The sequence below is a fragment of the Styela clava genome, chromosome 10 (genome assembly GCF_964204865.1).
Source record: "Styela clava chromosome 10, kaStyClav1.hap1.2, whole genome shotgun sequence".
Lineage (NCBI taxonomy): Eukaryota > Metazoa > Chordata > Ascidiacea > Stolidobranchia > Styelidae > Styela > Styela clava.
In genome coordinates, this window is record NC_135259.1 from 15,651,061 (window position 1) to 15,712,643 (window position 61,583).

Genomic DNA, 61,583 nt, shown 5'->3' on the forward strand with positions numbered 1-61,583 from the left:
TTTACTGGGAAGGGAAATCGCTGGGAACTGATTATCAGGCAGCGACACCCAAGGTTTGTTATCTAATTAAATTTGTAGTTGAAGTTTATAAAACACTGTTATCTCTGGTGAGTATGGTTTTTGCAGTTGTACTATCAATATTATCCACTGACACAGAGGTTGAGATTGACCCCAGAGATAAGAGATGACCCCAGATAGCGACTCATGTTTTTTTTTTGTTAAACAAAAAAACGTCTCAATGTATATTAATATTAAAAAAAAAAACGAATAGCCAACATAATTTACTTGCATTTTTGTAGATACGTGTAAATGGGGTTTGCTCGAAAACTGATGTTCAAAACGTGGCTCCAATTTGTTACATTGTATTTGCAATACCGCACTCTAAGTGATTATCTGTCAGTCTGGGCCGTAGTTTAACAGGAATAGAACAAGAATAGTTTGTTGGCAAAGAAGACAAATCGCTGAAGTTTGATTCTTTTCAATAAAGAAATAAGAACGCTGCCATTTATCCGAAAAACGCCTGTTTTCAGTCTCTAGTTTTCGTTTTTGTGACATCTTCAAGCTTCCTTTAATATAGGGCTGATGGTGACCGTACATTTGAACCCATGTACATTTGAACCCATGCGTATATCCACGGGTTCAATCTATATGCGGATGCTAAAACCCATGGGTTAGGGTTAGTATGGGTTTAACTATCCGTGAAACAAAAAAAATTCCATAGGTGCAATAGCATACAGGTGCAATTGTCATGGGTTCAAATGTACGTGGGTTCAAATGTAATGAAACCAGGGCTGATACGTGATACCTAAAAGACTGCCGTACGCAATCCTAATACCGGTACGTAAGTTAAGATTCCAGTATAATTGAATTGTTACGATATACACGTGCTTAAATTGTGATAAAGATGTAATAATTGGCGGCAATACGACATAAAAGGATGAACACATTTAAATTGTTAAACGTGTTAGTATTTATTCACGGTTATAGTTTCACTAATGTTCGGCGGGCCATTTGAAATCGTCTCGCGGGCCGTAATTGACCCGCGGGCCGCGGTTTGGGAACCCCTGCTTTAGATCATATACAGTTCATACTCAGATCATGCCCAATGGAGACTTACTCAATCATTGGACCTGGAAATCATTTCAACCTACCATTGTTGAATTGTAGTCTATTTGTCAATTGTCCCTATTGTAGTAGGGACCGAATATTAGCCAGTTTGATACGAGTGTAGTGAAGACGAAATTTTGAACTCTCATATGATTATTTTCATACAAGGACGTTTCTTGAAGGCTAAAACATTATCCTAAAGTTTGCGACATGTAAATCACGAGAAATCGACTTTTTCACAAGATGGAAATTAATTAAGGCACATGCCGATTAGGACTGGGCATATCGAATCGAATTGTAAATTATTCAAATCGGTTCAGACGGATATTTCAAATCGCCGATAAAAGGTCGGGGTGAATGTTTTAGTTTACAATGTTATTTTGACTTATGACTGTTTTATTTTTCTGTGAAATATTGATAAAACATGTTTCCCATTAGGTGTGAACACTCGCAGAAAACTGTCTGAAGGATGGATTTCATGCGTTCGGTAATTTATGTGCTTGGTGGACCCATCGCAATAATAAAGTCACATGCGTTGAATATCTTCCAAATCTTCAAGATTCATTTCGAAAAAAATATTGTATTCGATCCTGAAATGATCAGGTTTTTAAAAATGCCTAGCAATTAATTTCAATAAAAGCTATGTGTTTTTGAGCAAGTAGCTTCCGCGTCATTTTTCTTTATGCACTTACCGCCTTTTCTTCAAATATTTGTTGGCAACAAACAGCCCATCTCCCTAAAATCACTCTTTAATTTTTGTTTTCAACTCGTTCAAAGACTCATTTGATGAACAAAAGACCCTTGTTCGAGTTCGATTACCTGTTTAGGCTGCCTTGCCAGTCGATCTTCTGAGACTCGCGAACTTCAATCCTGGAGACAACCGTAATTTACCGAGGGTTACGTGAACCCCACTCCGTGCTCTTTCATTGATGTCATACACCAATTAGTCATGTGAAATTTTCATTACAAAAGAACACGAGACTTTATAACAGTTTATATTACTACCGGTTTATACTCACGTAGACTGTTGGTCTGTCATGGCCTTATCTCATTTTGGGGTCTGATAACGACTAAGTAAGGGCGGAAATTCGTGGTTGCCGAAACAGTAAACGCAGCAATTTTTATATTTATATGCCTCATGGCACGATGCATGATTTTCCTTCTCGTTCAGCTTACACTGCCGAAACAAGTCAACATTGAATAATTGCGTGGCCTGTTTAATGAGAGTTATTTCTCTTTCACTGATGTTCAATAGTTTGTCCAGACTCAGAAAGTTACTGTCTGCCTTCACCTTGAAAACCAGATTCAATATATATATTAAGTAATAGCCTTATCCCCGAAGTGAGTGTGAGACATCGTATTTGGTTTACTTTGTACGGTGAAATGGAAGCGTAAAACTTGAAAATACAAGCATCAGTCTTGGGACACGCGAGTATCAAAATAGAAAAAAATCTTTCAAAGCGATTCACCACGCTTGATAATGCTGTATTGAAAAAATAGAAATACCTTGTCGCAAAAAAAAAACGATATATACCAATGTAATTTTTGTTGAATACAAGACTGACCATCGCGCTTTTTTGTCAAGTACCGTTACATTGGCAAGAAATTTGTTCGTGATTTTATTATCTATGGTCAAGTTATACAAGAAGAAGAAGAATTATAAAAAGAATGCTGTGATCAACAAAATCTTGATTTGTAATCTGTCAGCGTCTGATTTTCTCGTTGGGGTAGATCAACTTGAACATTTTGGTTAAATTTTTGAACATTTTTAAAACATATGATTTAACCCAGGTTTACACATTCTCCATATGCATAATGAGTATAACAATGCAAGGTGAGTATTGCAAAGAAGGTATAGAATGGAGAAGTGGCATTACCTGTTCTGCTATCGAAGCTTTGCTTATGATTGGAACAGAGTCTTCAGTTTTTTCTCTGACGATCATTACATGACTTGGAGTGTATACTCTTCTGAAGTAAATAACACAGTAAAATTGCTTAAATTACTGCTAGGCGTTGATATAAATATATATTTCAAACCATGTATTAAATTTAAACTCAGAACAATTCGTCATATTATCGTATTGTCATGGACTCTTCCTATTGCAATTGCCGTGATTCCGTTGTTGCCAGTTGATTGTGGACAATGTATGATATGAGAAAATGTTTTTTGAATATTGTATGAAAAAATATAAAATGTTCTCTGTCATATTTATTGGTTACTCTATTATTAGAATTATGTGTTTATCATGGGTCGGCATTTCATACAAATAAATTTTTTTTTTCTATCTGAACCTCAGTTATTAATAAAAGTATATACACTTTTTGGCCACCATGATAAGGTCTTCGTTTGAGTTTCATTATTGTTACTGTCATTCTATAAACCATCTTTTTAGAAGTACAACGGACGCACGGTGCAAGGTTGTCTATGATTTTGACTGATGAGTTGTTTAGACATTGACCAAAGAATATTAATTCAGATATAAGAGCTGATTGTAATGCAGTTTATAGCGATAACAATGGCCGACAAAAAAATATTTTTCATGGTGCCTAAGATGTTTTGAACGTTTTTAGCAAATTTGAGGGCGCTGATTCCAGAAATGCTGTTACTTTTTCTCTATCAGGTCTAGTTTTTCTTCTATGGTATATTTCTTTCTGCAGGATGCCGATAGCTACAATAAAGATAGGCAAATTGAAGAAACAACATTTTTCTGTAATAGTATTGTATATTCATGGAATCTCACCAAAATGTTAATAATTGAAGCTGGAAGTTGTAATAAATGCTAACTAATAGATTTCATCAGCTATAAATTGACGTTTTACTGATTTTCTAGAATGAGAGGTCCCTATGGATCGCTTTGTTCTTATGTTATTGCAGTTGGTATTTTTCTACTTTAAGTATACTTGACCGTTTGCAATTTCCAGTGGTGGAAGATTGTATTTTTCGCGAGAAGGCTATTACTTTTTTTTATTTCAATACTTTCTATGACCTCTATGGGGTTCTTATTTTTTTGTGTGCATCAACGAAAGTAAAAATGGCTTTACATGTGGTGATTCCGTTTACGCGTAAGTTGATATCTGGTGTTCTGCTGCGGTACGGTACCTGTAGTATACAGTGGAATGAGGGGCATCCTTTTTTGAGTATTCGCAATCACATTTCAAAACTGTGGTAATATTATCTCATTTCGATCCAAAAATAATTTTTGTGATCCATATATTTTAAGTTTTGTATCTATGTATATGGGCACCATTAGTTGCACGAAGCACGGTACTCCATTTCTTGCCATGTTTGTCGTAGCATAGCCCCAACTATGATTTTTTTTCTTTTCAGATTAGTCATGTTCCGTACTTTTACTCGATACACAATATCTTTTACGTAACCCCAAAGAAAAAAGTTCTGGGGAGTGATATCCAGTGAACGTGGTGACCATGAAATCGGCTCATTCATTTCAATCCATAGATCGGAAAAAGTTTCATTAGGAAACTCACGAACGTGCAGTCCCCAGTGTGGTGGTGAACCATCTTGCTGAAATATGATGGTTGGTTGAAAGTCAATCAGTTGTGCTGCCACAAATTTGGTCAAAAGGTAAACGAGAGTATCGGTCAGAGACCGAAGACTTATCGATCGAAAGATACCGGATCCCCCAAAACAGCGCTCTTACTCCATAGTGACACTTTGTGTACCATCACTAATTAATTGATAACTCGCTAATTATACGACATAATTCGCCCAAAATCAATAGGCTTCTGGTCCGAGATAAGATGAATGCACATGCAAATTCTGGAGCAGATTCAATCTCGCTTTCATGAGGTATCGCGTGCATCTAACAGACAAACAGACAGACAGACAAATACCTATCAACAAACTTACCGATTAAAATCGATAAGTAACAAAGTAAACATTTGTAGTAATTGGTGCCTCGTGGAATAAAAAGGGCCCAATTATTCGATTGTACATGATTCCACATTAAACATTCAGTTATGACTATTTGTCTGAAATTCTCTACTCGTGTGGGGGCCTTCCGATCCTCAAATTCTTACATTGTGTTCGTTTTACTTTTCTGAGACATGAAAAGTGGCTTCATCACTGAAACAGACTCGCTTGAGGAATACTTCATCCTCAGATATTTGTTGCAGCGTGTTCACTGCAAGTTAAATTCGCCTTGGCGTGTCGTTTGGCTGAAGTGCCTGTAACACTTGAACTTTGAAAGCATACAATATTAAACTCTTGTGTGGGACTTTGTGTACTGTTAAATGTGGTAGTTCTAATAGTTTGGCGGCGGTACGGATGAAATTCATGGGAGAACGTTGCAAAGCTTGCCTTACACACTCGATGATTTTGCAGATTTTCTTGGTCGCCCATTACTTCTTGTATCAAACACTGTCCCTGTCTACATAAATTCCCTGTGCCATAGACGAATTGGATAACGTTGTTGTGGGTCTCTTCCCTACTTACGATTGTAGCTTCGCTGGGTCTGAATATATGATTTTGTCACAATTAACCAGGATACACATTGTTTGTTTTTTGAGGAGTATTCATTTTATGGGGGTTCGGCTCATATACATCATTCATTAAACATAGGAAATACAGATTAAAATATTTTATCATAAACCAACCCTGATTGCGTTATCTCATCATTTAGCTTTGTAATATTGTAATAGTAATAAGCTGATTTTAAAATACCGCAGTAGTGCATATAGGCTGTAAACTGGAAATGTTAACAAAAGGACTGATTTCAGAATCAGAAAAGCGGACAAACCCCACAAATCATAAATATTTGATAATTTAAGTCAAAAGAAACAGCGCTTTATTTTGGTTATTTGAAAATGTGTTACTGCAGTCTAACATAGTTCAACAGAATAATAAGGTTTTTCTATCCGTGCTTGATAAGTTTACAGTCATTTCTAATAATGCCCTGATAATATTTGAATATAATGGTAAAAGTTTAAATCTACTGCTGCGTTTGTCAAATACAACGTCTCATAGAAACATATAGCAAAATAATACTAAAGAGCGTACTAAATACGTTTTAAACCTAATTCAAACTTACGCCGATAAGCATTCAGTATTACGTCATCAACGAGACTTACTAATTTACGTTCCATTTCGGCAGGATTAACTTTTAAAAATTCGAGTCTTACTAACGAAGTCCATTTTATGTGAGCGGTAAACCCCAAAAGTCTTGAAAAATTATATATAGAAAAATTCATACCATCAAAAGTTTTCCCGCGATATTCACAAGGTACGCGTGACTCTCGCAATATCAGTGTCTGTCTAGAGCAGGGGTGGGCACACCGCGGGCACTTCTCGGCGGCTCTTCTCGCTAACATAAATTATTATCAAAATTTCAACTAAGAGAAAAACTTTAATGTAAACTTTTTTAATTTATTAAAAGTTGTAAAGAAGTTTTCGTCAATGATTGTGTTTTAGTATTGTGTTTTAGTATGAAATTGTGTTTTAGTATGAAAATCGCTGTAGCGTTGAATTTTAAATTTAGGTCAGTCAAGTCAGCAAATCTTTCGTCACAATGGTCAATATTTATCGATGCGTTGGCGGTATTGCAGCTTAATTGCGGTTAGTTAGTCTGTTACTGTGCGATATGTCATCAATTAAGATAAGATAAAAACAGAGTTGTCAAGTCAGGATGGGAAGAAGAATACGCATTTACCAGTCAGGAGAATAAACCTTTGTGCTTAATCTGCCATAAGCTACTAAGTCAGAATAAAGTCAGCAATGTTAAACCGTAAATATATACTACTACGGTTAAACGGCACCATGAAACGAATCATGAAAACTTCTTACGAGACTAACCTCGTAAATCAGCTATAAGGAAACACAAATTAAATGAGCTCAAATTGTGCATATATTTGAGCATAGCTGCCTTGTTTATCTATTTATTGTTATTAGAGTCTTGTGTGAATTTCTTTTCTGCAGAAACATGTTCATTGTATTTTAATAATAATAAATTCACAAATTCTGCGGCTCTTTTGAAGTTCTGACTTGCAGCATGCGGCTCTTATACTAAAAAATTGTGCCCACCCGTGGTCTACTCTAGAGCAGGGGTGTCAAACTCGTTGGTTCTCGAGGGCCGCATTGCATTTTGGGAATTGTGCAAAGGGCCGCAAACAGTTTTCGATGTATTATGATAATGTATACTTGGAGCAAGCATATTTTTAGATAGGTGTAGTTTGTAACATATATTGAGATTCAATCAAACAGCCGAATGAAGTTTTGTTATTTTCTTGAATTTCAAATGCCATTTACATATTATTATTGGCATTTCATTATTATTGCAATTTACTGTAGTCATTACAAAAAATCATAAATATTTCTATGTACAACTATCCAAAACATTTTTGAACAAAGTTTTGACAGGAAAAAAATAATACATACACTAAAAATGACTAAATATATAGACCTAAAATTAACAAAAATACCACAGAATGAACTCAATGTTTTTTTTTATTGCATATGTCCTGACGTTTGGCATCTCTTTTGTGCCACCAGCCTACTAATATCAGAATGAAATGATTTTACAGTACCAACTCTGATTAACGAAGTCACATGATCATCGGTTAATCTGGATTGTTCAGAATGTTTGATTACTTTCAGTAATACAAAAATATTACGTTTATCACTTCATGTATAGATCTGTAAACAAACAAATGTCGGACTTTTCGGACCAGACATTTCCTACCATTACGTGGCATAGGACCTGTTGAGTTATGATTGATATTGATTTTCTGTTCGAAGTTGATCTTTAAATTTGTTATATTGACTGCTGATCTTATTCTGAGAATGTCTACTTATATTGTATTCTTTCATTGTACTGATGGAAATATGACAAATTAAACAATGCGCATCAGAATTTGAGAAATGCACAAATATTGCAACTCCCAGTTTTCTTCAAAAATACTGCTTTTTCATATAGTTTGCGTTTCATTTAATCCCTGAAGTGTTTTTTCAAGTACTCTTTTGCTAGCCATAATTGGATCATATTAAAAACACAAAAAAAAATAATTTTCCAAAACTACTTTCAGTAAATTGTGAATATTTAATTCAAAAATGTATAACATTAATATATAAAAAAAATTGCAAAAATATTACAAATATTGATGGGCGTTCGAGGGCCGCATTGGAAGTTCTCTGGGGCCGCATGCGGCCCGCGGACCGCGAGTTTGACACCCCTGGTCTTGAGCAGTGATTCCCAAAGTGGGCGCCCCCGGTGGGCGATAACGCTACAGAGGGGGGCGAAAAAGTTGGGGGGGGGGGGGGGGCGATTTCTGGAAAACTGTTTTTGTTCGGCGCATCGTGCACTTGATTACTGTACTCTGCGTGCTTTCGTAGGTTTGAATCACGCAGGCGATTATCACACGCGAAAGGATTGCTGGACTCGTATTCGCAGTAAGATACGGTCGTTTCCGTATCCCAGTGGTCGGCAAAATACGGCGGCCGGGGTAAAATAATCAGAAAATTTTTCCTATACTTTACCATTTTAAAATTTTCGGTGCGTATTTTAAGAGTGGTTTTGCGCGTTGTTGCGTGTAAAACGGGGTATTTGTTTCAAACTATCATTCTAAAATCTAATTCATACTATAGGGAAAGATTAGTAATTTGGACGAACATTTTAAATACATAGAAAAAGTCTAATTATTAGCATTGGCGAAATTCTCCGAATTCATAAATTAAATCGATAAAAAACCCATTTTAAATTAGGCAACATATGGCAACGAAAAATAACTGGATCAATAACGTTCAGGTGGTAATTAGTATTCAAAACCCCGATCAATAAGGCTAATGGAATCGTTAGCACCATTTTAATCTTCGGAATATAGATTTATAGATCAAATTCTTATACTATTCTTTACAATTCTGATTAGGTTAAAATCCTGGGAGAAACATGATTATTGTTGGTTTTCTGTATATAAGGATCGCTATCGCTGTAGTATTATCCAGTCTTGTAAGATGTAGTCTTGTAGTAACCAGTCTTGTAGTACAACCTTGATGTTGTGTATACTGTACAATAAACAAAAGAAGAATTGTCGCAATTGTCGTTTGTCTGCTATCATCTATTGTCTGCTGGGGGCGAGCGCATACATAACCGAACAACGAGATGAAGAATAATTTGTACAAGTCTAGAAGACAAGAGCCCGTGCTCCGACTAAAGAGCGACCAAAGATCTTGTACGACGACTCAAGCTATATTAGGACATACATCCTAAATTAATTGGTGACCCCGATCTTAAATTAATTGGTGACCCCGATTATTGGATGCAACCTTCTCGAGGCAGTCAGATCAGCAAGCAACAGCGTGTATCAAAACAACAACAACGTTAAAGATGGTACAACAATGAAGGTATCACAGCATGAGGGAACAAAGGCACAAAATCGGAAAAGAATCAGACGACGGATAAAGACTAAGTCCGCACAATGAACTTCTGTTTGAATTCAAAATACAAGGTGAAAAATCGTATCAGGCTAAATCAGTGGTCCCCAAACTAGGGTCCGTGGACCTTTTGGGGTCCGCGAAGCACTTTCGGAAGGTCCGCGAAAGAAATCTGTTTTATGCCTCATAGTGAAATAATGCAAAAATTAAGTGCTTAAATTTGCAAATTTGACGCTATTTGAGCTCCACAATCACTGATTGTTCACTTTTTGTTTCGATCACGTTGTCCCATTGTGATGTCACAAAGCAGCGGATCTATGACATCACAGAGAAAGTTCAATTGCTTCCACTATAAGTTAACTAACTGACGACGTGTACCTGACGCTTCCTTTGCACGTCTGTTGGTACAGGACGGAGTTACAGTAGGTAATTTCTAAAGTATGCCAGTCCGCTTCTAAACGCAGTTTTACGCTTTTGTAGTGAACGGTAGGTAGCGTTAACCAACCTTGTTTTTTTTGCGCCACCCTTCACCGTGAAATGTCATTTCAAACTTTTTTAAATTTATGTTCACAGTAAGTGCATTTTCATTTTGGTGAATAATAAACTACTGACTGACGTTAAGTAGAGCGTAGTCAGAGAGGCACTACGTTTAGTTTTTAGCTGTCAAATTTAGTCTATGACACACGGTAACGGTATGCATATATTTTTACGTTTTTCGCTCTGTAATATTAATTTCAAAATGTATTTTAAAATTGTGATGTTAGTTTATTGTGATAAACACAGTTGAAGAGAAGGGTTTTCACTATACCATACGACGCATTTATTTTTTATGTTGTGATCTTTTAATGTTTTATTTAAGCGCATAGGGCCGCGAATCATTAAAAAAATTGAAAGGGGTCCGTCATGGAATTTTTTTGAAAAAGTTTGGGAACCACTGGGCTAAATTAAACTGATGATATAATACAACGAAAGATAAGTTTTATAAAAGTACGAAGGAAGCGCACGCTTTTAGATATTCTTAAAGATCATATCGAAAAATGATTGAGCAAGACAATCGAATGAAATTATTATTCATCAATTTGTTTTACTTTGTTATATATACATACGATTTTTTCTTACTGGGACACTTGTCGTACTACTTCTTTTCTCAATGTATATATAGTCTTTCTTTAACTTCTTTGGCGATATTAATTCGGATCTTAATTTCTATGAAATGCTTGAAAACAGACTTTGAGTGTTTACTCAAATTGCAACTAATCTTATGGCCAATTGATTATGCAAGCAAGGTGAATATTCAATTTCAAAATTCTTGTGGTTTATAATAATTGAAAATTGACGGATGTAAACTATTTCGATTAGATAGATTTCATCAACACTGAACTATTTTTAAAAGATGATTCAAATGAGTCACTCTTTTTAGCGTTTATAACATCGTCATAAGAACGGTGCATAAATGAGCTCATCAATATATTCGTCAAAACGAGTATATGACAATTTTTTTAACAAACAAAGCGCTATTTTTTATTTTTTTCAAAGCCCGAAGCTGGCATTCTCAACATATCGCAACAAGCGAACTTACAAAGCGCTATTTTTTCAAAAACATGAGCGATCAGTAATTCAGTGTGACGAAGTATATTGGATTGAAAGATCAGTTTTATCTGTCGAAATCAAATTTAAAGAACAATAAATCGCCTTTTCTTTTTTTAATCTCTAACTCTTACTCTCATCCTATACTTTCCTCTCATTCTTAAATCTTCTTGTCCCATATTTTTGAATTTCAGTGTGTATATTTTCAATTGTGTTTTTTTTCGTTTTTTAATGTTTTATAGTGAATTTTTTAGAACGTATAGGCACCATAATTATGTCTCAAAACCCGGAATTCCATTCCAAAAGAAGGGAGTATTTTATAGGGAAAGATTAGTAATTTGGACGAACATTTTTAAATACATAGAAAAAGGCTAATTATTAGCATTGGCGAAATTCTCCGAATTCATAAATTAAATCGATAAAAAACCCATTTTAAATTAGGCAACATATGACAACGAAAAATAACTGGATCAATAACGTTCAGGTGGTAATTAGTATTCAAAACCCCGATCAATAAGGCTAATGGAATCGTTAGCACCATTTTAATCTTCGGAATATAGATTTATAGATCAAATCCTTATACTATTCTTTACAATTCTGATTAGGTTAAAATCCTGGGAGAAACATGATTATTGTTGGTTTTCTGTATATAAGGATCGCTATCGCTGTAGTATTATCCAGTCTTGTGAGATGTAGTTTTGTAGTAACCAGTCTTGTAGTACAACCTTGATGTTGTGTATACTGTACAATAAACAAAAGAAGAATTGTCGCAATTGTCGTTTGTCTGCTATCATCTATTGTCTGCTGGGGGCGAGCGCATACATAACCAAACAACGAGATGAAGAATAATTTGTACAAGTCTAGAAGAAAAGAGCCCGTGCTCCGACTAAAGAGCGACCAAAGATCTTGTACGCCGACTCAAGCTATATTAGGACACTTATCCTAAAATACCCTTCAACAACCTGTTTTTTAAAAGTACCAGTAAAGAATTTTAGCCTAGTCCAGCGTTTCCCAAACTGTGTTCCGCGGAACACTAGTGTTCCGCGAGCCTCTTCTAAGTGTTCCGTGAAAAAGAAATCGAAAATACGTCTAAAATGGTCGCCATGGCGATCAATGGAACGTGAAGTTGTCGCCCAATTGACCGTTAGATATCGCGTCACATTCAACCTAAAGTGGACTAACTAGGGTGGGGTAGTGGTATTTTCGTTAACCATCGGCCTAGCTTGTTGACTGTTAAGTTCATTATCAAGTTTACTGCAATGCTATTGATTTTGCTATAGGCAAACAAGTAGGTCTAAACTCTAAAGAATAAAGGCAAAAGATCAACTCTTCTTCCTCCATTTCTGCCTGATGGATTTACATTGAAATGCTGAAAAATTACTCCTTTTCGCTAAACTCTATTCAGTAGGTAATAACGGCAGGTCTGCAGCTCGCAAAATTGCGGCGGGTACTTCTATCTCCATTAGACGTAACTTTAGAGGCAAACAGTACGTATTGGAAGTAAACGACGTAGAATGGTAAACTAAATGCATTGATTCTTATACACAGCATTTAAATAAAAAAATAAAAAAACATTAATAATTAATGCATTATGTAAAATATTCAATCATATTTTGGGTATGTTTAATTAACACAATTCTGTTAGTTTTCGCGGCGCATTCAGCAACTCGCCACGAGAACTCATTGGAAACCAGTTTACATTACACCAGTTTTCTTTATCATTTTTACTCATTCATTTTTTGGTGTTCCGCAAGGCCAGATAAAAAGTGTAAATGTTCCGTGGCCAAAAAAGTTTGGGAAACGCTGGCCTAGTCTATCAAAGATATTTCTACACCAAATTTTTGCCTACTGTAAATAAACTAAAACTTCTGGGGAGACAAAGTGATCATTGACTTATTTTATTTATATTTAAATTTCCGGAAAACAACTAAAAACTAACGAATATAATTCAAAAACGTCAAAATGAGGTAATTTTCACGACCACGACTGAAAATCTGTCAGAGTGAGAAATGTGTCTGAGCGGATGCAAAAGGGGGCATTGTTACGTTTATTTTTGCAACTTGCTGAATGGCCAATGTCACGAAGTAAACAAGGAAGTCTATGCCCGGGGAAACATCAGAAGGCGGTTTTGGCGATGAATTAATTTCATTTACAATCTACGCTCGAGGAGTAATTACATTTTTTTATGTAACAGAATTTATCGTGAGGCACGTTCAGACAAAATTTTATTATATCCTTAAAATTATATTAAACAGCTTCTCGTTTAACGAGCCTACAATTCAATTATAATTAGACAATAGGAAACACGCAGAAAAGTTGATGCTGAGTGCAGGGGTTCAATAGCGCAGTAAATATTAGAATATATTGCAATGCATTAAGGAATTAAATTCATATTCTATTCGAGGGATTCATCACTGCTTAATTTTTGTAAGAGTGTATCTTCTTAAAGAATATCTTTATCAAACTTTGACAAACCACGCGATAACATTCATTTTGATGTTTGGAAGTATATATATAAGTGTGCGAACAATTATTTTCGAAAATGAACATTACAAAGAACAAGCTAGAACTAGGATTAGGGATGCCAATTTAGAAAATCTTCCAATCTTGGCGTCGTAAAGCTATCAAGCGTGATGCAGCAACAAGACAGTGTCACATTAAATGTCATTGTAATAATTTTTAAATAAGACGACTGAGTTGTGTTCACGAATTGTCGCGGTTTTTGCCCGCTGTTCCGTTTTTAACTTTCAAAATATATATGCGACGCGCAAAAGATTAGCAACCCTAAATGTAAAATTTAGGGAGTTGAATGCTATAAGGCAAGAGTACACGGTGGTTTTTGAGGAGGTAGAACCCTAGATTCTTTCATTTCCGACCGCTAATATGATGAGGGGTTTTCAGCTGTGCTACTATTGCTATCAAAATAACGAAATCGCCTTTCCATCAGTAAACAGGGTAATTTTAGATATTATAAAAATCTCGCTGAAGAACACCAAGCTCATCCATCTCATTAAAAAATACTATAAACTATGATTTGTCTCGTTATTCGGTCTGTAATATATATATTCGTTTCAGACTTTACACATTTTTTACGCAGTTCCGGGGGCGATGAACTTGTATAAACTACTCTAGGGGGGCGATGGTACAAAAAGTTTGGGAACCACTGGTCTAGAGACTTCCTTGGAGTGAATGTGTGAAAGGACCCTGCATATTACTACGAATTACAGGTGATATTCACCTGTAAAATCTTTAAGGATTACTGGTCATATCCTGTGAACTTCAAAGTTAACTTAATGAAAATCCCTGTGTTCTTTACCCTAAAATGACATTAAAATTCCACAACTGCTTCCCAGTAATACGTAACGCCAGGCGATCGCTGGTAAAAACTCGTGCGTGTGGCATGCTAATTCCTCATATTCTTTTTTTCTTTTATCGACTAAAAAAACTTTCAATTCTGCTCGTACTCTCTACAGCTCTGTGAATATACCTATATAAAAATGAGGCACTATTCAATGTATTGTATTATATTCTGGGATATATATTTAAGCGTCTGAATACACGAATATAATTGATCAAAAATTTTATAGAATCACATATTTTGAATACTTGTGATTAAATTGTGCAATTAACTGAATCAGGGGTTATCCATAGTTGCATGTACATAGTTGAAACTATATCAATTATTTTCAGAATCTTTGAGGTTGTTTGACACCAACTTTGAATTTTCTGAATCCCCAATTATTAACGGCCAACTTATTAACGACCATACAATTTTTTCGGAATCTTTGAGGTTGTTTGACACCAACTTTGAATTTTCTGAATCCCCAATTATTATCGGCCAACCTAACATCGACCACACAATTTTTTCGGAATCTTTGAGGTGGTTTGACACCAACTTTGGACTTTCTGAAATGAAAGAATATACATATCAAAATAGTAGCCTTAAAATAAAAATGTTGGTACGCCATAACAAATTGTAACTAATATTGTGGTAAGGACTGAATTGATTAGTCGATGGCTTTTTCACGCTAATCAGGTTTCATGAGTACTTATATTATGTTCAGGTATATAACTAGAACAAATTTTGATGCTCACCATGCCTATGACCAACGCTCGGCGCAACTTTCGTTTGATGAGTCGAGAATAATTTTGTGTCTGTAGGCTCAATTATGATTCTTGATTTTAACTACAAATCAGGCGGACAAAAATGGCTGCTCTTTAAAATAAGTTTTATTCAATGTATTTGTGTGTTACAACGGGCACGACGCATATTAAGAGCAGTGATTTTAAGAATTTGCGTAAAATTGAATGACGCGTTTGCAAATAAACTTTAACTTAGATTGCAATATATCAATAAAGGGGATATTTCGCATTTAATATTAATTAACAAATACAGGCTCAAATTAGGTTTACAAATGAATTTATGGTTGTTAGCATTACAGATTGCTTATATAGAAGACCGTAAAAGTAAACATAGATTGAAAACACGTGCATTATCACATCCTATTTAATGTAAGTAATATTCTTACCTGCCTCCTTATCCGTCCCTTTGGAGTTTTCGATAATCTGAGCACTGCAATATAACGTAAATAATTTTTAAATTGTTGAAAACAACCAGTTAGTTTATTGAGCTGGTCCACGTGTTACAGAAATGAGAAAATAAAAACGATTCGAACCAGTTTGGTTAAAACTAAGAAATATGGCACAAATTTCAAATAGATTTGTGACAAGTCGCGGTAATTTATCAAATTGTTATATAATCGAAAAGATTTAGGTTTATAAGTTGATATGAACTTCAGTATTATATGATTATTCAGGCACGATTTTTTTGTGGGGTTTTATTCAAATAGTCTTATCAAAGTCATAATATCTTCGTATATTCATTTATCATATATAATCTATTATATCATAATATACTTACCAGACGCAAATCACCGCAATATGCATGATCAGCATAAGCTTGAAAATCTTCGATGCCATTTTCTCTGCTCGCGATATTTTTCTCCCGATAAACATCGACAAAAGTGCCCGATATGATTGTAGCGTGCCAGCCTTATATGCTAAAATTATTTCCGGTCCATTTTTAAAATTTAAACATAGCAAATGAAACATTAAATATAACAAATTTAGGTAAAAACATTGTGATATCATGAAAACCTAACCACAACCAGATGTATCGTTTCCGTCAATTGCGTTTCTATGAAACGTTAAAAAACATCATAATTTTTTGTATGATAATCATTCTGAGCGTATTTCTTTCTATATGACATAGTGTAGCGCACGGATTGGTTCCATGAATTTTCTTGGAATTTCGGCAGATATATATTGTGAAAAGGCGCTCGCCGCACAATTTAATGCGAATTTGATGCAATTTACAAATCTCATCGGCAAATTTTCCTCACATTTCATTCGTTGACTGACGTTGGTACATGCATGTAAGAATTAACAATTGAAGGTGAATCGAAAAAAATGTGTATTTTATTTTGAGCCTGTGATTCGAAACTGGCGCTCTTAGTGGGGACTATACTGCACAATACACATATATAGCACGGTTGCTAAATTTTATTTCAAAGATACAATACTTTTAACCAGTAAAAATGACAATAAAATTCCTCGTAAAAATTAGTTACATACTCTTTCGATGAATTTTAAAACACCGGATGTTTTGTATATAGAATTCAAACTATTTCTATACGGCAGATAATCAGAAATACTTTTGAAATAACGGAAGTCATGAAATAAACTAATATTTAATCACTCTCGGTACTTACGTTGAAAAAGTAGGCCTGCATAAACTCTAATGAATAGGCTGTATTAGGTTGAAAATGAGTGACCAATAAAAATTAGACAATCAATGGAAAAAGTGGTCCAATCACTTTTATCAAATTATTGCATTTATGCGCAATCCATTACTGAATTGCGCATTGCAGCATGCATCGGTGTAGAAAAAATACCACAAAATTTCCAAAGTCCACCAGCAAGTAATTCCGCTCAGAAGGGGCTAGTTTAATAACGTGCAATTCGAGTTATTGCGAATAAATTTTGCATTCATGTGTGATTTTTACATGAAACAGCCTAAAAAATACCATAAACATCGTAATTTCGAAAATCCTAACAGCATGTCTTCCGCTCAAGAAAGGCGAGATTTCATTATTAGAAATTAACTAAGTGCATGTACAATACACCTTGAAGTTTAAGCTGCAATTTTGAATTTAGGCGAAATCTAATTCCAATAATGAAATCGCCCCTTCTTGAGCACGCTGTCGGTGTCCCACCACAGAATAAGTAATATATACAAGCGGTGGTGAGATTCAAATTTTTTGTCAGCCGGTTACTTTACAAAAGTCATATTTTTCAGCCGTTCTGTTACAAACAGAACATTGGCAGTAACCAGTAATGCCAACCGGTTCGCTGATCTCATAAAATTCCGTGAGACAGTTCTATAGAACCGGTGCAAACCGGCTGAATACATGTATATATATATATAAATATATATATATATATAGGAAGAAAAAGGGAGAATAAAAAACATTTAGAAGATTAAAAAGTATAACGAATAAGGTTAGCTACGACGTAATCAATATGATATAAGATGGCTATTGTCTTATGGGAAATACAAATGTGTGCTGTCCCATGGACTCTCATTCCCATGAAAAAGCCTGCAGATATTAGTGAGTTGGTCCACTCTGAAAAGTTCGGTGCAATCTTAGATACCAATACGCCGTGTCGAAATGACCATTGTTATGTCACAATGGCATCGGCAGAAAGGTCTGGGATGGGCATTTTCGATTACCTGATGATTTCAGAATCGAATAGAATATTTTTTTCGAATCGAATCTAGAATACCTTGGAGTCAATGGGAGATATGTAATTGTATGCGACTTTTTATTCTAATTGGTCCTGAGCGTATTACTTTCAATATGACATAGTGTGGCGTACAGATTGTTTCCATAAATTTTTTTAGAATTTCGGCAGATATATATTGTGAAAATGCGATCGTTAGCACAATTTATTGCGAATTTGATGTAATTTACAAATCTCATCGGCAAACTTTCCTCACATTTCATTCGTTGACTGATGTTGGTACATGCATGTAAAAATTACCAATGGAAGATGAACCGAAAAAAGTGTGTATTTCATTTTGAGCCTGTAATTCGACATTGGTGCTTTCAGTGGGGACTAGTGCACAATACACATATATAGCACGGTTGCTAAATTTTTTTTTCAAAGATTCAATACTTTAACCCAGTGAAAATGACGATTAAATTCCTCTTAAAATTAGTTACATACTCTTCCGATGAATTTTAAAACACCGTATGTTTTGTATATAGAATTCAAACTATTTCTATACGGCAGATAATCAGAAATACTTTTAAAATAACGGAAGTCATGAAATAAACTAATATTTAATCACTCTCGGTAGTTACGTTGAAAAAGTAGGCCTGCATAAACTCTAATGAATAGGCTGTATTAGGTTAAAAATGAGTCACCAATAAAAATTCGACAATCAATGGAAAAAGTGGTCCAATCACTTTTATCAAAATATTGCATTTATGCGCAACCCATTACTGAATTGCTGAACCGGCTGAATACAAGTATATATATATGTGAAGAAAAAGGGAGAATAAAAAACACTTAGAAGATTAAAAAGTATAACCAATAAAGTTAGCTACGACGTAATCAATATGATATAAGATGGCTATTGTCCTATGGGAAATACAAATGTGTGCTGTCCCATGGACTCCCATTCCCATGAAAAAGCCTGCAGATATTCATGAGTTGAACCACTCTGAAAAGTGCGGTGCAATCTTAGATATCAATACGCCGTGTCGAATGATCAGTGTTATGTCACAATGGCATCGGCAGAAAGGTCTGGGCAGAGCGTTTTCGATTACCTGATGATTTCAAAATCGAATAGAATATTTTTTTCGAATCGAATCTAGAATACCTGGGAGTCAATGGGAGATATGTAATTGTATGCGACTTTTTATTGTAATTGGTCCTGTCAACAAATGAATTACTGAAAACATAAAATACATCATTGAAATCCCATATAAATCGTTTTCCCCAATCGTTTCGTTGTTGTTGGGGCAACTTTTTGGTGCGAAAAAATCGCTTTTACAAGTAACTACTGGATCACTCAATTTCACATTTTTAGTACTTGAAGATGAAAGTATAGGAGACTACATATTTTATCAAAATTTCTCCGAATCTCGTGAGACGTGAACCGAAACGTGACCGCCTAAGCCAAGGCATATTGGAGTGAAAATCGCTTTGGCTACTGGTGCTTCAGTTAGTTAATGGCAGGCTTGTCGATGGGAAATATTTTCTGTCTCATCCCACCCCACTGCATTTCATGCCTTTCCATGGGAATTCTGCGGTCTTCCACCACAAAATAAATAAAATTAGATAATACCATAAAAAAACACATTTAAAAGATAAAATACCAAGGCAACTGCTCCATAGGAAATAAAAATGTGTGCTGTCCCATACCATCCCATGGAACGCTCTCGCTCTCCACGAGAATATCATTCCCACGGACAAGCTTGGTTATTGAATTTTTGTGCCTATATATTAAATAAATCATCGCTCTCCTATTTATTATTTTTGCGGGGCATTTTATTATCATGCTTATATAACTAATTTTATTTTCTAGAACAGAAAACTCTACTTGAGTACTGAACAAGAAGTGACATTTCCAATTGAGTATTGGTACGACCTGAATCAAACTCCGACCGAGGATTCAGCTTGGACAAGAACTCATCTGTATTTTAGGGAAGATCCAATTAATGGTTTCCGTGGTATTAGTGTTCCTCCGCCTACTGCGGAAGCGTACGGCCTTCTGTGTGAAACTTAGATATTAACATAACGATTCCTACGTTTTGAAACAATACTTCATGTTTACATGTATTCCGAAGAAAGTTCCTTTTACATCAGTCACAACAAAAGAAAAATAAACTCCTAGTTAAAATAACAAATATATTCTTTATCGCATTGGCAAAGTGTTAATCCAACAAAAGGTCACATCAATGATTGTTCACAGCTGCATTCACTTTGAATTCGAAAATAATATAGATAGAATAGTATAGTTTCGAATCGTGCATTTCCAGAAGTTACTAAGAAATCTATTTGAAAAAGAATCATGATTACTTTGATTGACCATTTCAGTAAATAATAAAAACTTTTAACCGATTCGGAAAACAGCTTCAAATCTTGACTTTAGTTTCATTTATATAATGACGTTTGTTTCAAGTGGTTCTGGAATATGTAATAGGAATATATATATGAACTGATTTGACATATGTGTTTTGTTCGGAGTTGGGAATTATTTCAGAGTATGTCAGAAGCGGAGCGAGCATTTTTTGTTCATGCGGTCAATTTGTGTTTAATTACTTTCTTAACCACTCAAAACCGTACAAAAACCTGCAAAAACTGTGAAAAACCGTAAAGAACCATCAGCAATGCTAACGTTGCCAATTCGTTGTGTGTACTCAGCAGTAAAATAAAATAAAAAAGTGATTGTTTGTTATACACATAGAAACTTGAAAATACCAAGATTTGTTATTTCTGGAGAATATCTGACTCGTGGTGAGGTAATTAGCATGTTATCTGTTAGAACTTCAGCAGATGTTGTCCGAAAAGCACCTTGCGTATATATTTGTTTGTGCAGAGCAGTTTGTCTATTTGCGTATTGATTACAATACATATTATTAATTAGTATAGGTTTGTTAAAAAAACATTTTTTAGATAATACGTTTGTTAGCCTAATTTTACACCACAGGATTTTAGTCTTTGTTTAAGAAATAGTGAAGAAAAATGTCAAAGAGGCAACGTGTCTCTATGAATGACTGGTTTTAAAGAGATAATTATTTGAATATGATTTCGAATATGGTGATCTTCACTGAAATTGATTCAATTTACAAAAAATATATATATATTTTGCCATTAATTTTAAATACTAATTTATTGAAATACGCAATAAAAAATAAAATTCTCGGGGTGATGAAAGCTCACATTATTATTTTTTCGACTGAAAACACTGAAATTACCACATCAATAAGCTTCAGAAATGGCTGAATATTTATAATTTGTTTGAATATAATATGAATGTTTTTTAAAATAAGTATATAGTAGCATTTTCAAATATCAAATAAAACCGACATTTATTATAAATACATAATTCTGTTTAATACTTGCTAAAAAATGAAAAAATTAAGCATTATGGAATACGGAGGCAAACAATGGACAATCCCAGTAGCTTTACTTTCATGCCTGGTTCAAATAAACGCAATTGTACTTCACTTTCGGTCAAAATTCAACCTATTTTATAAAATATTAATTGTCAAATATTTGCTTGAATGTTCTATTGTTGCTTATAATATCGTGCTTTTGTTTTTTTGAATATGATCAGGCACTTAAGAACAAAAAAAGTTTGGGAAACCTGTATTTTTTTGAAACAATAAAATATTTTCAATCAATTAGTTTAGCCAGGCTCAGCACAGCGATTTGCACGTGCATTTTATTGATGAAATGTTATCATACTAACTCGTCGATTTGGATCAGAAGAAAATTTTGGCGTCAATTTTAGTAGCGAAAGAATTTAAAACAAACCATAGAATGATTGAATGTCTTTTTATACATAGATTACTTCATCTATGACTACAATCAATCAGATTTAATAAAATAAAGTGTTTATTACGATGCGTTGGAAATATATTATTTTGACCGCTTCAGTAAATTGGCAATTCAAATGGAGTTTACCAAACAAGTTTCGTAGAGATAAAACTTACAAGCGCACACTGCCTGTTAATCATTGAAAATGTATTTTGAATTTTTCAATTTGGCTCGAAATACCAACGCTTAGTTAGAATATGAAATGACAATAACATAGAAATTCCAATCAAAACTTAAACGTCAGTTTGACAGGCTTTATAATGTCTTCATAATCTACCGCATACAAAACAATACTTTCGATATGTATTTGTACTCATGGGCATAAAACAGTTTCCTGCAAAAGAAAAAATACGGTTGGTACTATTTATTATATATTTCCAATAACTTACTCAACAAAAACTTAATTTCATTTATACAATGCACAATATTCCTGTCGGTGACTCTTGTATCAGTACGTATATTACTTGCATCTATTCTTTGTGAAAGTTTGTATAAAAGTATTTAGATTTAGACTTATTTTGAGCGTAAAACCCCTAACTTTATTTTCTTATTTATGAATTTGATTGCGGAATCCTCAAACTTCCAATTTCTTCTTTTTGCGATATAAAAAAGGACTGCAAGTGATTTAGTTTGTATAATATATTGTGATTTTATCTTTTCCACCTTATTGCACAAGCACATTTAACAATATTGTTCATATCCAACAATAACAATATTGTTCCTATCCACTTTATTATAATTAAACGTCGAAAGATTTAAGGATTGAACAAATATCTACGGAAATTCAACTCACGAAGGAAATTTAGGTTTTGAACAAAGCAATCGTTTGAATATGGGAATGTAAGGATAACAATAAAAATAAATGCAAATTTCAAACATAACAATGTGTGGGAAAACTTTTGGTGATATTTGAATATAAGACATGAAAAGTTTCCTTACGTTACGTGACTTACAATTTCCCAACATAAAATGAGTTTATTTTGATGTAGTTTCCTACAAATGAGAGAGGGGAGAGTGGTATACAGATGCATTTCGATAAGTTGACTTCATTAGATAAATAGGTAATAAAACTTTAATATAACCGAATATGACAAACTGGGCCATAATCTTCGTACTTGCACTTTCCGCCTACGGAAACTTTGCATTTGAAAATGTTCCTGGTAAGTAAGGTTTTTATGACTTCAAGTTAGGCCTATAAAAACGTATTTCATACTTTGAGATACATTGATGAATAGCCGATTCAAAAAAAAAAAGAATGAAAATGCTTAAATACGAAGGTCCAATGAATAAAATGAGTACCATTAGTCATATAACTTAGAACGCAGCCTACGATATGCACATTAATTTATTATCTGCTCATCTATACCAGGGGAGTGCAACCTTTAATACAGGAAGGCCAGATACATATAACTGGATGAAACCGCGGGACGCACCTTTCTTCAACATAGACTTCCTAGTAGTTACAAGCACATATATTTTGGTTATTGCATTCATGTCATGCGTTGCTCGCTTGACACAAGCTATCTGACAATGTAACATAATAGGTATACGCTTTGCAAATTAAAGGGAATAGAATTGCTCGCCTGATCTACACTCTCCGAATCAAAATGTAAAATCAACTCTCACTGCCGTAAGTATGTGCATCGGCGCGGGCATCGAATTCGAGTTGGCGTAAAGTCACGTGGTGCTCAGCATATTAGTTACATAACTCTTGAGCCTCATAGGCATAAAACGGAAATATTAATCGTGTGTAATTACGGAAAATTTAAACCGATTCACTCTTGATTTGTTGAGAAAGGGGAATTTTTCATAACAACTATTTTATAACAACAACAATTTTATATATACTCACTTTGCAGACGGTGTTTGTGTGCGGAAATTGGTCAACGGCAAACTTGTCTCCGTGGGATCGTGTGAGGCAAGATATTTATATTGTTTGTGTATTTATATATAAAACACATAATTATATATAGATTTGTGGTGGCCTGGTTCGTTTTTGAATCACATTTTGTTCATATTTTGAGATAAAACATATATATACTCTCGCCCGTATACTACTAATTCTTTGTTTTACGCAAACTTTTCTACATTTTTTCCATTCCAAAGCATGTAAATATAAATATTCACACGAACAAAGCGTTCACTGATTATAATCACTGTAGTTTTATTTGTATTTTGCACCAGCGTAACATATGTAAACAATAGTAACTCTATAATTTTTCTTCGTCATACAAACTTCTTTTACGTAAGTAAATTTATGCAAATATTTGCAAATTTATGCAAAATATTTTTAAAACAATGCAAGTATCATTTCGTGCAAATAACGTGACAATAGGGGAATCGATAAAGTGGGTGATTGTATAATTAATTGTTCAACAACGGCGGGCTGAGGTGAAGGATTTGAATTATTGAACACAGTATCTCCCTGTTTTATATTTTGCGATAGTTATCAAAACTCTTGAATCACCTTAGATATTTTCACTCTTGCTACCGCATCCTTGTAGATCAGGGATGACGAACCTTTTTCAATGAATGGGTCAAAAAATATATTTTTTACCGCGGAATATAATAGAGTGGGTCACAGATATATAATCAATGTTTATATCTATAGGAAACTTCCGAAAAAAATCTTCTTACCTTCTTTTGGTGTAGTTTTGGGCTTTATTTATGCAGCACTTCTATCAGGGACTTTTTATGGCTCTCGATTTAATGAAATTAGAGTACGAAAACACGCATATGAGTTAACGAAAACGTTTAGGATGATGCGGCAAATTATTTTACGGTTCCAAAGGGTTTGGAGGAAATTCCATCCTGATAGTGTTATATTTTTCGATCAGCTTTCAACCACATTAGGGCATTTTGTACCGCCCCAATGTTATTTCAGATTTCTAGGTTTTTGTTTCAAGTCTGAAAGATTTTGTTTTCCCAACCGCATTGTAGGCGAGAAACTAATAAACTGCAAAGTAGCATCTGGTTCTCGTATAACCCCTAAAACAGTAAGCAAATGGACCCCCGAAAGAGACGAGATGTTGCGAGAAATAAACAGATTAATTGCATTGTTATGTCCTAAACCATCTCAGAGCCAATAGCTGAATAACGTTACACAGCGGTGCAGAGTGCAGACACGGCATCCAGAGTTTTGAAAATTACCATACCGACTCAAAAATTAACAATTTGAGTATGAGCGATCACAGCCCTGGCTACCAAACTGACGGTACATTACACAAACGCGGTGGGTCACTTCGATCAACCGGCACAGAAACCCAATCGATAGCGAAATTTTCTTAGCGTGCGAAAATAAGTCAAACGTAGATTACGACACGGAAACACTGATCGTAATTCGTGCTTAGCTTATCGAGAGGTTTTATACCTACGTTCAAATGTTTAAACTTTGAATTCTATTTTACTTTTTTTTTTTAGAATGACAACGGCCAAGGTAAGTGTAATATTTTCAACATTGTTACGTGATAAAAGCGACAAAGATTCTAGGATTTTCACAGGAATTTCAGAATGATCCTAAAATGATTGGAAATAGTTCGAAAATTCTGAACAATCGTTGTTATGCCCCTCTTAAAACTAATTTAGGAGTTTTCAAATTAAAAATTATTTGGTTTTATTCCAGGCATTATGACGGAAATCCGATCAAGGCTGGAAGAAACCAAATGAAAAGAGAGAGAAAGGATAGAAGAAAGTAAAAGGCTGGAGAGAGGTCGATAGTTTCACATCGTTTATTATTATACAATCATGATAATGGATTGTTATCTTTTGAACCCGTTGTTGCTTAATTATATTTACAGGTATTTTAAAAATCCTTGTTAGGCTACACAAACAAATATTCAAAAAGTTTTTATTTTCTTACTAGAAAACTGCGACGTCATGTACGACTCGAAATGCTTCATTTTCATACGCTCTACAACGAGATATGACTCAGCGAAGGCACTTTGCACCAACATTGGTGGTCAGTTAGCCAATATATATGACCAGACCCACTACAAAAGGATTGAAGATTACCTGCGAACCAAAACTAACTATGTTCTTTACGTGTGGACTGGATTAGTTTACCAGGTATGGGAGATACGTTTTAACACATTTTTATGACTGAATCAGGCTATTCAACCCTTAAGTCCTTATTTTAATCAATTATAAAATCATTAGAATTGATTGGACACGAGATTGCTATATAGACCTTTTTCACAATGTTTCGTTGTTGTTGGGGCAACTCTTTGGCGCGAAAAAGTCGTTTTTCCAAGTAACTAATATATCACTCAATTTCACAATGTCAGTACTTGAAGATGAAAGTATGGGAAACTACTACATATTTTATCAAAATTTCTTCGAATCTTGTGAGATAATACACCCAAAATGTTGCCGTTTCATGTCACTTGAACGGAGTTTTCAATTTGTCAAACGTGACCACCTAAGTCGAGAATATCTTTCGTGGTGCTCAGTCATATTTGAGTTAAAATCGCTTTGGCTTCTGATGCTTCAGTTAGTTATTGCAGGCTTGTCGATGGGAAATATTTTTCCGTCTCATCCCATTCCAAAGCGTATGCCTTTCCATGGAATTCTACGGAATTCCGGTGTTCTACCACGAAATAAATAAAAGATAAAATTAGATAATTCAATAAAAACATTTAAAAGATGAAAAACTAAAACTACCAAGGTTATCTGTGACGTAATCAAGTTGTATGACATGGCAACTGCTCCATAGAAAATACAAATGGGTGCTGTCCCATCACACCCTATTGGACGCTCTTCATGATGATAGCATTCCCATGGACAAGCCTGGTTATTGGATTTTTGTGCCTATATATTAGTTCAATCATCGCTCTCCTGTTCATTATTTTTGCTGGGCAATTTATCAATTTACTAATTTTATTTACTAGAACAGAAAGCTCTACTTGAATACAGGACAAGAAGTGACATTTCCAATTGAGTATTGGTACGGCCGGAATAAAACTCCGACTGATGATCCAACTTCGACAAGAACTCATCTGTACGTCAGTGAAGATCCGAGCAGTAGTTTACGTGGTATTGCCGTTCCTCCACCTACTTCTGAAGCGTACGGCCCGCTATGTGAAACTTAAATAATAACATAACGATTCGTACGTTTTTAAACAATATTTTATTATGTTGCACATGGACTACAAAGAATGTTTCTATTACATGAATCATAACATAAGACACAAACCCGGTCCAAACATGAGTTTATGATTTCATTCGAAAATAAGAAAAGTGATCGCCTGGCTGATATATATTCCGACATGGGATGTGTTCTGTTATGAATTGTTAAATAAATATTACTCAAGTCAAGTGGCGGATTCATTTTCCATAGCTGGCATCGAGCGACGTTTCGAATGTGGGAAGGATGGGAAACCAGTTGAAAGTAGCGTCATGGAGAACTCAGATCGGGTTAGCGGTGGGTTTAGAGATGAAAATCTCACGGAGTGTTAGCAGGAGAGTTCAGACGTGAGAAAAGTAAAGGAGTGAAATTTGCCAAAGAAAGACAGGTTGGAGAATCTCTTTATCAAAATGCAAATGTTGTTAATTATTCGTTTTAAATCCCTCTGTTACATTGGGTATTGACCAATGTCAATCATTTCGAGACATCCATCATTCTGTTACACGCATCATGTGGGTGAACCCACATGCCAAACTTGTGCAAAAAAACATACATATTCGGCAGCATCGCACTCAGTCGAGATAGAGAGAGAGAGAGAAAAAGAGTTTATTTTATTTGTCAAACCATGAACGACACAGTACATGCATGAATATAAATATATAATATTAATAATAAATAGCAGATGTTGAATGAAACGTTCCCAATACATTGGAAACGGTTTATTACGTTTTATTTCAACTGATATATATGACGATAAATAAATTTGAGCGCAAATGAGTGTTTCTCCGAAGCTGAGAACGATAAATCTATTTAGCATACACTCCAAAAATCAGATGAATGAATATGTCTAAGTTCTGGTTATAGTTTGGTAACATCATCGTCACACAGTGTCGCGGGCCATTTTATTAGTCACCGCTGAGTGAGCAGGCGCACAACTTTTTGTCATAATACCGTATGATACCTGATGATTTTCATCAACAAAACGAACAATTGCTACACCGTGTTATACTGGTACCTAAGAACTGCAAAGATAAAAATATAATTTGTCAATGAATTCAATGGTCCTACCGCCGGCTTGTATATAGCCCTAAGGGCTGTCGTAACCGTTCCGTGAAGGTACTCTTGCTCTTAAGAATACTGGATACCAGACCTACCCCACCGCCAGCCATGGTACCCAACTTTTCCTACGAGAGTACAATACAGTATCGGTACTTGGTCTGCGGAGAAGGACAATATATAATAAAAAATTGGACACAACAAAACTTACGTACCGGTACGATAGAAAGTCTCAAAACCCAGGGAACACCGTTTGTGCGCGTTGGATAATGCATGACAACGTTGGGGTCCCAAGCAGAAGCAAAATTTTCAAAAATGAAAACGCTTGACAACCTTTTTTATTTTCAATTCAATCGCGTTTTTTTTAATTTTTTTTCATCTTTTTATTGCATTTTAGTTTTTTTCTTCCGTTTTTATTTTTAATTTTGTTTTGCATTTTTTATTTTGTTATCGCGTTTATATTTTTATTTTTATTTTTATTCTTATGTTTTTTTTCATTAATTTTTTTATTTTACTTTTACTTCCAGTTTTTCATTTTATTTTTTAACGATAGGTCATCATAGCTTAGTTATTATCTTCTAAAACTCAAATGTGACTATGCAGTTGACTGCTTCTTGATTTTACGTTTCATATGATACCAAACTTGAGTATACAGCGCGTGAATATTGTTCTCTTTGAAAAGTCACCGCATCGAATCAGGCTAGGCTGTGCTTGTTCGATCGATCGTTCTGTTGTTCTTCGTTCGTTATCGTGTTAAAGCTTTTATGAATCATAAACGGAACATTTATTATGAATCATTAAAAGAAATATAATCGTGAAACGCTTTTGTAAACTCACTTTTTTTGTAACGGCAGCTGCGATCAAAACGCTCTTTCTCAGGATTGCCATTTTGGCTCTTCTAACGCCAAATTTAACATTTTGGGCTTTTTTCAAACACGTTCGGCGTCAGTATTTCCGTTTGGCTTTTTTAGAGTCTATTATTAAAATCATATGAAATACAATATATATTTAGTGTGCAACAATAGCCTATTAGCTAGCTACTCAACATTTGGATTTCCGCGAGCATCGATTTCCTTGTTTATTACCTTAACGCTTAACCATAACCAATCAGAAATAAGCGACGTAACTATTGCAGTTTCTGCAGCCGTTCAGACAGATGTTCAAGCAGTCTTGTAATCATTGCTTCGTTTTTATAGTTTTGCGTGTTATTTGTCAGTTTTTAGTTCTGTTTCCAACAAATAGTTGTATAACTTAAATTGTCAGTATGCCTTTCGAGGATCTTTAGTTTAGTTGCAGTAATCAAAATGTAGTGTCACGAACGATGTGATTAACTACGCTAATATTAGGTATCAGTAGACCACTTGTAAGCAGCACGTGGCCAGACAATTATTTTAATAAAAACGATGGTTTCATAATTTAAAAAAATTAAATATTTTCAATAGTAAAGTACGGTATGGGGAGAAGTTTAAGTAGAAACATGTGGGTATATCACATACTGAAGCGGCACCCTGTATTATATATATTGAATTGTAGAATAATGCTGTCCGCTTTAAATTTCTTTTTATTTGGTTTTTCAATTTTTTTTTTAACTTTTTCATATAGATGACGACTTGGCTGTTTTGTTTCGAATATATATTTTGGTGCTGCCATTCAATTAATCCTTTTTACTTTTTAACCCTTCATCCCACTGAAGTGGGAAATCGCCGTGATAGATAGCAACCGAAAATAAATATCTGAATCTGAAAATACAACTTTAATTGGAAAAGAAATTTGTGTGGCAACTCATGGCTCTACATCATCATTATGCGAACTGTGCAAATCTACTATTGTGCCAAGGAATCCAAATCGGAAAAATCATGGGGCTCTCGTATTAAGCAAATTTGTTGACTTTTTTAAGTCTTGATTTGGCTCTTTTTATCGCTGGGATCTGGCAACCCTGATCGTTCTTTTCGTACCTTCCTGATGTTGTAAAATCAAATTTATGTTGGGTAGCAAATGAAATGAACTTCAAAATAAAACCTTAGTGGACTTGCTTGGATTATTGGTTGGCGCGCAACATTCAAATTTATTGCAATATTTTTCTTGTTGTGCGACGTTTTTCTATCGCAGCGTGGTGTACACGCTCAAAATGTAAGCGATATTTTATCACTTCCAAACGCCATATAAAGTATTTTCTTATATTGCTGGGTAGGAAATTAGCTTTTGATCCAAGCAAGACCATAAAAAACATTTCTCATGGTTTACACACAGTATTACAAAACGTCGCGCAAATTTTCATATGCGACATTAGGGGTCTATAATAGTAAGAAACTAGCATTCGTATAACACAGATTATGGCAGATTGGAAAAAGATCTGTGCTTTGCTATTGGCCGTCGCCGGAATTTCTTCATCCAAGGAACCACCAGGTAAGCGTGTTTTTATGAAAACGAAATCAAAATGAACGTTTTATACCCAAGATGTGTGCTTTAAATAAGAGCGCTGTGTTCGCAATGGTTGAGACGTTGTTGTTATTTTTTTGGTATCTCAGCTACAGGGCCTGTCCAACCACAAATAATAGAAGTAGTAATTTCCTTGAGTAATCTCATTAGATTAGATAAATAGATAGTCTAATGACACCACGATATAACCAAATATGACAAACTGGGCAATAATCTTCGCACTCGCACTTACCGCCTACACAAACGTTGCATTTGAAAATGTTCCTGGTAAGTAAGGCTTTTATGACTTTCAAATTCAGGCCTATGAAAACTAATTCCATAGTTTTAGATACACTGGTAAATATCCATTTCAAAAAACGAGAGGAAAATGCTTCGATACGAAGGTCCAATGAATAAAATTGGTACCAATAGTCATGTAACATAGTACGTATCCTACAATATGCACATAAATGTATTATCTGATCATCTATATACGATCCAGATCAAAATTTGAAATCAACTTTCTTTGTCGTGAGTATGTGTATCGGTGCTGGTATGGACGCAGCTCAGCAGTGCGCCTCGGATTTGTGGAAATCGTGTTAAATCATTTGGCGTAAAGTCACGTGGTGGCGCAATTTGCTCAAAAATAACATATTCATTGCATATATCTTGAGCCTCAAAGGCCTCAAAAAATATTATTCGTTTGTAATTATTAAAACTTTGAACCGATTCATCCTTTATCTGCTGATAAAGGGGAATTTTACATAACAACAATTTTATATACATATACTTACTCACTTTGCAGACGGCGTTTGCGTGCGGAAATTGGTCAACGGAAAACTTGTCTCCGTGGGATCGTGTGAGGCAAGATATTTATATTGTTTGTTTATTTAAGTATAAATCACATAATGATTTATGGATATGTGTTGGCCTGGTCTGTTTTTGAATCACATTTTGTTCATATTTTGAGATCAAATAAAAGGCCCGTATACTACTAATTCTTTGTTTTATGCAAAATTTTCTACATTTTCTATAGTATGTAAATATAAAATATTCACAAGAACAAATCGTTCACAGATTAATATTGCCGTAGTTTTATTTGTATTTTGCACCAGCGTAACATATGTGAACAGTTCTTGGTCATACAAATTTTTTTTACGTTTGAATGATTGTTTGAGTGTCTCCCTGCTTTATATTTTGCGATAGTTAGTGTGCAGCAAGACTCTTGAATCACCTTAGGTACTTTTACTCCTGCTACCGCATCCTTTTAGATCAACCGGCACAGAAACCCAATCGATAGCGAAATTTGCTTAGTGTGCGAAAATAAGTCAAACGTAGATTACCACACAGAAACACTGATCGTAATTTGTGCTTAGCTTATAGGTATCGAGAGATTTTATACCTACGTTCAAATGTTTGAACTTTGAATTCTATTTTACTTTTCTTTTTTAGAATGACAACGGCCAGGGTAAGTGTAATATATTCAACATTGTTACGTGATAAAAGCGACAAGGATTCTAGAATTTCCACAGGAATTTCAGAATAATCCTGAAATGATTGGAAATAATCCAGAAATTTCGAACAATCGTTATTAGGGCCTTTTAAACTAATTTAGAAGTTCCCAAATTAAAATTAATTTAGTTTTATTTTAGACATCATGGATGAAATTCGAGCAAGACTGGAAGAAACCAAAAGGAAAGAGAGAGAAAAGTTAGAAGAAAGCAAGAGGCTGGAGAGAGGTTGGTAGCTTGACATCGTTTATTATTATACAACAATGATAACGGGTTGTTATGGCATGATCTCGATGTTACCTAACAAAATTCACCTGTATTTTAAAAATCATTGTGAGGCTACTCACACAAGTACTCAAAAAGTTTTTATATTCTTACTAGAAAACTGCGATGTCATGTACAACTCGAAATGCTTCATTTTCATACGCTCTACAACGAGATATGACGCAGCAAAGGCACTTTGTACTAAAATTGGTGGTCAGTTAGCCAATATATATGACCAGATCCACTACAAAAAGATTGAAGATTACCTGCGAACCAAAACGACTTATGTTCTTTATGTGTGGACTGGATTAGTTTATCAGGTATGGGAGATACGTTTTAACACATTTTTATGACTGAATCAGGTAGGCTTGCACGTAATTGACAAAAATCAATTCCGTAATTACGGCCAAATCGATTACGTAATGACCCCGTAATTGCGATATTTTTTCACACATTTAAACTTTTCATAGCAACCAATTGAATCCACTTCATTTTCGATTGGGACATCGAGTTTGGGTTTTCATATTCCTGGCAGTACTACACGCCGGCGACGGATGTTGAGACAAGAGTAAATTCAAATTAATTTTATTCTGATTTTTATATTTTGTGACAACTTTGATTTCCTTTATCACCTTCGCAAATTAACCGTCCCAATTTTATCATTACCGACACTGGTATACAGATATTTATGAAACGATAGATAGTTGACTTTTTTTAAATCGTAGTAAAAAAATGTCGGGTTTCCAATTTACCAATGCCACGACGAGCGTATTCTCTCGTTTGCTTATACTTGCGCTTGCCTCGCAACGAAGACTTTTTTATATTCACTACAGTCAGCATTTTATAATAATTATTGATGCCAACTTATTGACGTTATTCCGATTACCATGCTTCATTTTACATCAAATCATTTCGCGGCCTAAATGTTGTAACATTATTTGCGACAAATTTAGATCAAATATTAATTATTTGCGCATACTTTAAATACCGTACTTATATGACATGGCTTTTCCGAAAATACAAAGTTATATCGCAAAAAAATGCATATTGTGACATTTATTTTGCACTCACGAAAAAATTAACTTATTTTTCTAACTCAAGTCGACGATCCTATCGGCCAAGATTGACACAAATTTGGTCGAGTGTCGGTGGTATTCAAGAATCAAAATAAGTTGCTGCATTTGGTAAAGACAGTTAATCATATTTGCCCGAAATATTGCGAGGCATTGTGGAAAATATATTGGGCAAGGACAAGTCCGGACTGATATAAAACGATAAAACCGGTAACAGAACATCAAGGTTTTGTAATTGAAAATGGTTCTCGCACAGAATAAACACGCTGGCTCATACTTGATATTTGATAGTAGTTAAATTGAGAATATTGAACTGTTGAAAACAAAAAAACGATCGTCGAAATTCTTAAATCTCGTTGCCTTGGTTAAATATAATCCAATGATCAGGACATGTTCAATTAAATACTGCACAAAGATAGTTATATATACATTAAACATTTAGGCTACAATTAAGCTTTTTTTTAATTTTAATCATACATTGTGGTGGAGAAATCCCACTATTTAAATATGGGTAACTATAAGAATAGAATAGGATTCTGGATTCGATTTAAGTATTCTAAAACAGTGGTTCCCAACCGCCGGTCCGCGGACCGTCAACGGTCCGCAAAGGATTTTTACCGGATCGCGGGAAATCCCGTCATATTGTTGTTTCTCTGCCGTCTCAATCGCTTTACCGATGCCGAAAAGACGAAGTTGCGTTGGTTCATTACGCAATTTTTCTTCCGTCGTCATATTGCTGTTTGATAAGCGCGACATTAATTATCACGGTGACGTATTGGCAAGAGAGAGAAAAGTGAGAAAAACGGCTGCAAATACCGAAGCTCTAACTTCTTCTACTTTTTAAACTTTCACTTCTTACAATCGACGGAATTGACTGCTTTAAAGAGAGCTCATTTCAATCGCGAAAGTGCTCGACCAATAATTACGACTTTACGTAATTCGTAACTTCCCTCTCCGTAACTGGAAATAATTCCGTAATTCCGTAAATCTGTAAATTACGTGCAAGCCTAGAATCAGGCTATTCAACCCTTAAGTCTTTATTTCAATCAATTATAAGATAAATATAATTAATTGGACACGACATTGCCATATGGATCGCTTTTCGCAATCGTTTCGTTGTTGTTGGGGCAACTTTTTGGTGCGAAAAAAGTGCTTTTCCAAGTAATTAATGGATCATTCAATTTCAAATTTCCAGTATTTAAAGATGAAAATGAAAGACCACATATTTTATCAGAATTTCTACGAATCTTGTGAGCTAATAGCCTCAAAAGTTGCCGTTTCATGTCACATTAACGAAGTTTTCACTTCGTCAAACGTGACCACCTAAGCCAAGTCTATCTTTTGTTTTAGTTTAGCGAACGTGGTGCTCAGTCATATTTAAGTGGAAATATCATCGACTATCGGTTCTTCAGTTAGTTATTGGCAGGCTTGTGGGAAATGGGAAATATTTTTCTGTCTCATCCCATCTCACTGCATTTTATGCCCTTCCATGGGAATTCTGCGAAATTCCGGTGCCCCACCACAAAATAAATAATAGATGAAATTAGGTAATATAATAATAATTAGGTAATAAAAAACATTTGAATAACAAAAAATACCAAGGTTATCTGTGACGTAATCAAGTTTTATGAAATGGCAATTGCTCCATAGAAAATACAAATGTGTGCTGTCCCATCCCATCCTATGGGACGCTCTCCATGAGAATCCCATTCCCACGGACAAGCTTGGTTATTGGATTTTTGTGCCCATATAATAATTTAACCATCGCTCTCCCGTTAATTATTTTTGCTGGGCAATTTATCATTATGCTTGAATTACTAATTTTATTTACTAGAACAGAAAGCTCTACTTGAATACAGGACAAGAAGTGACATTTCCAATTGAGTATTGGTACGGCGGAAATAAAACTCCGACTGATGATTCATCTTGGACAAGAACTAATCTGTACGTCAGTGAAGATCCGACTTCTCGTGGTATTGCCGTTCCTCCGCCTACTTCTGAAGCGTACGGCCCGCTATGTGAAAATTAAATACTAACATAACGATTCCTACGTTTTGGACACGTTTAGTGGCCATAACGATCGTTTCAAAATTTTGTTGTTTTTGTTATTTTCCTGCGTCATTATCATTAAAAAATCGCTTTTCTCTTCGAATACTGGACCAATTGCTTTGGAATTTTCAGTGGTTCAAGATTGATTTATTTGCCAGAAGGCTATTACTTTCATTTATTCCTGAATTTTCTATGAATCTTATGAGATCTAATATTTCATCCAAAATTGCGCTGTATCAATTTTTAATTATGGGAACACGGTTTTTATTCCGCCAAGCGTGACTGAAAACCCGCAACTTTTCGAGGGTACGGTACCGGTAACGTCAAAGGTAAACCCTGCTTCGCTCTAGTCCACGTGTCCATATATTTGAGCGTTGCTCTCTTGTTTAAACAATATTTTATTATGTTTTACATGAACTACAAATAATGTTTCTAATGCATTAACCATAACAAAAGGCACAAACCCTCTGCAAACATGAGGTAATGAACTCATTCGAAAATGAGTAAAACAATAGTCTGACTGATAGGATTTACACCCGGGAGAGAGGAAAGCCGATAAGACGGCTCATCCATATGGCGAACCACGGCCTCTCGTCCGGTTACCATTCCAAGTCGGGTATGGGATTAGTTATATTGTTTGTTTTTTCGGAAGCATGGACTTGGTGGTGGATATGATTTACATATTTATCCCGGGGGAGAGTAAAGCCGATAAGACGGCTTATCCATATGGCGAACCACAGCCTCTCGTCCGGTTACCATTCCAAGTCGGGTATGGGATTAGTCATATTGTTTGTTTTCGGAGGCATGGACTTGGTGGTGGAGGAAGCCGTAACCGGAGCCGTAACCCACGCAGAGTAATTAGAGGTGCGGTGGCGAGCGTATTCCTAACGCTTAGCCATTGATATTCGAACATGGGATGTGTTCTGTTATAAATTGTTAAACATCGCATGAGAATAAGTTATAACTCAACTTACATCGATCGACATTATTAGATATGTATATATATATAAAATATTACTGAAATCAAGAGTGATGGATACATTTATCATAGTTGACATCGAGTGAAGTTTCGAATGTGGGACACCAGTTAAAAGTAGCGTCATGGGGAGCTCAGATCGGGTCAACGGTGGGTTTAGTAAGAGTACCGGTATAAGTATATTTTGATTTTCCCGCAAAAAAATCATACACAAGACATGAGGAGTTCAGACGTGGGGAAATTAGCGAAAGGACGGCAGGACATATACAAAAGCTATTCGAGCAAAAATGTAGGCCCTTCAAAATTTAAAAGCTGCAAGAAGGTAAAAGTTGCGGCTGTTGAGACCGATAAATCTATTTAGCCTACACTCCAAATAACAGATGAATGAATATGTCAAAGTTCTGGTTATAGTTTGATAACTTCATCGTCATACACGTTTTCATAATTCAAATCCCCTCGTTCGCACGAATGTCTGTTTGAATAGAATTTGTTTTTACTTCGGCATTCCTAAAAATTTTGTACTTCAACTAACTTGCATTTCATATACCTTATTGCCATTATACCAGTTGTGGAAACTATAATATTTCAAAACGATTTCCACACCCAGTTGTAAAAAAACAAGCATTTTTAGGCATCGATTAATCAAAAATCTCCGATAAAAGCAGCATTAAGACATATTTAGGAAAAACAATGAACGCGATTTTATAAGGGAACATTAGCGTAATGGCATGGCAATATATAATATTGAACAGAGCGTGTATTCTTCAATTTAAAAGTAGGGAATGTAAGGAATTTTATGAGATTTGTAATACATGCACTTAAATTCATCATTTAGAAAATAGCTCAATTAATCGCAAATGAAATATCCCACGTCCAACACATTAGTACAAGTTACAGAATCCATAAATGACTTAAACGACTTTTGTCGCTCTCTTGTGGACCAATTTCAAATTTACCAGATTTAAAAAATGAGCCTTAAAAAAAATTAAAATCTCGAAACTCGAAAATCTCCAATAAAAGCAGTGTTGCACACTCTTGGTGAAAAGGAAAGATTTGCAGATAAGATTTTATTATAACAGAACTATAGCATCCATTTATAAATAGTTTCGACTCTCAAACTCAAACAAAGATGGGACATGCAGATCACAATCTAACAAAATTGATTTCAATAAAAGCATCTATGATTATGAAGAAACACTAAGAGGAGTTTCATCCATACTAGAAAAAGGTGTATGATTGGAATGCAAATCAGAAACTGCACATGGTAGAGAAATGAATGATGTTGGTAACTCAGCATATCAGAAACAATATGATAGAATTTACATATTTATCCTAGGGAGAGAAAAGTCGTTCAGACGGCTTAATCGTATGGCGAACCACAACCTCTCATCCGTTTGACAGTGCCATATCGGATATGGAATTAGTTAAGTCAGTTACTTCTTTCATATGCATAGACTTGATTCTACAAGGACTTAATAATTATAAATTATGCTATTAGAAATGTGAAGTAATCATGTATCATAACGACTCATCCATATTGAGCATTTTTGAATAGAAACTCCTGTATAATTTTAGTTCTTTTTTTGGATTTATTGCAAAATTTCCAGAAAAATACGAATGAATATCCAAATCTCTCAGAACATTTTAAATGGATACTTTGAAATCAGGATTAGCTTTTGGATATCATTGGTATAAGAATGGCACCAAATAATAGATAACTTTTAAAATCAAAATAATCAAAGTAAATATATGAAACGCCGATTAGGGTTAGTTATGTCTATTTCTTTGCATATATAAGCTATATATATATAAATAATAGTAGTGTTCAATTAAATCAATGAATCATTGACCACTTAATAGTAGAAGATTTTGAACGGCGCTCAAAGTTGATTCTTCATTCTGAGCGGTTATCAAATGTCTGTCTATGACCGTATGTATACATCCTTTTCGGCTCGATGTATATGATGCCAGATTGTCTCTCGCAAACTCTTCGAAAATGAATGGAAGCGCAGAAAATTCTTTTGTTTCAATCAGATCAAAAACAGAAGGACCAGTCATGCTGTATCCCTTAAAACACCATGAGTTCATTTCATCTTTTGCTGCTGCAAGAGCGACAACACCTAAGCCGATTGCACATATCGGTTTTTGATGCTTGACGAAATGTCTGAGAATATGCATCACTGAATCATGCTTTGCCAAATCATGAATTGCCCCCGGGGCGCTGGGGATTAGAAGAGACGAATACCTGGAAGGATCAACAGCTTCAACTTTTATCGGAGCAGTGTAAGCTTTAGTACGAAATTCTGTAACCCATTTTCTGCTGCCTTCATCTTGATTGACAAAATTGATGGGAAGACCTTGGGGAGTTGCAACTTGGAGAACAAAAACTGAATTAGTGATTGTAAAAGCATTAATAAACGACTGTGCCGAAACCCCTTCAGTATGACCACTGCATATTAGCAAGCATGAAGGTCGAGTCGTCATTGTAATATTTTATAGACTAATCCAAATTCTTGAAATAGAAATAAAAAAGGAATAAACAATATAGCAATATACATAGTACTGTTATACAAAGGCACATACAATTATTTGATATGATACAATAATGGAGAGACAAAATATATAAAGACTGATCATCACATTCATCAGTTACAAGATCACACATAAGAGCAACAAAACTATATTAAGTACAAAGGCGCTAATCTTCATTATCGTTCCATGCAAACAAACCAACATGAGAATCATTACATAAGCATCATCATATCGAAAAAGTAAAAAAAATTAAAGAATGATACTTATTAAAACCAATACCAAGATAATACTGATGATGGGCCAGCCGCTTTAAACAGTTGATACAGTATGAGCCAAGTTTCACTAAAGCTCTTCAGTTAATAATTGGAATAGAAATAGTTTTTCTCAAAAATCAGGGGTGTGCAACCTTTAATACAGGAGGGCCAGATAAAAATAACACAATGAAACTGCAGGCCTCACTTTTTTGACCATAGGCTTTCCAGTAGTTGTAGCCTTGTAGGCACAAAAATTTGATTTTATTAAATGCGTCATCCGCACTAACTAGCTGTTAGAGCATTATTATGTCATAAGCATAGATAATAAATTGGACTCAGGTATAGGCTTTGCGACATAAAGGAGCCGGCCAGTTGCACTCCCCTGATAGAAATTATAATGCAAAGTATAAATGACATCCATAAATCATACTATGTTTTCCATCTCCAATGTAGAACTAAATTAAATAATGATTAGAATTTCATTATAATAAATGTTAGATATGATGATAATAGCAAATGATTGGATTTCAAACTATTGCAACCATAAACTTCTGATACGAATTTTAATTTAAAGATATTTTATAGCAATCCATTTTTCCCCCATGACTTACAGAGCTGTATACCCAGGGATTCCATTAGCCTGAAATCAAAAATAGAGATGGCAGTCTATTAATAAAGCATAAAAAACATAAATGTATTAACAATTACAATGTCTGGAAATGAAACTTGTAGAGATACAGAATTAACGAATTTGAGAGTAATCATCAGATGTGCACTTTGCTTTCGACATTGAAATTTATGTTCCGTTTATCTCAAATTTATTTCATAAACACCATAAAAGTCCCAAAATAAGTAAAGTATGGAAGGCCTGACTATATCAGTCAATCGGTTTTGTTTTGTAATTGTACTCGGCAGGCATCATTCTCTTGAATGTACTGTTGATAAACAAAATCAGAATGTTCGGTTGTGTCAAATTTTATACTATGAACCCTTTTCAACTTTTTATAAAAGAAAATTTATCATGATTGATACAATAAATTGGGGCCGATTTGCTTTGTGTCGAAGGAATGTTCGAAAAGACACAGTTCGAAAACAAATATACAAGAAATTAAAATATCCAAGCATGTTGGACCTGATTTAATTAATTATTCAACAATACATTCATACAAACCAGGACTTTCAGTGGTTTTGCACACCCAATCCCATCTTGATTCAAATTAATTTTCTTTAGCAGTCAGTGAGTGTTTGATCCCCAATAATCCGAATTAGCAATAAGAATTTATCTCAAGGATTAAGAAACAGATTTGACCTCATTATATTCATCTAGCTCAGTAAATATTGCATGAACATTAACATCAGAAGGAATGATATTAACATTTGACAGAATACCAAGGTTTCTGTGGACGCCTATTATGATTCTTGCTTCGAGCTTGTTGGTTGATCAGTTGTGTCCGTCTTATATACTTCACCCTCCTTCTTTGCTGAATCGTTAGGAGATTTACTTCTATGTTCAGTGGCAGCATGCTTCCCCCAGTCTTTATCAGATAGGAATGGAAACATAGAGCCAGATACGGATGACATTAGGGCTAAACTATCACTAAGTCCAAAAGCTAGTGAATTCATAGCTACAGAAGTAGCATTTTCATCAACATTGGGGCCTGAAAAAATAGAGTCTTTCATAACAGCACTGGCTGTTGAAAATGTTCGAGTGCAAGCATCACAAATTAGAGGTGGAGGTTGACCACTTTTAGAGGTAATTTTTGTTTTATATTTTGGTATGTGTTTTCCACATGCTAGACAATTATATTTATGTCTTTCATGCGTTCGCATGTGGCGTGTAACATCAGACCGCTTGACAAACCGTTTTCCACATTCCTCGCAAGCAAACTGTTTATCTCCTGTGTGCATAACTCTGTGTTGGAGCAAAGTATCCTTCCTACCGAAGGCATTACCACAAATTTCACATTCGTAAGGTCTTTCACCAGTATGAGTTCGCATGTGGCTTTGCAAATTTGTTTGACGACTGAAAAACTTACCACATGTCATACAACAATAAGGCTTTTCACCGGTGTGAACTCTCATGTGCCTGTTGACATCTGATTGCTTTAAAAATCTCTTTCCACATTCTTCACATGCAAATGATTTTTCGCCTCTATGTGCCTTTATATGAGATTTTAAATGACCTTGATCAGTGAAATCCTTGTCACAAAGCACACATGAAAATGGCTTCTCTCCAGTGTGAACTCGTAAGTGCCTCATTAAATGACTTTGAAAGTTGAAAATCTTGCCACAGTATTTACAGGAATGACCATTAGGTTCCATGTGTTTAGTTAGGTGACTTGTAAAAGGTGTACTATACAAGTATGACTTTCCACATATGGGACAGACATACGGTTTTCCATTTGAACTTCCAGTAGTAGTATTTGCTTCATTGGAATCAGAAAGTTTGGAAATACTTAGACTGGTGGTTATATTCTTGTATTTATTTAAAATGCTACACCTAGCATTGGCAAATGAAGCACCATTTCCACCACTTAAAACCATGCTTGGGGACTGATTAGATTTTAAATTCGATATTGCAAGATAATTCAATAGGCTTTCTTTTTTTTCATCTTTATCAGGTGTTCCTTTTTCTTTCAATAAGGAGCAATCCTCACCAGAATGAGTACAATCTGATATAACTTCATTTGACTTATGATTTAAAAGTTTAGATGTTTCACCAGACCAATTGTCTGACTTTAAATATACATTATCATTTTGTTTGATACAGGATGTTTTTCCTTGCTCTTTTCCTATACTTTTTAATACTGAAGAATCCATCTCTAACTCAAAACAATTTTGAGTTGCCGAATCTATCGAAGTATCCATTTTTGACTCAGAGTGATTTTGAATAGCCGAATGTATCAATGAATGTATATCAGAGCATGATAGAGAAAGTGGATTGGGGATGTCTTTGATTAAATCAGTCGCAGCTTTTACAATTAAATCCTTCCCATTTGGTAATAGGGGAAAAATATCATGTAGAGATTTATTTAAACTATTATTTAATTCCCATAAATCGGCATCGGAGATTGAATGTTTGACAGCTAGTTTGTTGAAATTTTTAAAAATATCGGCAGCTACTTCTGAATCAGAGAAACTACAGGTAGGCAGTGGACGGAATGGAGAATTTAAATTAAGAGGAATGTTGGTATTAGCATTAAAAATTAACTTGGAAGGTGTGTGTGATGGATTTTTATGATTGATAGTGGAAGGAATAAAGGAATCTTTGTGAATGAAATTATCTTGGCCGAGCAGGGACTGAGAGGGGAATTTTCCATCATTTGGAAGGTTCGGTTGTGAACTTTTATTGACAACATCAACCGATCCATTAGATGAATTCAGTGATTCTTGTGTCATTCGCAGTCTTTTAACAGCCATCTCCAAGCGTTTTTTACGAGAAAATGAGTTCTGGTTTTTCAATATAGTGGATTTCCTCTTTTTTGTGGCAGACCATGTAGTAGAATTTATTTCAGTATCTTTTGTCAGAGTTTCTGAATCCCTTGTTTTCCCTTCTGTAGAAACTTCAGTTAATTTTTTTGGTGAGGACGGATCTTTAGGAGATTGTGATGGAGTTCTTTCTACCCCTGCATTGCAGTTCTTAGATTGATCAATCTCTCCTGACATTTTAATTGCAATCAAGTGTTCATTTCCATCCTTTTCATAACTGTATTAATTGTATTCCAATAAATATTGCTGAAGAAAAATACAAATAATATAATCATAAAAAACTAAATGATATTTCCACTTTCAAAATCTATTTTGAAAGTACAAAGTTTCAAGTCCAATCATAATGTCTAGCCGAAATTTTGATATTGGAAAAAGAGATAAATAATTAAGAATGAAGATAGTTCCCTTCCCTTCTGATAGAAAGCCTGAGAACACAATGAATATCCTCAAAGAATACAACAAAATATTACTATAATGGCCTACAACAACTGTAGAAATACTAAGAAATAAAGAGAATTAGGTAATAGAAATAAATTGCATATGGACCTGCTACAGACAAAAAGTTATCTAATGTACATAGAAAACACCCAAATAATTCCTCTTACTGCTGGTGCACATAAGATGCTAAAAACCAAAAAATTCCGCTCCATCAAATATCAATACAAAGAGCATTCCAAGACTTGATAACATTGATGTCCAAAAAAAAGCGACGAAATTTATTGTATTTCATATAGTACATTTTTGAATTTAGGAATACTTTTTATTTAAAATTTGGGATTTTGAGCCAAGTTAAAACGTACAATATTTTAACCAGTAAGAAATAACACAGAGAAAACAATGACTATATATATTTATGTTGTTTTACATGTGATCAAGGTCAATTGATATGCTCCTATAAGAGTTACTTCAATGGCAGGATTCAGTGCTGTCCTTCTTTGTTTTAGATGTTAGACGGGCATAGCAAATGAGTACCATTCACTCCAGCTGTGGTACTAGTGTTATATTTGGTATTTGCGAAAGCCAGGTATTAGATTTATGCAAATCATGTCATCTGAATTCAACTTACAAACTGACACACATATCTGAAATGAGGGAACCAGTTGTTGATGACTTCGATACAAAATAGAAGGTTAGAAGCCATTCCTAAATTTGGAATCCCAACACTGGTTACTGGTACTTCTTATAAAGAGGTGAAATCAGTAAAATCACAGCTGACCGACTAATATGTCAACTGTTCAAGACCGTAAAAAACAAAGAGAAAATTCAAATTTCTTAGGAAATCACATTGTCATAAATAGGTTTACATGAAGATTTTATGAGTGAACATGTTATCATTATTACTTATATATTGTTTATTAATTTTGATTATAACAAGACAATCTGGTAAACTAATGGGAGACTGTGTAGTATTACAGTGTTCACTATTCACTTGCATACTTTATCTTGGACATGCGAGGCACATTCGCACTCATAATTTCCTTAGAGTGAACACTGCGGTATTACCTCTCCACCTGGGATAATACAAAATCTTATCCTAAAGCAAGGATTTTATGTCAAATTTTCAAACCACAATTGAATCAAAGTCTAACCACAGTAAGTTAGCTGCACATTTGAGAAAAACAATATAATATACTGAAATATATTTTAAGTATAAACACTATTTTCGACGTAGCAAATCAAGTTTGTTGGATAAACAAGGGTCAGATGACGAACTTTGCACCAATTTTCGTTCACAAGTAGGTAAGTGAGTTTCATAAGCATAATAACCATTGAACTTCTTCCCGCAATTCGAACACAAATTATTATCATGAGACGCAACATGGCCAATAAAATTTTTTTTAGAAAAGAACATTTTATCGCACTTCTCACATGAAAATTTCGCTTCTTCAAGATGAACTTTTCGAGTGTGAAATTTCAGTTCATGTTTTGAAGCCCAAGATTTATTGCAAAGGAAACAACTAAATGGCATCTCCCCAGTGTGTTTCCTACGGGTATGCTGAACTAAACTTTCCTGACTGCACAGGTTTATGTTACAAATTGAGCATTTAAATTCACCATTATGGCTGCGAATGTGCATATCTAATTGTTGTCTTGTATGAAATCTTTTGCGGCACAAAGAACAAGAAAAACGTTTGTCTGAAAATTCAGGATGCTCTGTGTCTTCATGCAGTTTTAAATCGGACTTCCACATAAAAGTCTGGTTGCAAATTTCACAAATGATTTGATCTTTTCGAAAATGAACCGCCCGAATATGACACTTTAAACATTCAAAAGAATTGTACATGCGTCCACAAGCATCACAAAAATATTCGCATTCCTTTTGGACAAATTCTCTCGTTTGTATTTTGTTATTTATCCTTTTCTTTTTGACAGCAAATGACAAATCAAATTTATTAGATTTAGTTTTAGCGTCGATGTTCCCCAATTTGCGCTTGAATTTTTTTTCCCATGTTTTGTAATATTCACTAGATTCTGATGGTGCTTCACATGGTTTAGTATCAGAACGTAATTCATGTTGTTTATATTTGGTTAAAGCAAATCTTCTACTAGAAGAAATTTCCGAATTCTCTTGCTGTTCACAATATCCCTTAGTAATTTTAGTTGTATTTGCATCATTTTTCGATTCTATTCCAACCTTATCATGATTATTCCCAGAACATGATTTCCTTTTTGATTTTATTCTTTCATTTGACCAAATTTTTGTTAAATTGCATCTCATGATTACTGGTGGATCACCACTATTCACACAATCTGTTTCGTTGATATTTACTCTTGGTAAACTACATTTTTCATTGACATATTCAGCTGGGATTTGTACTTTATCTTTTAATCCATTTGGTTCCTTTTCTGGCTGAGAATTCAAAGCATTCATTCCTATGCAATAATTTATCAACACACTATCACTAGTGAGAGAGCAGAATCAATTTTGGTAGTCAATACTCTCACAATAATATTCTAAATAAAATTAGAAATAGAGTTAAAACGAGCTGATATTTCAGAAAGAAAACAATTTTAGCTATTCTAGATAACAAAAAATATTGAATTGAATAACAGTGAATTTTTTTGGTCAACAATACTCGTAATAATTCATAAAACAGTATTAACAACGAAAAAATCATCCAAATGATAGAATAGAAGACTATTATATGAAAAATATGCTTTTCTGCCTTTACAGGTAAGAATGGGGGTCGATATACAAGGGTGCTCATGAAGTCCTAAAAAATTTTCAATTGCAAAAAGGAAATTTGTCGATATCATGTATAGTATTCTGGCCCCCATAGGCGTATTGAATGAATTAAGAAAAGGTTAAACAAACATTGATTGAAATAGAACAGACCTGGCTGAGATACTTTGAGAACTGGCCTCATAGCCAAATTGCAATTGTCGTGCATTTTATGAACACCCCGTATTATCTAATCCTCAATTGAATGGCATCCTCTGTTAATAAGGCATATTGAGCTGCTGTGTAAACAATGAGGATGGCTTTGCAGAGAGAAATTGAATAACTTGGGCTGGAGCCGAAGCAAGTGCCTCCAGCTCTTAAAAATATAATTATTCTTTAACATTCATAATTTTCTAATACTTCATACAAATGATAAAAACTATCCTTTTCAGCTCATAAACTTTTATAAATAAAAATTTATACCAGTAATATTAATTTGAAAATTTAAATTTATACATTTAAAACTTCAATTGCTGAAATAGGAAACCTTTATACCATTGTTTGAAGTCCCGCTTCCACGAAACTGCATTTGCGCAAACATTTCATGAAAGTGGCTACTGTGATTTCGGAACAGCCCCCCAGCCCTATTCCATCATCTATGATGCCCATAGGTATTTTAAGGCGCTATTGAACTCTGAAGGTTATCCATATTATATGGATAATATTTCACATGAACATAATGACATAATTAGTCAGCAAATTTTAGAGTGGAAAGAATCTTCGCCAAAATTAAATATTTTAACAAGAAATTATGATACCCAAATAAATAATCGAAAAATACAAAGAAATTTGATAATACTTTTTTGCACATGAACTCTGCACAATAGATAAGCATTTGCGCAGAAAATATATAAAGCATGAAAACTGCTATGGCACATATACGGTATACAAATTTGAATTTTTTTGCTGACTCAGAACTATGTTCCGACTATCTCATTGGAACTAGATGGAGCTTCAATAATTAAAGACCTTTCACTTGTAGTTAACAAATCCATGTTCAAGAGTTTTTGAAAACTGTCAATATTATCAGTGTTCTGAGTCATACCAGAATTGGAATTTTCACAATTCTCAGTATTAGCGCCTTTTTTGCAATTTCTCATGTGTTTTTTTCTATTTGCTGATTGCGTGAATCGCCTTTGACATTTCTCACATGAGTATGGTTTGGCTCCAGTATGTACACGAGAATGAGTCTTATATTGACTAGACTGAGCAAAACCTCTTCCACATATTTCACAAACATAAGGTTTTACGCCTGTGTGAATACGCATGTGCCTAGTTACATCCGCTTTCCGCGAAAAAGGTTTGCTACATATATCACAATTATGTGGTTTGACACCTAAATGAATTTTGAAATGATTTTCCATATGGCCTCGCTGTGCAAAACATTTACCGCATATGGTGCATAAAAAAGGTTTTTCTCCTGTATGAGTTCTTATATGATTTGTTAAATCAGCTCGTCTTGCAAAAGTTTTTGTACATCCTCCTTGACTGCAAGCATGTGGTTTGATTTCTAAGTGAGTCTTCATGTGACCAATCAAATGACCTTGTTGAGTAAAACCCATGTTACACTTGTTACAACAATATGGTCTTTCACCAGCATGAACTCGAAGATGCAAATCCAGGTTGGTCTGAGTGAGAAATTTTCGTGGACATAGTGTACAAGGCACAAATGTTTTTCTGTTTTGGGAATGGACAACACTATGTCTTAGTACATCAGTAGATGTCAAAAAAGCTTTGCCACATACATCACATGAATGAGGCTTCTCTTGGGCATGTGATACTTTATGTAACTTTAATTCTTTATCTGAGGTAAAATTTATTTTACATATGGGACAAGAATTAATTTTTGTTTTTGATTTTTTCGAGCTTGTTGGGCTCCTTTTTTGATCAGCACTATGTGCTTTGGACTTATTAGTTTTATTGTCCTTCTTCCTTTTTTCAGTAGATGATTTTATTACTGGTAATTGCTTTTTCAATTTTAGAGCAGGAATGAGGGGTAGATCATCATCGGAGTCAGAAACAACAAGCACAAATGTGTCTCCTCCTTCTGCCAACTCGGCATCATTATTGGAGTTTGCAAGCTTTATAGATTTTGAGCGGCGCTTTCTTCTTGGTGTTTTGCTACCCATTTCTGAATTCGAGAATCTATCAGCAATAGATTCCAGTTTCGATTTCTCTATTTTCGAAGATTTTTTTAAGCGCCCCGATTTTCGACATAGCTTGGGAACAATTTCTGTTGTTTGATTTGAGTTACCAATCCCAACACTCGAACTATTTTCATTATCTCCAAGTTCCTCCGTAGTTGTTGCTTGAGACTCATTCTTCTGCTCTATTCTATCTCCAACATCAACCAGATACTCTCCAATACCTTGATACAATTGTTCATCATTTTTATCTTTCTCTTGACCAGTATTAAAAGGTTGAATTCTAAGTATTCTACCTTGAGATTCTCCATCCATTGTGATAGCATAAGTCTCTCCAACATCCAAATCCCCATTCGTATTATCCTCATTTTCAAATAGATCTTGGACGTCTTCATTCATTGTTATACTAAATGGTATTTAATAACACCGCTTATTAATTAAAAGTGAATTACTATTAAAATACTGAAAATAGAAGACATAAGCAAGATAAATATATAACTCTATTCCATATCGAAGGCAGTATTCATTGAATAAAATGTGTTCGCTATGATTAAATATAATAAATGAAAACAAAATGAATACGGTAAGTAATACATACACAAAGAGATTGGACAAAAAAATCAAGTAAGTTTTATTCAATGACATTTTCAACTAGTCACCCCCTCATGAATTATAATTCTACAAATGAAGCACACGGTACAAGATCTTTCTAACCTATTTAACAATGTTTAAAAAAGTAGAATCACAGGCTGCAATAACTGCGATAATTGCACAATATGTAGATATATTTTAGGTTATTAAATGCTTTTATAATACATAGTCTGTTTCTAAATAGTCTGTGTTGGTAACTTTCTTAAACCAACAAAATATGAAAAATAGATTCAGGCACAGATGACCCTAATCCTATATTATAATCATACAGTGACAGTGACTTCGACACTCAAGTGTGAACACCTCTTTCAGATTATAAAATTCAAGAAATAATTGCAATACAGCTTGGAATAAATATTTTACACTCACATATTGCTTTTTCATGGACAATCAATGACAGCGTGTTTTATAACAGTAAATAAGTATGGTAACTATGAGCAAAAAGAAGAATTCTTCTTACTGAGAATTACAACATGAAAATTATAAATAAAGTGTCTATGTGAATTTACATGCAGTGAATCCCTGGTGATGCAATGTATTTATAAGATACTTTCCATAGATTCATAGAAAATTGGGCGCTCCAGAAGTATGTGTACCAATATAGAGGTAACTAATTTTGTTCGCCTACTTGACATCAAGTTTTGTAAAGGGACAAAAGCCCTTATGGGTATGGGCAATTAATGAATATCATTATTCATTTTGGTTGGTAAATCCATATCTAAAAACTTTTGAAAACTCACAATATCATCAGAGGTTTGATTATTGCCAGAGTTAATATTGTCTTCACAAATACTAGGAGCAGAAACTTTTGTACATTTTTTCATGTGCTTGTTTCTGTTGACTGATTGTGTGAATTGCTTATGGCATTTATCACATGAGTATGGCGTAGCACCTGTGTGCACTCGAGAATGTGTTTTATATTGGCCAGACTGTGCAAAACCTTTTCCACATACTTCACAAACATATGGTTTGACACCTGTGTGAATTAGCATGTGTCTTGTTACGCCGGTCTTTCTAGTAAAATGCTTACCACATACATTACAAGCATGTGGTTTTAGACCTAAATGACCTTTAGCATGAATTTCCATGTACCCACGTTGAGCAAAGGATTTACCACAAGTAGTGCATAGAAAAGGTTTTTCTCCTGTGTGAGTTCTGATATGATTATTTAAATCACTTCGTCTTGCGAAAGTTTTATTACATCTTTCTTGAGTACAAGCAAAAGGCTTAATTTCTAAGTGTATTTGCATATGTCCCAATAAATGACCTTGTTGTGTGAAACCCATGTCACACTTCGTACAACGGTAAGGTCTCTCACCAGCGTGAACCCGCAGATGAAGATCAAGGGTTGTCTGTGAGAGAAATCTTCTTGAGCACTGATTGCATGAAAAAATACACCTCCCAGTAGTGTGAGTAATAGAATGTCTTACTAAATGAGTTGTAGTTAGAAATCCTTTACCACATACTGCACATATATGAGACCTTTCATTTGCATGAGATGTCTTATGGAGCTTTAGTTCATCTTGTGAAAGATAATTCTTGCCACATTTGCGACATGAATAAAATTTAGTTCCAGAATTTAATGCTTCCATGGTTTTGAATTTTCTATCTACATTGAGCTTGGAATGAGATTTTTTAATTTTGTGCGCTCGTTCTTTTCTTGTTTTACGCTTTTTCTTTCCATTTATTGCTTGAGGTTTCATAGTTTGTTTATTTAATTTTACTGTATATGTAGGAGATAAATCATCATCAGAGTCTGAAACTACAAGAACCAAAGTTTCTGTGGGTTCCGCATTTTCAGTTAGTGAGCTCTTTTTTCTTCTTGATACTTTACAATGCATTTCAGACATCAAAAGTTTATCAGTAATTGATTCCAATTTAAATTTCTGGCAAAACGAAGATTTTTTGGAGCGTCCTGTTTTTCTTGGAGAAAACTTACTTATAGGTTCTTGCAATGTATCATTTTCTTCGCTACATTCTATATTCTCAGGGACATATAATACAGGAATATCTCCTGCCAGTGTTTCACCTGCGCCTTTAGTACAGTTATTCATATTATTTTCCCCATTTTCATTTTGTCCATCATTCAACTGAAGAATAATGTTTTTATCAGATAAAACAATATTTCCCTCTTTTTCAATGAGTGATTGGTATTGGTGATGATCTACAGTCAATGGGTGTATCCGAACAATACGACCCTGGGATTCACCATCCATTGTGATGGCATAAGCTGAATCATTTTCGGTTTCCTCATCGACATTTTGAACATCTGCATCATTCTGTAAGGATGTTGAAGTATCGCAAACAAATTCTTCCCAGTTTTTGACAATGTTTTCTTTCACAGGAATAATATTGTCAGAACCACTAACTTCAATAGTAATTTGAGAGTTAGTGGAATCCATTGTTGTCATTTGCTGATTATCGCTATTAGTCTGAAAATACATCACATTTCGTTAGTGGTACTATTAATAGATTTATAAAGAAAGTTATTGGAAAATGGCAGAATTCTAATCATAAACAAAACAAGTAGCCTATGGTACGAGATATATCCAACAGTTGTGTGCAAAAAGTAATACAGAAAATATATAAATGAACATGTTCAAAATGAATTAAGTATTTAAATAAAATTAAAAAAGTAATTTACCTATATTTAACCACCCATACTGCAAAAGAATTTGGGGTTAAAATATTAGCAAAGCATTTTTGAGAAACACCGAAATAAATAGAATACTGTCAGTACAATGAAATAGCAACTAGAGGCGACTAAACAAAAGCAATAACATGCAAAACAATTTAGCCTTCCTTTATAAGCATTTTACAAAAATAGACGACATATTGCACAGTGTAATATATAACAATTTTCGGCGCTCCCGAAGTATGTGCACCAAGATGGCACACAATCTGAACCCTAACCTGGTACACATACTATGTTCAGAATGTGCGCCATCTTGGTGCACATACTTCTAGAGATCCCAATTTTCAAACTAAAACAGACATTGACAGAATTATGTTTTATTATTTTATATCACCATTATAAGACATCTTAACCCAAACAGGACGATTGATAAAAAAAACTTCATACCACCAATGGAATGCCCACAGTTGAATGTAAACAGACACATGAAATGACATAATACCATAAAAATAACATTTGAAAAACAGATACTGATTGAACACTTCAAACGGAAAAGATATTTAGACACTTTTTGCAATCAAACAACTTAATGAATAGAACTGGCACTTTGAATACTCAACTGTCATTCCATGTTTGCAACAATGTCATGTACAATTTTATCTGTTAGCTGAGATGTGCTAGCACAAACCAATGATGATGGTATATCATCACCAGAAGTACATATCTTCTGATGCTGCCTAAATCCATATAAAAACGGAAAGCGTTCAGAGCATTTCTCACAAGAGTAGGGTTTTTCACCTGTATGTACTCTAGTGTGAATTAAAAATTGTCCTGATTGCCCAAATGACTTTCCACACACTTCACAGATGTAAGGCTTATCACCGGTATGAGTCCTGATATGCCTTGTCATGTCAGTTCTTCTAACAAATCCTCGACCACAAGTGTCACAAACATGAGGCTTAATGCCTGTGTGTATCTTCGCATGATTGTCTAAATGACCACGTTGAGTGAATTCTTTACCACAGGTTGTACACAGAAAAGGTTTTTCACCAGTGTGTATTCTTGCATGAGTTTTCAAATCGCTTTGTCGAATAAAACACTTTCCGCATTCATCACAACGATGTGGTTTAATACCGGCATGTATTTTCACATGGTTTAGCATATGGGCTTCGTGTTTAAATTTTGTCCCACATTCTTTGCATTCATATGGTTTTTCACCAACATGGTCTTTCAAATGAGCTTCCATACTAATTTTAGTTGCAAATGTTTTATCGCATAACAAACATGACACAGTTTTTTTCCTTTTCTCATGTACTTTCATATGCCTTTTTAACCGATATTGTTTAGTTAAAACTTTGCCACAAGTTCCACAAGGAAAGTCTGAACCTTGAGATTTAGGAGCTCTTTTCCTATCAGTCCTAAAATGTAGTTTTGCATGTCTTTTCATGTTTGATTTAACAGCAAATTCCTTACCACACACCTCACAAAAATATTTAATGTGGGTTTTACCTTTTTTCTTCCTTGGTTTAATCGTTTTCAATAATGATAGTTTAACTTCTTCAATAACTTCTGGTTCAGAATCTGAATCAGAAGCAATAAACAAAACAGTATCAGTATAATCAACCTGTTTTAAGCTATCAATGCTTGATTTACTGCCGCTATTAGCACAAATATTCTGGCCAGAAGATGGTATATTAATAGATGCCATATTTTTCAGTTCTGTCATTAGTAATTTATTAGTAATAGACTCCAATTTGTGGCTTTTTTTAACAGGGCTTGGATTTTTTATATGAGACACCTCTTTGTCCAATTCACTACTTGAAACTTTGTCACCATCTGAACCACTATTTACAATGATCATATCAGAATGTGGCTCCGAATCTGATGAAATATGAATATCCTCCATTTCATAACCACGACTTTCATTGCAACTTGGATCTGAAGAGTCGCATTCAGACTCTGAAGATGAAGCATCTACAACTTGTTGCGATTCACTAGCGACAATACCTGATTCATATTCTGCTGAATTATTGCTATTTTGAGGTACTTCGTTACCATTCTGAATATCATACCCATTTGCATGTTCAATTACGGATTCCTGAAAGTCTTTACTTGTTTCAATTTCACAATCTGCTATAATAACATCATGCATATTTACACAATCAATAGTTACCGGGTCGGCTATATCACTGGAGTTGACCTCATGAGAATTCTGATCAACATCACCAAATTGTTCTACAGGATCAAAACTTAAATCCAAATGTATTTCATCATTGGAATACAACAATGCATTATCCATATCAGTGCTAATCTACAGTCATTTAACAATTCAGCTGTATAGAAAACAATAAAATAGGTTCACATAATATTATACTGTAAATAATTATGCACAAAGTCACCAAAAATATGATGTAAATAGTTGTAATTGGCACATTGAAAACACGCACATGCACCATTTAACAATAGGGTAATGGTAAAGAAAAAATAACTATGCTCAAAAAGTACACAAGCAGTTTGCTACAAAATCGGGTATGTAGGTCAACACTTCTCAGAAAAAGGATTGTGATGTGAAATTATCTGTTTCTCTGTCATACATAAGAGCAGTGTCCACACAATATGCGATACAATAATAAGTCAATAAAATTTGAACCAAAGTCAGTCAAATTATTTGTCTGATAATGCTAATATCCCATGCATGTTACATGTTATTACAATAAAGACATAGAATAGCAAGGTATTATAAATACCGTAGTTGAAGTAAAACTTAAAACTTGCTACATTAATATAGAGAAAATATATAACAGCCAAATTCAGGTGCGATTGAGTGCGATCGCAAAACTAGAACTGAACAATGGACAAAAAACTTAACATGCGAATCCAGAAAATGTGATGATGATTGGTGTATTTCCAGGTTATGGGAAACAAGGGCAACTCAAATTAAATTGAACGAACGAACTGGTAGAAAATGTTAATAAAAATATTTGTCTTAACTATACATTTCCAAATATGAATTACTGATGAACACACCATCATCAAACATAGTAGTGTTTGTCAACAATGTTTTTCTAAAGGAAGGTAATAAACAATGTCAGTAAGAAAGTAATCAACACAAAAGTGAAATAAATTGTTTAGAACTTATTATAAACTTAACTTTGAAAAATAGGTGGAAATGAATATACCAACAACATTCATGACAAGATTGAATTTACGAGGAAGAAATTGAAAGGATGTTGACTTGTGGACACAAATATTGACAAGGCAAACCTACCGGTACCATATATTTTGAAACTGATGGGTTGGGTTGACACCAAGTAATATGGAATTAGGGTGACCGTACATTTGAACCCACGTACATTTGGACCCATGTGTATATTCGCGGGTTCAATCTATATGCGGGTGCTAAACCCATGGGTTAGGGTTAGTATGAGTTCAAATATCCGTAAAACAACAAAAATTTCCATAGGTGCAATAGTATGCCGGTGCAATCGTCGTGGGTTCAAATGTAATGGTACCTGGAATTAGAATCCAGCTCAGCAGCATAAAAGTACAACGCCAGACTAAGAGAAAAAGTAAGAACATACCCAAGCATTATTTAATGTAAACTGCATTTGCAACTATATACATATATGAAAATACAGATTCATTCATAGTTTATATCTTCAAAAAACCATCAATATTAGTAAACTTATAGCGGAATTCAAGTATTTCCATAATGGTAAATAGATGCAGTATGACTTATGTTGAAAATTTCGTTGTATAATTTACATTAATTTTGAACGCTACGATTGTTGCCGTTGGAAATCAGGCTGGGGTAAATGGGTATTGCATTTCTGACAAATATACCAAACATAGACATAAAAGTAAAGTACCGTAGTTTCACTAACATAAGACAACCAAATTAAATGTCACAGAACAGAATAATATCCAGTCATAAGTTATTAGGGAACTGTAGTTCACTGCTTCATAGATATCATAATGTTTGTCTATACTGCGATAGATATTTCAAACATAAGCACTGATGCTTATTAATATAATTTCTTCAGGACAGTAATTAATGAAGAACTTTACAACAAGTATAAATAAGCCTATAATGTTTTTTATTGAACTTTTATTTCAGAACTAGAATGAATCCTCTTTGGATTAAATAATTACAAATTAGTTGGGTGTAGGAAAATTAAATCAAAACAGCATATGAATTATATCAATAAGCATTTTCATCAAAATTATTAACAAATATATCTTTAGTTCAATATCAATCAAGCTCGATTTGAATTTTTCTGATAAATCCGCCTAGTAATGTGTGTATTCACCATTTACGGACAATGTAGAATAGTCATGAATTCAACCAGACACGAGTTTAAGGTAATTTTCACAAGGAAGCAAATATGAAAAAGGGTTTCTTTCACAAACACCCCTTTTCCTCCAAGAATACCTAAATATGAATAGTACAACATTGCATGCTTTTTTTGTAAAAAAAATTATTTCCAAACATCCCAATTTAATAAGCAATCTTAGCATCCGACGTGAATAGTTTTCAAATAATAACTTTATGAAATAGTACCAAATTATACCAAATATCAGACACCACTAGGCTCTAACACATTGGCATGGTAAACAGATACGCCTATGCTACTCGTCAGATTAAAGTGGACAGCTCCATCTCTCAAAAACTGTACCAATATGCATGTGAATAGTTATCTGTCATAAATAAATCTTTACTGTGAAAATGGTCTGAGTTGGTGTATGGACATTTCAACGGTGATACGTGACTGCATAACATCCTTAAGTTCCTGTTGTAAGTCTGCGTTAAGTTTTGTCAGCTTACTATTATGAAGTTTCAGGTCTCTGATTGATTGCTGAAGTGCATTCTTAGATCTCTCAGCTTCTTGGTGTGGTTTTTCTATTATAATAGGTATGTCACTGGATCCTGTCGCTACACTGTTCGATTTCATGAGTTTTGTGTGACGATCAGGGGCGATTGATAAGTCTGCGCTTTGTATACGAGTTCTTGGTGGTTTTGTGGGTGCGGAATATCCTTTTTTATTTGTTGCCTTTTCCGGAGATTTTTCATCTTTTGCCCTGCTTTGTTTTTCAACCTGACTGTGCCTTGGTGCAGGGGTGGGCTTTGTGTTCGGAGTCTCAATATCTTTACCTTCTTGCTTATTAGAATGTGCAGTTGCAGATGCTGGGGAATGACGATTAGGTGAAACTGATTCCTCAATTTGTCGACTATTTTCAAATTGACTAAAATCAGCAAATTCTTCCGACTGAGAGGCTGCAGATTCTGTAACAATTGGTTGCTGTTGAGTGTGAGGTCTCGGAGGTGGAGTTGGACCAGGAACTTGAGTTTTTGTGGAATCTGATAAAACTTTAGTATGTGCTGCTTCTCGTGCTAGTTGTGTTGGTCTTGGTGGCGGAGTTGGAGCAATGTTAACATTATCTCGCAATATTACACTTGTTTCCATCGATGAACTTTCCATTGAAGAATCTGAGCCAGATCTAGGTTGAAGAGGCCGAGATGACCAATCACTTTGGTATTCTTGATCAGATGATGGGTTGCGTGTTGGTTTTTTATCAGTTTCGGTAAGTGACCTATCACTGGTCCCTGTTGATGAATGTGATGAATTAGAAGACGAACGCCTTCTGGGACTGGCATGACTATCAGGTTCTGATGTATCATTCTTCAATGAACCATAAGGATTTGTTAATGATTTGTGCGAGGGTGGAACTACCAGACCTTGTGCATGATGGTCTTCATCATCAGTACTTTTAGATGAGACTTTTGAGCTCATTTTTGCAGTGTGCATTTCGTGTTTTGAAGGGGTGACTCTAAGTGCTACTGGGTGAACTATACCCGAGTTATCAGCATGATCTAATGATTGGTCAAAATTTGCAAGATTCGTTGAACTTGAAGTTCGGTCACTGAATGTTTCCCATTTTTCAAGATTCCAGTGAGTTTTGTTATCTTCTCGTTTTACATGAGTTATTTGAGGCTGAATTCCAGGCTTTTCCGCAAGATTTTTCGCAGGTTTCATAGGCGCTTGAGTTGGTTGTAACTTTTCACCATCAACCGATTCATACAATGGCCTTTCAGTAGGTTTTATTTCAGACGTTCTTTTACCATCAGGTGTATCTGTTGAGATTACATTCATGTTACTAAAAGATTGATTTACTTCTCCAATGCCACACATTTTCATTAAAGGGGGTAACAAGGTCTTAGGCAAGACAGCTGGCAGTTCATATCCATTTTTGCGCGCAACTACAAGATGGAAAGCTGCGCAAAACTCAAGAAGTGTTAAATGACCATCTTGGTCCATGTCACACAATTCCCAGATATGAGAAAGTTCTGGGATTGGAAGTCTTGATTTTGTGAAGAAATTACGGGCAGTTTGACCATCTATTTTACCATGAAGTTGAGGTTGCATCGATTCAAATTGATTCCTGTAATAAAATCCTTGTTCTTCTGTGACATACCAAGGATCATGCGTAACATTTTCAGTTCTTCTGCTGTCAGTAGCATAGTATGCATCACCAGAAGGGCGTTTTTGCAAGGACTGGTGGCTTTCTATATGTTTTTGCTGTGAAGAATTTATTTTATTGTGAGAGTCTAAAACTTCGTCATTGCCAGCTAAGTTAGCCATTTTATCATGGCTGTCCGCTAAAAACGAAGAGTCATTATCGTTGTCAGAAGATTGATTTCTCAGAATATGACTAATTGTACTACCAGGCCCATGCGTAATTAAAAGAGGTTGTGTACCGGGGTGCGTAATTCTGTGACTGGCTGCTGGATGAGCTTGACTTGCATTGTGGGTAAGATCTAATCCAATTCCAGTTCGACTAGAAACAGGCTCATCATTCAACCTTGTTGAAGGCTGGATTCCTTGATGCAATGATGGGATTACATCTGGCCGTGACTGAGTAGTATAACTGGCAGGTGCAGGAGAAGCAATAAGAGGGCCAGCTTGATTGACAGATATTACAGCTGACTCGGAAAATGAAGTCCATCCTTCATCCTGCCTAACGACAGAACGAGGAATTTCTTTAGGTGGTGCAGAATGAATCGGACTTTCTTCAAAACTCATCCATGCTTTTCCACCTTCTGTTTGAGACTTCAAAAATGCCTGTCGTGGTGTTCCAGTAGTCATTAAAACTTTTGTTAATAACTATGATAGGTACTCAAGCAATTTATATATTTTTCTCAAAAATATAAATATTAGGTTTAAATATATTATCCAGATAAGCACATTCAATTAAAAAAAAAATGCACAAATTGGGAGCATTTGGTATGCACAGAAAATCAAACAATCAGAATGCGACCCCCAAGGAAAAGTTGTGTGGCCTGCAAAATGAGTTTTTAATTTAGTTTAATATGGTACATGTGAGTAATTCCAAGACTATAGCCTACCTGAGTCCAATTTATTTTCCATGCACATGATGTTGCAATGCCCTAGCACTGTAGCAGCTAGCTTGAGCGAAGCGAACAACCCATGTCATAAGATCAATAACTAAATTTTTTGTGTCTGGAACTACTAGAAAGCCTACGCAGTCTGTTAAATAAAAGTGCGACCCGCGGTTTCACCCAGTCATTTGTATCTGGCCTGCTCTTATTAAAGGTTGCACACCCCTGACTTAAACCATATTACTGTATTATGCTACCTCATGGCAAAAAAGGCCAAAACTTCTGGACTGAAAATCTATAGGCCGAAAAGCCTGTGGACCCTGTGATATACCTGTATGCAGATATACTGACAACCTAGCATTGGAAAAATTACAGAAAAATGTGCAAAAAATATGTTTGAGACCTGATAATTTTATTTCCTGAATAAAAAAGGACAGATCATTGAATCGTCTTTTTTATCATCGATGATACTATTTACAAAGTCATAGATAGAAATTTCTGATATCTGAATATACTGATATATGGTACCGGTACAGATATTGGAATAGGTTAACTACTACAGTACGGTACTAGACTAGGTGAATCAATATAATGCAGTAGTCTATTCTACAATATACAGGGTGGATGGATGGTTTTAGGGATTTCTAGATTGATTTTCAAAATCCAAATGCAGTTGGACTACTTTTTCACACATACTGCAGTACTGAAAAAAAAAACAGCCAGTGTACATTATTACACAGAACAGAGCTGCAGAGTGGAGTGAAATAAAAAACGAAATTTTACAGTTTTAGGGCGAAGGGAGACCTCACTGCCTTAGCATCGTCAACTATGAAGGACAGGCAATACCGGTATCGAATACAGAAATACGGTATTCGCGAGGTATGCCTACCGTACCGGTACAGTAAGTTAGACTAAACGCTGAAACGCCATACCGGTACCGGTATCGTACCGGTACCGGTAACTGCCCAAATAAAGCAAAACAAAAATGTGATGCAAATTACTGCTGGACGGTACATAATTTGTTTTTGTTTTTTTAAAAAGACACTATATACAGATATAAGCTGCAGAGCGGAATCATACCAGTACTGGCACTTTTTTTTGCCAGTAGTGGCACTGCGGTACCGTACCGTACCTTAAAACTGTACTATAATATTGACACCCAAACAGATCATAGATACAGAGGGAGGCGGACAACTCGACTACACGGACAACTCACCAGAGGCAACTCGACTACAGAGAGGCCTGGTGAGTTGTCTGTCTTTCCGCATTTTCTACGGCGATGTTTTAGGTTAGGTCGGCATGTTAGTCGTTGGTTAGGTCTATAGAAATGTGATTTTGATATTTTTAGGGCACAAATGTTGAGAAAAATACATAAATATTCTCTAGAAAGCATTTTAATTTTCAAAAGTGGCTTATTTTTCTCATGGTATATGAATAGAAATACAGTCTACAGATGAAATTGGAGTAACGTTAGGATAAGATTTACATATTTATCCCGGGGGGTAAATATGTAGAGCCATGAGTGGCAGCCAACCCATCAGTCGAGCAATCGCTCTGCGAGGTCACGATATTGATACTCGAGAGGCAGACAACTCGACTACAGATCACAAGAGAACTCAAATCACCAGTCGAGCAATCCCAATGACAGGCAGAAAATGAGCTCTGAGAGGTTACAAAATCAATTCCCGAGAGTCATACAACCGTAAATATATACAACACAGCTACCGTACTTGCCAACCAAGTTTCTGCCTTCGACAGAAAAACTAGTTGTTTTCCTGTAGGGAAAATTAAATGTCGTGCATCATTCACCATCGCATCTTTTATAAAAAATTAAACCTTCGAAATGTGATCCTGGGTCTTTATGTTGTAACATCGCCTGTTTCTGGCATAGGCTAAAGCCATAACGTGCTTAATTAGGTATCTTATTCCCTAAAACAAAAATGCGTTTGAGTGAAAGATTTTGTGAGGTTGGAGATGTCATTATATGAAATCTGAGCTCGGCGACAGCAGAGCTGTAATCTCGGCTTGCGTCTCCGCTATCGCCGACTTTGAACCTCAGCTTGCACACCAAGAAGGTACGTGTGTAGGGGGGCTTTTTACAGACGGATGGTTATATGCCGAATCCCGTCCTCGAAGAGAGAGATATTTATTGTTTCGTCCACCAGAAAACAAGCAATGATACACACAATATATACGAAATACACAAGTTAAATTCGGTACAGACTGGGAGGTGCAATACGACCATAATGCCATCAGAGTCAGCTCCCCACAAATACAGTATTAAATTCCACAGTTAATGTATAAAAACGATGTATAAAAGATACTTGTTGGAGGTGCCCAACCTCAAAGATGTACCACATACCACAGTATCGCAAAGAATAAGTATACTAAATGTTCATAGCAAAATAAAAATCGAATAAAATCCCTCATTCGTATCAAAAAACGGAATCCCATATTCATGTTTCAAAACAGTTTCTTTGCCAGGCGCAGCGACAGTGCCTATTCTGCCTCTCGAGCATCGATATCGTAACCTCGCACAGCGATTGCTCGACAGTCGAGTTTAGAAGCTCTAAGCTCGTATTCATGAATATATATATATATGTGTTATTGTCATGTATAAACATTTTAATATATTTAAAAGTATGTATTGAAAACAAACAAATAAAATTCAAACGCACACAGTCCTATAAGTCAGCAGTCTGACTTCGCAAACGTTACAACAGACGGACCCCAGTTTCGTCTGTAGACTATACCTGTAGGATATATTCATATCAAATGAGCAAAATAAGTCACTTATACGCATAAAAATGCGGTCTAGCACACATAAAAATGCTGTCTAGGAAATATTAATGTATTTTTCTCAACATTGAAACCCTAAAAATGTCGATATTACACTCCTTAAAACTTCTTTTTACAAATTATTTTTTATCTTTAGTTAATTTTGCGTTAGTCTACCACTCTACGCTACTAACGTAAAGTTAACCTGCTTTTACGTTAGCTTGAGCGACATCAATTCAAATTCCTGACACCCCCCCA

General features: G+C 34.9%; 6 protein-coding genes and 1 long non-coding RNA gene across 7 annotated transcripts; 2 read left to right on the forward strand and 5 right to left on the reverse strand.

The window, feature by feature from the left end:
• Window positions 1-14,592: 14,592 nt before the first annotated feature.
• Window positions 14,593-16,162, reverse strand: LOC120337616 (uncharacterized). The gene is made up of 3 exons (XM_039405464.2): window positions 15,999-16,162; window positions 15,607-15,650; window positions 14,593-14,983 (listed from the first exon to the last, which is right to left on the reverse strand). Exons 1-3 carry the CDS (start codon window positions 16,091-16,093, stop codon window positions 14,754-14,756), a joined length of 369 nt encoding a protein of 122 aa, XP_039261398.2. The 5' UTR covers window positions 16,094-16,162; the 3' UTR covers window positions 14,593-14,753.
• Window positions 16,163-22,740: 6,578 nt separating this feature from the next.
• On the forward strand, window positions 22,741-27,064 carry LOC120338422 (uncharacterized). The gene is made up of 6 exons (XR_013478222.1): window positions 22,741-22,911; window positions 23,611-23,669; window positions 25,172-25,187; window positions 25,374-25,460; window positions 25,614-25,816; window positions 26,638-27,064. It is a non-coding gene; the product is annotated as an uncharacterized LOC120338422 (long non-coding RNA).
• A 1,727-nt stretch (window positions 27,065-28,791) lies between these two features.
• On the forward strand, window positions 28,792-36,273 carry LOC120338423 (uncharacterized). The gene is made up of 6 exons (XM_039406434.2): window positions 28,792-30,335; window positions 31,153-31,211; window positions 31,800-31,815; window positions 32,000-32,086; window positions 32,240-32,442; window positions 35,030-36,273. Exons 1-6 carry the CDS (start codon window positions 30,263-30,265, stop codon window positions 35,222-35,224), a joined length of 633 nt encoding a protein of 210 aa, XP_039262368.2. The 5' UTR covers window positions 28,792-30,262; the 3' UTR covers window positions 35,225-36,273.
• LOC120338451 (glutamine amidotransferase-like class 1 domain-containing protein 1) lies at window positions 35,623-38,710 on the reverse strand. Its single transcript, XM_039406469.2, has one exon. The coding sequence runs from the start codon at window positions 38,702-38,704 to the stop codon at window positions 38,063-38,065; it is 642 nt and encodes a 213-aa protein (XP_039262403.2). The 5' UTR covers window positions 38,705-38,710; the 3' UTR covers window positions 35,623-38,062.
• Window positions 38,711-38,730: 20 nt separating this feature from the next.
• On the reverse strand, window positions 38,731-48,287 carry LOC120337131 (uncharacterized). Its single transcript, XM_039404852.2, has 3 exons — window positions 46,648-48,287; window positions 44,551-45,346; window positions 38,731-42,719 (listed from the first exon to the last, which is right to left on the reverse strand). The coding sequence occupies exons 1-3, from the start codon at window positions 48,259-48,261 to the stop codon at window positions 40,417-40,419; spliced, it is 4,713 nt and encodes a 1,570-aa protein (XP_039260786.2). The 5' UTR covers window positions 48,262-48,287; the 3' UTR covers window positions 38,731-40,416.
• A 37-nt stretch (window positions 48,288-48,324) lies between these two features.
• On the reverse strand, window positions 48,325-53,450 carry LOC144428383 (uncharacterized). The gene is made up of 2 exons (XM_078117524.1): window positions 53,322-53,450; window positions 48,325-50,945 (listed from the first exon to the last, which is right to left on the reverse strand). Exons 1-2 carry the CDS (start codon window positions 53,445-53,447, stop codon window positions 49,191-49,193), a joined length of 1,881 nt encoding a protein of 626 aa, XP_077973650.1. The 5' UTR covers window positions 53,448-53,450; the 3' UTR covers window positions 48,325-49,190.
• Window positions 53,451-53,481: 31 nt separating this feature from the next.
• LOC120338440 (ralBP1-associated Eps domain-containing protein 1-like) lies at window positions 53,482-59,059 on the reverse strand. Its single transcript, XM_039406452.2, has one exon. It carries the CDS (start codon window positions 58,291-58,293, stop codon window positions 55,864-55,866), a length of 2,430 nt encoding a protein of 809 aa, XP_039262386.2. The 5' UTR covers window positions 58,294-59,059; the 3' UTR covers window positions 53,482-55,863.
• Window positions 59,060-61,583: the final 2,524 nt, after the last annotated feature.

Bases quoted from the DNA above. Each gene is read 5' to 3' on its own strand.
- LOC120337131 (XM_039404852.2), bottom strand. From the start codon at position 48,261: ATGAATGAAGACGTCCAAGATCTATTTGAAAATGAGGATAATACGAAT. The intron at 45,347-46,647 runs GTCGGAACATAG...TTGAATTCTCAG, and splicing joins CATCTAGTTCCAATGAGATA to CCAGAAAAGGAACCAAATGG. The intron at 42,720-44,550 runs GTGAATTTAAAT...TGGAATACAATT, and splicing joins GCACATTCGCAGCCATAATG to AATACAGTTATGAAAAGGAT.
- LOC120338423 (XM_039406434.2), top strand. From the start codon at position 30,263: ATGGCAGATTGGAAAAAGATCTGTGCTTTGCTATTGGCCGTCGCCGGA. The intron at 30,336-31,152 runs GTAAGCGTGTTT...CTCACTTTGCAG, and splicing joins TTCATCCAAGGAACCACCAG to ACGGCGTTTGCGTGCGGAAA. The intron at 32,087-32,239 runs GTTGGTAGCTTG...TATTCTTACTAG, and splicing joins AAGCAAGAGGCTGGAGAGAG to AAAACTGCGATGTCATGTAC.
- LOC120338440 (XM_039406452.2), bottom strand. From the start codon at position 58,293: ATGACTACTGGAACACCACGACAGGCATTTTTGAAGTCTCAAACAGAA.
- LOC120338451 (XM_039406469.2), bottom strand. From the start codon at position 38,704: ATGACGACTCGACCTTCATGCTTGCTAATATGCAGTGGTCATACTGAA.
- LOC144428383 (XM_078117524.1), bottom strand. From the start codon at position 53,447: ATGGATAATGCATTGTTGTATTCCAATGATGAAATACATTTGGATTTA. The intron at 50,946-53,321 runs GTAACTATTGAT...ATGTATTTTCAG, and splicing joins CCAGTGATATAGCCGACCCG to ACTAATAGCGATAATCAGCA.
- LOC120337616 (XM_039405464.2), bottom strand. From the start codon at position 16,093: ATGTTTATCGGGAGAAAAATATCGCGAGCAGAGAAAATGGCATCGAAG. The intron at 15,651-15,998 runs GTAAGTATATTA...GTTATATTGCAG, and splicing joins ATTGCGGTGATTTGCGTCTG to TGCTCAGATTATCGAAAACT. The intron at 14,984-15,606 runs GTAAGAATATTA...CTTTCATTTCAG, and splicing joins AGGGACGGATAAGGAGGCAG to AAAGTCCAAAGTTGGTGTCA.